Genomic DNA, 72,089 nt, shown 5'->3' with positions numbered 1-72,089 from the left:
AATAATGAAATTAGGTGGAGTTTGAATTTTCAATGCCTAACTTTGTTTACAATCCTTGTGGTTAGTGAGTGATCTAGTTGAGGTAGCAAGAAGCTGTTGGACTTTTTCTTTTGTACTCTTTCAATTGTGTTTCATATTCGAAAGAGACAACTCACTTTCTCTTCATCATCATATAATAAATAAACAAATAAATAAATATATTCCAATATTCAAAGCAACTTCAAGCTTTTTTTTAATATTTATTTATGGGATACTTCAAGTTGAATCTTAACTAAGTATTTGTGATCAAATTTCTTTTTCAAGTTATTAAGAGGAGATGCTATTTATTATCAAGTGTTTTTTGCTTTATATTTGACATGGGATTTGTGTTAAAGGCGAGAATGTAGGATCAAATTCTTCATCGATCTCCTATATATATATATATATATGATTTTTTTTCTTTAAAAATATGATAATGTATTTATAATTATTAAATTGATTTAAATAGTTGGGATTAAACTACTTATAAATTTAAATTACGTGATCAGCATTTAAATATTTTGTTGTACTAATCTTCCGTCATTATAAGATAGGCGCATTTTCGCTGGCAATTTTTTTTTTTATGATGAGCAGAATTGAAAAATTGAATTATGGTAAGATCTTTACATACGGCATTTTTTGATGCAGTCGCCGCTAATATTGCGACACACGAAGGGATCCTTCTTCCGCATACTTGTTTTCGGCGATAAAGAAAAAAGCTGCGAAATTTTTCGCTGTTACTCTCCATGTATCTTGTAGTGCGTAAATTTCAATTCATCACTAATTCCCCATCTTGATTTGAATTTAAAAAGTAATTTAATGTTAACTATTTAAATTAATTTAATGATTATAAATACATTTTTATATTTTCAAATAAAAATTTTATTCTCATTGAATATATCCCTATATATATATTGCTAAGCTGCTCTACGAGTAAGAAATTGCCTAGTAAACACACTTCTCTCAAATTCACATGCATTCACTATTTAGTACAATTTTCAACGTAACAGATCTAACTAAATTCTCTAAGTCAAACAATTAGTAATAATAAAAAGTATGAATTTTATTAATTAAGCTATTCACAAAATCTTTTAAGTGTAAGACTAATCTTCTCTAAAGAGGAAAAATACTTAAGATTATAATCGCTTCAGATACAAGATTTTAAATCTATAGTACCTTCCTTTAAAAACATATACTAGTAAGTAGTAATTCACGTCCCTGTGCTAAAGTTTTTAATGGATGTGCTTCTAGCAACTTATTTTAAAGAGTTTTTTGTATAATCTAATTAGTTACTTCAAATGATAAATTAGGGTACATCTACTTTGTATTTTTTTTCAGTGATTTTTATTTTTATAATTCTGTAAAAAAAATAAATAACAATTTATTTTTTTATGTTTTCACATCTTGTTTTTATTTTTTCTTCCCAAAATCCTAACGAATTAAAAACACTGAAAATGAAATTAAACACAGCCTTTATTCAGCCAATAGAAATTATTGTTTGATGTGTCATTTTAAGGGGAAAAAAAGTTCTAACTAAATATATGATATTAGAAAAGATTATGGTAAGCATAGGACAGAATTAGGTGCTTTGAAAAATTCCAAGTTGATGTGACATGTGAGGATAAGTTCTAAGTTGTTAGTAGAAAGAGACTTGATTTTGAATAATGCCAAATCAAAGTCCACTGCAAGATATTTCATTAGAAAAAAGGAAATTGCTGTGAAATTGTATGGGAAAATTCTTAAAATAGATACATAAAGAGAAAGATTTAGAATGTTTACTCACTTTTCCATGCATGTATTTTATTATCTACTAATAATACAACTAAGAAAATTGATTATGTCAAATATATTTTGGTGGTAATAATCTAAGATTACGAACAAATAGGTTGAAGATTAAATCCCCTTTACATTTATATGCAAGTTGGTATATTTTAATATTTTCTTAGAGATAATTATTTATGAAAGGAATTAATAATCTTTTGATCTATATAGTTAACCTTTTATCTAATGTGAGAAGACTTTGTAGTAGTAATTACTTTTGACTTTTTTTCTTTCAACAATTTTTTTTTGGAATTCAACGAGATCAAAGGCCTAAGATTACATAATTATGGGTATCATTATCCCTTTGTGATCATCATCAAAAAGAAGCCTAACACTACTTGGAGAATGATCAAGAAAGTTGAGAGTTGAACCCAGACCCAGCATTTTAAGAGGCAGTGAATTTGTCATCTCAATTAATCGTAGCTGCTTCTATGGTTTTTTTTTTTGTGTTACATGCTTCTATGATTTTTGAATTAAGAATCAACTAACAAGCAGCCCTTTTATGGGCTTCATGCTAATAATTAAGATTTTTGGTACTTAATTCAATCTTGTTTTTGGTAGGATTCAATTTTTGTTAGGAATTCCAATCTTTTTACCTCTATAACCCAATTCCAATGGATGTCCTATTTTTCCAATTGGGCTTTCTAAACCAAAAGAGCTAGGGTTTTGTTTCACACAAATCCAGTCCATTCAAAGAAAGGAAGGAGCCTTGAAAAAAAAAAAGGAAAGTCCTGACAAAAAACAGAAGAACAAAAAAGAAAAGAATTGTAAAATTATCAAACTGCATTCGGCCAAAAATTAGTTTATATAAGGTTAAATACGATTTTGGTCTCTAAGACTCCGTTTGATTGATGTATAGAATGAGACATAGACACAAAGACACAGATATTAAAGACATAGATATAAAATATTTGTGTTTATGTATTGTGTTTGGTAAAAATAATGAACAAGACACATAAATATTTTAAAAAGACTAAATTATCCTTCATTTAAAAAAGATTTGGGAAGATAGGAAGACAAATTTTGAAAATTTAAAAATTGAATAAGGATAAAAGAGTAAAAAATTAGTGTCTCACAAGTTGTGTCTCAGTGTCTCACCAAATTGGAAGTACATAAATTTAGTGTCTCTGTGTCGATCCATGTCCTCCCGTGTCTTTCAAAAATCCGTGTCTCACCAAACCAAACAGCAGACATGTGTCACCATGAGACATGGACATCAACCAAACATTATGGAAGGTATATGCTAAAAACTTATTTCGTCTCCATTTTTTTTTTTTTTGCATACAAAATCGTTCCTAAGGTTTAAAACCATGTTTTAAAATCGTACTTTTTATTTAAATATTAAAATTTTGGAACAAATTATCTATAACAAAAAAAATTATAAAATAAAAAAAAATAAGAGAAAGAGATTGTTTCTGCTCCTGCGAAGGGGAAAGAAAATAAGAAGAAGGGGGAAGGAAAAAAGAAGTTGTCTACGATCTACCTCTGCCTCCGGTTCCACCGCCACCTCCGTACGATTTTGGTCTCTAAGGTAAGGACGATTTTAAAACCAAGTTAAACATTAGGGACGATTTTGTATGTAAAAAAAGGTTGGGAACAAAAAAAATTTTCAGTTTATACCTTAGGGACCAAAATCGTACTTATCTTTATTTATGGTGATGTGTAATTTTGTGACTCGACTCGGTGATGAATGCATTCATGGTGGGTTAGGGCTTCTCGCTATAGACGAGAAACTGACGCTGACAATTCGCTTGGTACGAGAAGACGAGGAGGAGCCATGTGTTCCAGGGCCTGCACAGGCTCCCTGCCACTCCTGCAAAAGGCTTTCGTTGACCCGCAAGAAGCAGGGACTGCGTCACGAGGTATAATTTGTGTATATATTCATGAATGTGTTATAATTTGTGCTAAATACTTGTGTATTTTATAATACATATGCATGTATAACAAGGATACATATTGTTCCTGCGTGGTAAGCCGAGCTTGAAGTATAACTCGTCCTATTCAGAGATTGAGTTTTCTTTTGCCTGAGGTGGAAGAGGTATATGCTGGCTTCAAGAAAAACGGTGGTGGAGGACACCTGCAAAGGCACTCCGATGCTCAAGTTAATGAGAGTAGAAGATGAATATAATATTATCCAGAGTAAATAACATCCCATTTCCAAATAGGTCTTGTTGTGTTTTATAAGATTGTTGCGTTAGTGAACGGTTATTGATATCTCCGTAATGTTTAAGGAGTTTCGGCTAATTATTTGGCAACCACGTCTTAGTGGGCCATTGGGGCTGTTTAGAGATTTGTGGGGAGAGATTTTTGCCCTTGGTTCAGGTTGGTACATGGTTATATGCTTTTGTTCGGATTCCAAATTTATAGGCTGCTGTTAGTTTGAGTTATGAGTAACGGATCATATCCCGCAAGTATGACTTGTGGAATTGTTTTACTATAAACAGGTTGAACTTTTAATCTATAATTCGGAATTAAGATAGTGGTAGCCCCCAAACTTGACTTGTTTATTGAAAGTTTTTGGGGACAAAGAAAAATTTGAATTTTAGTGGGAAAGTGTCCCTGTAAAAATGAGTTTGGGATTTATTATTAAAATGAAATTTCGAAAAAGTGGTTTTGTTTTATTAAAAAATGAAATAAAAGAAAGAGAAAATAACTAAAAAGACATATACAATGAATACTTGTTGGGAAATAGAGTCAGTTATCAATGTGAATAGGACCGTTTATATGTGCAAAATTAACAGTCTCGATTGGCTAGGGTGTTGGCTGGTGTTTCTGAGGTCGTGGATTTGGTGGGTTAGTGGGTGTTTGTAAGAAAGGCTGAAGTTACAACGTTCGTGTGTTTGTTTGCTAGTTTATTGATGTTTGAGAATTTTTGTTGAAGATGAGCAAAAGAGGTTAGTATATTTGTTTTTGGTTTTCCTTTTGTAGTGCATTTTATATTTTATTTTTCTGTGACATGGAAAAAGGTAAAGGGGGATCAAAAAAGAAAAAGAGCTTTGAGAGGGAAAGAGACAAGACAGATGGTTGAGGAAGGGGATAAGGTTGTGGAGGATATATACGTTTGGGATCTAAATGATCCCTTTTTGTGAGTTGCGGATTCATTGAAGGAATGGGTATCTGTTTTTTTTTTATGACCATAACATATCTCAATTAGGTCCTTCATCTTCTTGGGTTAGGGGTGAGGAAACTTTGAAAATTAGGTTTTTACCATGTTCTGTTGCTGATCGTATATATCATTGAGGTGATGGGTTTGAATATTTCTTTATGTATAGCTGCGTACTTGTAGAGTTGGGTGTTAGGTTTCCTTTTTCAGATTTTAAATGTGGGGTGTTGATGCAATTGAAATGTGCACCTTTTCAGTTGCACTTTAATTCTTGGGTGTTTGTAAGGGCATTTGAAATATTGATGGAGTATCTCAAAATAGAACCTTCGTTGGAAATATGTTTTGCTTTATTTTAGTGTAAAGGTGTAAAAAGGGGACGTTGGTTAAACTTGGCTAGTGCCCCGAGCTGAGCTATATTTAGTTTATATAAGTCTTCTTTCAAGGGATTTTTAAGTCAATGTATCTGAAGGTTAGTGCTACTGAAGATGAGTTTCTATGGTACGTAGATGAGTGTTTATTAGAAAGATTTTCGCTATGTTGGTGTTCGCGGCCTCGACAAATATTGGGTATGGATATGATGGAGTATAGAAATGAGATGGTGGTTGAATTTCTGGTGAATAATGTGTCATCCTCGGAGTTTTTATCTGTTGCGGAGCTTCTTGAGTGGGAGTCGGATAGGGATGTGGTGTCCGAGTATATAGGTAAGTTTAGATTTATATCGGACTGTCATATTTGTAGATATGATATATAACGCGTGTTTGGTTTTGTTTTGCAGTTGAGAAGGCTCCCAAGGTGACTTCCAGCAGTTTGCGAGCTTTCTTTCGGACGAAAAATGTGGAGAAAGAGGGGTCAATTAGTTAGGTAAGGGCTGAAGAGGGGCCGAGGTGAACCAAGTGTCACCGGCTAGGAAAGTTAGTTACAAAAGGAAGAGGGAGAATGTTAGTAAGGGTAAGGTGGTGGACTTGACCGAGAATAAGCTCTATGAGAAAGAGATTGACTTGGAGCAGGTGGAGAAATTTACTGAGCATCAAAGGGTGTTGCATGGCTATAAGGGTAATGGGGATTTGACTTCGTTGTGGAGTGGTCATTTTCCTTTTGTTTTGGTTGCTAATGAGTATGGACAGAGCTTGTCTGATGTTAAGCTCGTCCATGATGTTGGTGTTCCATAGTATTTACAGGTGAAATGGAGTTTATTTTTTTGTGTTATTTGTTTTTGAGCTATGTGAGGCTTATGTTTGATTTGTTTTGTAGGTGATGGGAGCATGATTGATATTAATTGGTCGGACACAAGAGTTGAAACAAGCTAGGGATGGGTTTGATAAGGCCAGCATGGAGCAGTTTACGCAGGAGAACTTAGAGAAGGATAACAAGTTTCGGGAGGCTTTGGAAAAGATTAAGTTGCTGGAGGAAAAATCAAGTAAAATGGATGGAAAGCTTTCGAAGTTAGAGAGGGACAAGATTAGTTTGGAAGCTAGGGTGGTTGTGCTGGGAGTTAAGAAAAAAGAGTTAGAAACCAAAAAGGAGGATTATGATTTGGAGATGTTTGTGGCTAGTTTGAGAGAGCAATAGAGCAAGTGAAGTTGCTAGCTCCCAAAGTTGATGTATCTGCCATGGATATATGCATGGTTGTTGTTGATGGAGAATTGGTTGAGGATGAAGACAAGGATGAGGAAGGACATGGTGAGAACCGTGTGGCGCTATGAAGGCAAATTTGTAATATGAATAGCTAACATAACTTTTAGTTGTTTCTTTTGTGGATTTTGAAGACTATTGGCTTTAGCCAAGAAACATAGTTTGTTTGATGGTTTGTTTGTGACTGCTCAGTTGGTATTTGTTTGATGGATATGTTTAAGTTTTGAGTCTTGTGTGGTAATATTTAGTAACGGATACGGTTTGAAAGTATAAGTTTTGCTTTTTGATTATTCGTCATGCTATACGTAATTATTTTCACAAGTACATGACTTATGAGTTTTTGCAAAGAATTGTATGATTTGGTATAGAGATGTATCCGAGTAGAAAGTGGTAATACAAGTATTGAAACAAGAGATTGTACACATTTGTAATGAAAAGAAGACCTTTGTAATTTGGAAGGTGGGGGGGGGGTGTCTTGTTAAAACCTCAGCAAAACCCAACTTAGTGATAAAATCTGGTAGTAGAAAAAAGAGTACATCACCGAACCCATCTTATAGACTTAACTATAGTAAAGCTTCGGGGATGAGATATTCCAAGTATTTGGAAGGTTTGTGCATTCTAATATTTGAAGTTTGTATGCTCCTCGGCCGAGGACCTTTGATACTCGAAAAGGGCCTTTCCAGCTTGCACTTAGTTTTCCATGTCCTCGTGGTTTGCGTGCCTCCTCTATTTGTCTGAGGACGAGGTCCCATTCTTGGAATGACCTTGGTTTAATTTGTTTGTTGTATTTCTGAGCTATAGCTCGTTGAGTTACAAGTTGCTGGAGTAGTGATTTGTCACGAGCTTCTTCTATGAGATCAAGCTCGGTTGCTCTGAGCTCGGCGTTTTCTTCATCATTAGTGCCTTGAGTTCGAATGGATTGAAAAGATAATTCAACTGGTAACTTGGCATCATATCCGTATACTAGTCTGAAAGGAGTTTCTTTTGTTAATGATTGTTATGTGGTGTTATTGCTCCACAGTACTTCTGGGATGAGCTCGGTCCATTGTCCTTTGGAATCTTCATGCTTCTTTCGAAGTGCCTGCAATATAACCTTATTGGCAGCCTTAGCTAAACCATTGGTTTATGGGTGTTCTACTGATGAGAATTGTTGAATGATTCTAAAATTTTGCAAAAAAATTGTGAATTTTTTATTTATAAATTGTCTGCCATTATCAGTTATGATGGAATGAGGTATACCAAATCTACATAATATGTATTTCCACACAAAAGATATCACTTTTCAGAATTGATTTTTGCTAGAGGTATAGCCTTTATCAATTTCGTAAAGTAATCAATAACAACAACTAAAAATTTAACCTGTCTTAGAGCTGGAGGAAAAGAACTGAGGATATCTAGCCCCCACTTACTGAAGAACTAACTTACCTCTGATGTGTGTAGTTGTTCGACTGGGTTGTAGATAATTGGTTCATGACGTTGGCAATAATCATAGTGTTTTACTTTGTTCATGCAGTCTTTTTGTAGTGTTGGCCAATAGTAAGTTGTTAGACTTCCTTAATTGTCCTTGGGCTCCTCATATCTAGGATAGCTTGGCATTTTTCAGGGTTTGCTTCTATTCCTCGACAAGTGAGCATGAAGCTGAGGAACTTTTCCCCGTGTCCTCCAAAGGCACATTTTTCTGGGTTGAGTTTCATATTGTATAGTCGGAGTTGTTGGAAAATTTCTTTTAAGTCGCTGATGTGATCGGAGCTGGAGGTTGTTTTTGCTACCATGTCATCGACATATACTTCTATGTTTTAGCCAGTTTGGTTTGAAAAGATTTTGTCCATTAGCCTTTGGTAAGTTGCACCTGCATTTTTTAGTCCGAGTGGCATAACTTTATAACAAAAATTACCATGGTCAATAATAAAAACAGTCTTATCCTGGTCAGCTGAATACATTAGTATTTGGTTATAACCAAAATAAGCGTGCATGAAACTTAATTATTGAAAATCGGATGAGTTATCAACTAATTTGTCAATACATGGGAGGGGATATGCGTCTTTTGGACATCCCTTGTTGAGATCTGTATAGTCCACGCACATTCTCCACTTACCATTATGTTTTTTTACCATGACCACATTGGCTAGCCATGTTGTGAATCTAAGTTCCTTTATGAATCCGGCATTGAGAAGCTTTTGTATTTCTTCTAGGGAGGCTTCCCTTTTGTCTGTGCTGAGGTGGCATTTTTTCTGTGCTATAGGTCAGATTGATAGGTTGATAGCCAGTCGATGACAGATGACGTTTGGGTCTATTTCTGGCATGTCTGCTGGGGTCTAAGTAAAGAGGTCGGCGTTTTGTTTTAATAGTGTGATGAGGTGTTTCTTCTCTTTCTCTTTTAGAGTGTCTCCGATATAGGTATATTTTCCTTCTTCGGCCGCTAATTGAACTTTTGTCAGGTTGTCTGTGGGCATAGGTCGGTCTTGATTGTTAGTCCGAGGATCCAAGTCTGCCAAAGGTGGTATGTGTTCTGAGTTATAGACTGCTTGTATGTATTGTTGGTCTGCTTGTCTTGAGAAATTTGCTTTTAGGCTTGCGTTATAGCATCGTCTAGCTTCTTTTTGGTCGCCGTGGATTGTGATAACTTTGTTATCCTGTGAAGGAAACTTAATACACAAATACACAGTAGATACAATAGCATGGAAAGAGTTTAAAGAAGGTCTACCTAAAATGATATTATATGGGCTTTTGCAGTCCACAACCAAGTATTGAATGTCTAAAGTTTTACAATCAGGATAGTTACCTAGTGTAGTTTGTAACCATATATAGCCTCAGATTGGAACGCGCTCACCAGAGAAACCTGTCAGTTCTCCTGATGACGGTTGGAGAGCTTTGTCACTTAACTTCATTTTCTGGTATGTGGAATAGAAGAGCACATTAGCGCTGCTTCCTGGGTCCATGAGAACCTTTTTCACCAAGGGTTCATGTCAATTGCTTTGTAATTTGCAAGAGTGAATGTGATTTCTGGTCTGTCTGTGTTGGTGGTATAGGTCGGGCCTGGACTGGTTACAGATATCATGGTTCGGTAAGATCTTTTCCTTGCTGAATTGGTGCTTCCGCCACTTGCAAAACCACCAGAAATATAGTTTATAATACGACAGGGTGGATTGACGTTATCGTCTACCTTTTTTCCTTTGTCTCTGGGATTGTCAATTGTTTTAGAGTGTTAGCCGAGGTCTTCAGTATTCCGTCTTTGTCCTCGGCTGTCAATGTATTTGTCTAGAAGGCCTTGCCGAGCTAGCTTCTCGAGGAGATCTTTTGCTATAACACAGTCATTCGTGGTGTGTCCATATTTTTTATGGAAAGTGCAATACTTGGGCTTGTCCACGATGGTTGATCCTGGTATGTCCCAACTTTTTTTGGAGGCATGATTAGTTTGGAGTGTAAGATGTCCTTAATGATGTCTTCTCTTTTTGTATTAAAAGAGGTATAATTGTTGAACTTTGGTGTGAGTTTCAATGGTCTCTGATCCGTCCTAGTGCTTTGATGTTTGTTGCATTTGTCGTCTTCTTTATTAGGATTGGGCATTTCTGTTTTCTAGATTTGTCGGAACTCTTCTATTTCTATCTAGCTTGTTGCTTTTTCCTGGAACTCAGCTAAAGTTTTTAGCTTTGTGATAACTATGGTTTCTTGAAATTTTTCGAGACGGAGTCTGCTCTTTAAGTCATGCAGGTGGACTATTGGGTTTAAATTGGGTATTTCCATGGTTTCTTCAACGAACCTGGTCATATAGTCTTTGAGACTTTCGTGTTGTCCCTGCTTTATGGTGCTAAGGTAATCTGAGTTATGCACGTAGATCTTAGATGCAGCAAAGTTGTTGACAAAAAGGTCGGCTAGCTCGTCGAAGCTTGAAACAGATCCTTCAGGTAAGTTAGAGAACCAGATTAGGACAGCACCGTCCAGAAAAGTGGGGAATGTGCGACAAAGGATTGGATCAGATGCTTTGTTCATAAACATCATCGTGTAGAATTTAGTAACATGGATGTTGGGATCTCCTATTCCTTCGTAGGGCTTCAAAGTCATTGGTAGTGTGTAATTTTTGGGCATTTGGAAACTCATAATCTCCTTCGAGAAAGGGTTGGTCCTTTTCACTGTCATTTTTGAGGAGGTCATTATTATATATTTGGCTTCCGACGTATATTCTTCTTGGTCCTCTTTGTTCTCGGTGTTTTTTATATTCTCCCCCTTACTTTTTCTGTTTTGCTTTTGATGTAATAAGTCGGCCATTTTTTTATTTTCTGTTCACAGGGATTTGTTGATGGCCAAGAGTTCGGCCGGAGTGAGAGGAGAAGGAGCATTGCTTTGCTCGTCCGTCATAGATTATAACCTGCCAAAAGAAAAACTCTAAAGCAGTTTGTGAAGGATATTGGGGTTAAGAAAATTCGGACCCCATGGTGGATGCCAAATGTTTCTGTGTGGTAAGCCAAACTTGAAGTATAACTCGTCCTTTTCAGGGATTGAGTTTTCCTTCTGTAAGGCCCACATCGGTTGGAGAGGGGAACGAAGCATGCCTTATAAGGGTGTGGATACCTCTCCCTAGCATGACGCGTTTTGACGAGTGAGTGTGGGGGCTTCGGCTATCATCCCTATCGTCAAAGGCAAAACCGTGAGGCCTTGTGTGCCAAAGCGGACAATATCGTGCTAGCGAGTGGTCTGGGCTGTTACAGATGGTATCAGAGCCAGAGCTCGGATCGATGTGCCAGCGAGGGCGCTGGGCTCCCTTAGGGGGGTGGATTGTAAGGCCCACATCGGTTGGAGAGGGGAACGAAGCATGCCTTATAAGAGTGTGGATACCTCTCCCTAGCATGACGCGTTTTGACGAGTGAGTGTGGGGGGTTTCGGCTATCATCCCTATCGTCAAAGGCAAAACCGTGAGGCCTTGTGTGCCAAAGCGGACAATATCGTGCTAGCGAGTGGTCTGGGCTGTTACACCTTCGCTTGAGGTGGAAGAGGTATACGCTGGCTTCAAGAGAAATGGCAGCGGCGGGAACCTGCAAAGGCACTCTGACGCTCAAGTTAGTGAGAGTAGAAGATGAATATAATATTATCCAGAGTGAATAACATACCATTTCCAAAGAGATCTTGTTGTGTTTTATAAGATTGTTGCGTTAGTGAATGGTTATTGATATCTCCATAATGTTTAAGGAGTTTGGGCTAATTATTTAGCAACCACATCTTAATGGGCCGTTGGGGCTTGTTTAGAAATTTGTGGGGAGAGATTTTTGCACTTGGTTCAAGTTGGTATGTGGTTATATGCTTTGTTTGGATTTCGAGTTTATAGGTTGCCGTTAGGTTGAGTTATGAGTAACGAATCACAAATTAATATGATGAAGCTGCTGAAAAAATTGGACTTCATTGTAAGCCAATTAATTCCCAATCAAAGTGTTACAATATTTATCTTTCATTATTATTTAGAAATATGATTTAATAAAATTAATTATTTTCTCTTAATATGTTAATGGTTCCATCAATTCTCATCTTAGATATAAAAAAAAATTAAAATTTTGAGCTAATTACTTTACTTATTAAAATATTTATAATAAATAAAAAAAATTATTATTTTCACACAAAGATGACTCATTCTTAAAATTTTATTATACTCTTTATTAATTAAATAAATTTTTATTTTTATTTATTATATTTTATATCAATAATTTATATTTAAAATATAAAAAATTTAAAATTTGTTAATTTATTTATTACTTCAAATATCGTATTTCTTATTTGTTTAGAATATATTAGTATTTGTCGATATTTGGACGTCAAAAATATTATGTATAAATATATAATATTTAATTTATTTTTAATATTTATTTTGTATTTCAATATATATTTAATTTGTTGCATAAAATTTAAATTTAAAATAAGTAAAAAAATAAAGAATGAGTAATGAGAAAATAGAAGCAGAAAGAGTAATGGCGAATGGGCTTTCAATATTTCTTAGCCATAGAAACTGAGTAAATAGTTATTTCTGATATAAAAGATTACGATGCTGATAATATTGACCATAACTAATTTCAATAAACTTTGTAACCACAAAAAATATATTCTGTTTAACATTTCTAACCAAACATTGAGATGCGCCGTTAGTAGTTTAGCTTCCTACGTGGTAAGTATCCTTCTAGCTTAGCTTAATAGACATCTCAACGTGGCATTATCTCTTGATTTTTCCATAATTACCCTATATGCTTCTTCTTCGTAAGTTTGTATTCTTCGAAAATTTGAAACCCTAGTTATGAAAGCATGAAGAAACTGTTTCAAAACATAAAGAGATTGTGCACTATTGTAGATACTTGAGGAAAGTCACCAAAATTCACCATAATAAGCAACGCTGGAAATTCTAGAACCTTCATTGTTGGAACTCGAGGTCTGCAGCTTCGGAGAACACTGATTCTAGTTCTAAATGAAAGAAGTGGGCCTCGGTAGCCTTTGTTCCGGTTCCAGAGAAGTTGTCATCATCGGTGGCCTCGGGCGGCACCATTCTGGTTGGAGAAGAAGCTCACGCTGTTCACCGGCGACAGTAGAATACTAAGGGTGAGAAAGAGGGGTTGTTGATGGCGGTTGCATCAATTGGCGCCATTAGGACTGGAGAGTGAGGTTTGAGTGTGAGGTTGTTGGTGGTGTTAAGGGACGACGCCATTGTGGTTGAAGATTGAGCTCTAGCGGTAGTTGTTGGCGACATGACCCTCTTCTGCCATCACCACTGGATTCCAACGACGAATAAAATCACACTAACCATAGAAAGTAGCTCTCTTTATATTGTGTCGTCTCTCCTCTGTGTTTCCTCGTACTTTCATAACAAGGGTTTTAAATTTTTGGAGAATACACATTTATAAAGAAAAAGCACATAGGATCATTATAATAAAATCAAGAGATAATGCCACGTTAGAATGTTCATTATGTCGAGGTGAAAAGGTACTTGCCACGTAGGAAGCCAAACTAATGATACATTTCAAAAATTGATGTTTGGTTAGAAATGTCAAATGGAGTAAATATTTTATGATTACAAAATTTATTTTAAATTAGTCGTGCTCAATATTGTCAGCACCTCAATCTTTCATAATTACAAAATTTATTTAAATTAGTCATGGTTAATATTGTTAACGTTTTAATCTTTCATAACCAAAAATGACTATTTATTCCATGAAAGCTCAATTGTACCTAACACAAAAAAAAGGGTTAATAGTCATCTAATGTTTTCGAATTTCTCAACTCTCATACTCCAAGGCTTCTGAACCCTAAACCCGTGTCAGCTTTTTTTCTTAAAAAAAAATTAATTTCTTCTAAATTTTCCTAACTAACGAGATATTTCTTTAAAAAAAAAAAATTAAAATTCATCTTGTCATTAGCGAGATTTTTTTTAAAATTTTTTAATAACACATCTCGCTATATGCGGGGCATATGAATTTTGATTTTTTTTCTTTAAATCTTCTTGCTAATGGCGAAAAGGCTAAAACCACCATATCAAAATACATCACCCTTCAACTCTATCTCTAAGCATAACTCCAAAAATTAATCTATATCAAAAATTTTTGGCTTCTACACCTTTCTCATTTTTCCTCTGTCCTTACAAAGGTGGTGTAAATCGAAACTTCACTAAAAAAAATTAAATAAGTAAAAGATAAAATGATAACAAGATTTAAATAATAAAATAATCGAACTTAGTTCTATAAAATCAGTCGACTCATTTAAAATCATAATATCAAAAAATTTTAAGAATAAACTTAAATAAAAATTAAATTCTGGCTCTTATAATGCTTCCCTTCGCAAAAACTGCCACTACATTTCAAATAATATATATAGGGCAATTCACTTAAATAAATCATTTGGAGAAGAAATTTACTCAATTATAACTTTATAAATACCAACACGCAAATGTAATTTTTCATATTACTATAAAAATCGCTACTGGCAGTAGTGGTTTAGGAGAGCATGTAAATCGCTACTCACAGCCGCGGTTTACGTGAATTGGAATTTTGAACAGAAACTGCTATAAATAGCAGCAGTTTCTGTGGAAGCTAGGCATGTGCATAAACCGCTACAGGCAGTAACGGTTTATGTGTTGGGAAGCTTGAACATAAATTGCTAGAGGCAGTAGTGGCTTACGTTGAGTGTGTGTATAAAAACCGTGGAAATTCTAGAGTGGATTTTGAATTTGGGTAGAGAGAAGAAATTCTAGAGAGAGGGAGGAGCACTTTGAGAGCAGATTCGAGGTTTCTCAGTGCTGACCTTCAGTTGGACATCATGGCAAACAAACAGAGCTTGTATCGACTGCACAGTGTTGTCCATATTGCCGATGCCATTGTTAATGAGGTTAGCTTTATTTTATTTTTCTGACCATTAGCATTTGTTAAATAGAATATAGTATGTAGGGTATAGGAGCTAGAATTTATAATTTAACCTTTATAATTAAGTATTAGACTTTGCTACTTAGGATGAAGAATGTAGTAGGGGTGTACATATAAAAACCAAAATATCGATAACCGGTTAAAAAATCATAACCATATTTTGGTTAACTAACTCAACTAAACAAATTTAAAACCATATCCATGTTTTTCAAAATTAGTTAAGGAAAACCAAACTAGTTTAAAAACCGGGTTTTGTGCGGTTAAACAAAACTAGAACCAAATTTTAAAAACTTTTATTTTAAAATTCTAACTTTAATTATTCGATTTTTAAACATTTTTTTAAGAAACCAATTTTTTGGTCCATAAATTGTTTTTTGTCGCAAATGTGTGTATTTTTTATAATCGATTAAAAACTGGCTTTCTAATTTTATAACCGGTTTTTTAATTATTTAATAAATTAAAGATTTAACAATTTGATTTGTTAATTGAATAATAATTTAATTATTTAATTGTTTAATTGTTTCGTTGTTTAGTTATGGTATTATTTATTTATTCAGTGTAATTAATTAGGATTTTTCCGTGTAGAAAGTAGAATTTAACTGCTTCGTGTATATCTTTCCTGCATGGTGCAGCCAAGTAGGTGTATCTACAGCGTGAGGCAGCAACAAAATATGCCTATGCATGCAGGATCATACCTTATTTAGAGAGGGCTGGTTTGTACCACTTGATCAGGCTAAACAGTCGTTGGTTTTGGTTAGATGAGCCTATGGTCAGTGTGTTCATTGAGAGGTGGCATCTCGAGACGCACACTTTTCATATGCCTTTTGGAGAGTGCACAGTGACGCTGCAAGATGTGGCATTTGAGGTTGGGTTGCCTGTCGATGGGAAGGCCGTTAGTGGTTGCTTGGCAGACTTTGAAAAATTCATGGAGGGTGGCTGACCAGCTTGGGAATGGTTTCAGGAGTTATTCAGTGAGCTGCCACCTCCGAATAAGGTTAAGCAGATGACAGTCCACTTCACATGGTTCTATGAGAGGTCTATGGTGTTACCAGTAGATGCGACCGAGAATACTGTTCGTGTAACACCCTACCACACAGAGCCTTATGCTTAAGTCATAAGACAGAGGTGGCGAGGTATTACGACCTCTAAGAATAAAATTTAGTACATATAGTAGTGCGAAAAATGTTTATAACTAGGAGCCTTTGAAGAAAAATGGATAGAACAAAACTGTTAAATTGAAAAGCGCAACACTCCGATCGATAATGTAACCAAACAGACAAAGGATAGACTAGCGCGAAACCATAAACAAAAGAGTGCCAAAGGTACAAATATCAAAACTCAAGACATATATTTTTCTCAAATAAATGAAACTCGAAAAGATAACTATTTTCTTAATAAATCAAATAATAAAGTTTCTTAAATCCCAAGCCTTTCTAAATAACTTTTCTTTAAAAATCAAATTCAATTCATCTCAGTCTTAACTTCAAAATCCGCATTCTCAAATCATTTCTAGCTTATAAGCCACATCGGTTGGGGAGGAGAATGAAGCATGCCTTATAAGGATGTGGATACCTCTCCCTAACATGACGCATTTTGACGAGTGAGTGTGGGGGGATTCGGCTATCATCCCTATCGTCAAAGGCAAAATCGTGAGGTCTTGTGTGCCAAAGCGGACAATATCATGCTAGTGGATGGTCTGGGCTGTTACAATTCGCATATACGAACATGCCTATATCATGATGTTGTTATCCACTCAGTTATTTAAGGACAAGAGTGCGAACCGGGTTCATATTCGGTGGTTGCCCTTTGTGGCGAGTCTTGATGACATGGGCAGTTATAGTTGGGGGTCCGCTGCGTTGGCATGGTTGTATCGATGCATGTGTTGGGTGGTAAATAGAAATGTTACCAACTTGGCGAGTCCTCTTCAGCTGCTACAGAGTTGGATATTCTGGCGGTTTTCCTCGTTGAGGCCCTCTGGGTTTGAGGATTTTTCATTTCTGTTGGCATCCAGGTATTCTTTATTTGTTTGAAGTTTGTAAAATATTATATGTTGTGTAATACATTAATTTTATAACCGATGACTATCATTCAGGTGGGCCGTATACTTACCACTAAACAATGGAAATGAGCAAAGGGTTATAAACTATCGCATTGCGTTAGATCGATTGACTGCTCAAGATGTAAGTATCATGTCCGTAGTTGGTTTTATTAGTTGCGGTTCATCATTCTGACTATATACACATTCTGTTATGACATTCGAGGATGTTGAATTTTCAGACTGTATGAGAGACTTACTCTGCCCTCGACGTACTTGTTGTGGTTCATCCTGAGATTCTTATGGAGGAGCATTGTCGGTTATGGCGAGCGGTTACCAGCTTGATATACTTGATGCATGAGCATCTTTCTTATCTTTTCCTAGTGAATTTGCATTCAATTTGTTGAGTTTAATCAAGAATTAATTATCTTTTAGCCACTATGGATGCTACTTTGAGTCTTGTGCAATTCTATTTATTTTAGGTAGCATTCGGATGGAAAGGAATCCTGCACAAATGGAAGGAGCACAAGAATTGAAGGAGATGACCATCAAGGAGCGACGCGTGCGCGTACCTGACGCATACGCGTGATTTGGAGATTTGCACAGCGACGCGTGCGCGTACCTGACGCGTACGCGTGACACGCGAAGAAGACCATCGACGTGTACGCGTGACGTGCGCCACATGCAGGAAACGCAGAAAACGCTCATTATTTAATTCTGATTTAAACTTTAATTTTAAAATAGGAAAGATATTATTTTTAGTTTTAGAAATTAGATTTTAAATTAATTAAAATTAGATATAAAAAAGAAAAGAAACTTCTCTTATGGGGGATTCCACTTTTCATTCCACCTCAGCCCAATTTACAGAATCCTAGTTTTCACTCTTTTCCATGAGCAACTAAACCTCTACTGTTAAGGTTAGGAGCTCTGTCTATTGTATGGATTGATACTATTATTTTTCTATTTTAATTCATGTATTGATTTATATTTCAAGAATTGTTTTCGTTCTTTATTTTATGAATTTGGGTGGAACGGAAGTATGACACTCTTTCTAATTGAGTTCTTGTATAATTTGAAAAAGCTTTTTACTTGAACAACAGCTTGAAAATAATTTCTCCTAAATTCTAATTATCTGGACTTAAATCCTCTTATATTTGGGTAATTAGTATTTTTGTGGCATAATAACTAGAATTAAACTTCACCCCCTAATTAGAATTAATTGACCAAGGAATTGGCAGTTGATGAAAGTTAGAGGAGACTAGAAAGGTCTAAGGAATTAGGGTCTAGTCACATATAGTTTGCCATAAATTAAATATTGCATGATTAAAATAAATTAATAAGAAAAGTCAATCCAGAAAATAGATAACTATGAAGCCTTAACTGTTTCTCCATATATTATTTTCAACTTATTTACTTGCCTGCCTTCTGATCTTCTGAATCTACTGTTTAATACTTTTGAACTCTCAAACATTATTTTCTGCTTGTCTAACTAAATAAATTAATCAACCATTGTTGCTTAGTCCATCAATCCTCGTGGGATCGACCCTCACTCACCTGAGGTATTACTTGGTACGACCCAGTGCACTTGTCGGTTAGTTTGTGGGTTATAAAATCCGCACCAAGTTTTTGGCGTCATTACCGGGAATTAACTGTGATTGACAACTACTTGTTGTTTGATTCCTTAGATTAGATAATTTTTCGTTTAATTGGTTTTATTTTAGTATTATTAATTTTGTTTTTCATTTTTTTCCTATATTTTTCTTCCTGTTCGTTCATCAAGCCCTGTTTCGTTTTATTTTTTTATTTCGTTAACTTCAGTTGTGATTGTTTCTACCTTCCTTCGTTTTTCTTTTCTTTATTTTAGTTCATTTTTGTTTTGTCTTCTTTATTTTCTTTTAATATTTTTATTTTTCTTATTTCATTAGTCTCATTTAAATTTTAAGCGTTGTTATTTTCAAAAAAAAATATTTAATAATAATTTAATACTAATATTTTTTTTTTATTTCTAAAATTAAGTTTGGTGTTCCCTAATTAGTCTTATTTCATTTTTTTTATTTAATTCGCCTAATAATTTCAAAATTTTTAGTTTAAATTTTTATAGTAATTTTTGAATTTTAGTGTTTGTTTTATTCAATATTTTTATCTCTTTACACAGGTTACCTCACTGGGAATTCTCTATACTTTGACGTAGAGAGTTCTATCTTTTCTTATCTTCTATTTGTTTATGCGCAGGAACAGAGACAAGGAATATCTTTTAGACTTTGATCCTGAATCTGAAAGAACTTTCAGGCGGCGTTTGTAACAAGCAAAACTTTACAAGGCTGCAGAATCCACTATGGAACCTAACAATGCTGCTAATGCCAATGTGGCAAATCCGAATGAGAATGAGAAACAAAGGAGAGTACTTGGGTCTTACTCTGCTCCTACTGCAGATCTTTATGAAAAAACCATTGTGGTACCTCCTATAGCTGCGAACAACTTTGAGTTGAAGCCACAATTGGTCACCCTGGTGCAACAAAACTGCCAGTATCATGGTCTTCTCCACGAAGACCCAAATTAATTTATTTTTAATTTTCTGCAGATTTGTGATACTGTGAACACAAATGGAGTGAACCCTGAGGTGTACAAACTCATGCTCTTCCCATTTGCTCTGAGGGATGGAGCAAAGTTATGGCTAGATTCCCAACCCAAGGAGAGTTTGGATACTTGGGACAAGGTTGCATTGTTACTGAGTTTCTTACTAAATTTTTCTCAGGAAAGAAGCTGACTAAGTTTAGGGTGGAGGTTCAGACCTTCAGGCAGAAGGATGGTGAAACTCTTTATGAAGCTTGGGAGAGATACAAGCTACTGACTAGGCAATGTCCTCCAGACAAGTTCTTCAAATGGACCCAACTAGATATCTTTTATGAAGGTTTGGGTGAAATGTCCAAGATGTATTTAGATAATTCTGCAGGTGGTTTATTGCACAAGAAGAAGACACCGGAGGAGACTATTGAGCTTATTGAATTGGTTGCTAGCAACCAATATTTATACTCATCTAACAGGAATCTTGTGAACTCTGAGGCTCCTCAGAAGAGAGGTGTGTTGGAAATGGAAGCTGTTAATGCTATTCTTGCTCAGAACAAGCTTATGTCTCAGCAAATAAATTTACTTACTCAGCAGATAGGTGGCATGCAAGTCTCAGCTATCAACACCTAAAATCCACCTCAAGAGGTCTCTTATGGCATGACAGGTAATTTTGTACAAAATAAGAATTATGATTATGCTCAATCTTTTTCTGAACATGTGAATTACATGGGGAGTGATCCTAGAAACCTCAATAATGATCCATACTCTAAGACATACAATCTTAGGTGGATGGACCAACCTCAGAGATTTCAGAATTTCAACAATAATTCTCAGGGCGATCCAACAGAACAATCATAATAACTGCCAATTTCAGTCTCATCAACAACAACCACCTCAGCAGACAAACTCTCAATTCCAACAAGATTCTAATTGGGAGATGATGAGGAGTTTTATGCAGGAAACCAGAGCCTCCATTAGAAACTTAGAGGTGCAAATGGGACAACTGAGCAAGCAAATACCTGAGAGGTCTGCAAATACAATTCAAAACTTGGAGATTCAGATGGGTCAATTAGCCACAAAAGTTAATAAAATTGATCAGAGGACCACTAATAGCCTTCCTGGTAATACCATTACAAATCCAAGAAAGGAATGCAAGGCTATCACCTTGATAAGTGGACAAGTGGTAAGTACGGAAGCACAAGTTAATGAGGAGCCAGTTAAAAAAGAAGCTCCAGAAGAGAAGAAGGAAGAAGTAGAGCACGTCCCTCCAAAGCATGCAGACAACCCATTCCCAGACTCTCTTGACACTTATCCTACATTACCAAAGGCTCCTGAGTACAAGCCTAAAATACCATATCCTCAGAGACTTCAAAAGGATACCAAGGACAAGCAGTTTTCAAAGTTCTTGGAAGTCTTCAGAAAGTTGCAAATCAATATTTCTTTTGCTGAGGTTTTGGATCAAATGCCTCTCTATGTCAAATTCATGAAGGAGTTGTTGTCAAAGAAGAAGCCTTTAAAGGGAGATGAGACAGTGGTCCTGACTAAGGAATGTAGTGCCATAATTCAGAATAACTTGCCAAGGAATATGCCAGATCTAGGGAGTTTTCAAATTTCACGCACCATTAGGAGCACAACCTTTGAGAAAGTATAATATGATCTGGGAGCAAGCATCAATTTAATGCCCTTGTCTGTGATGAAGAAGTTGCAAATCCAAGAGGCACAACCCACAAAGATAGCATTACAGATGGCAGACAAATCTATGAAGCCTACATACGGATTAGTGGAGAATATCTTGGTCAAAGTGGGTAAGTTCTTCCTCCCAGCAAATTTTGTGATTCTTGACACGGGGGAGGATGAGAATGCCTCCATAATTTTAGGAAGACCATTCCTAGCCACTGGAAGAGCTCTGATTGATGTGGAATAAGGTGAATTAGTGCTTAGAGTACATAATGAGCAACTAGTCTTTCAAGTTTTCAAAGATGTACATTCAGCAGGTGAAGAAGAGAGGTGCATGCAGACTGAGCTTATTGATCCAAACCTTCAAAAATCTCCTGATGATGCACAGCAGAATTTGCAGCTCAAACCTCCCTTTGTAACAATCAATAAAATTCCTCCTGACATCAAACCTAAGTTTGGTGTTGGAAATGCATCATCCACCAAGGGAGAGGGTCCTAAAAAGAAAGTACCCAGAGGATGGAGAAACAAAAAGATCCCCACTGAAGGTTTCTCCCCAGGAAAGAAAGTGGTGTTAATTAGCAATCCAGTGTGGATTTATACAGTGAACAGAATCCTCTCCTGGAGCATATTGAGCTACTTTATGGAGACACAGGAAAGTAGTTCAAAGTAAGGGGTGAAGAGCTGAGCCCCTATGATCCTCCTCCTTAGAGGAGCTGACCATCAAGCTAGTGACATTAAAGAAGCGCTTGTCGGGAGGCAACTCGATAATTTCGTATCCTTAATTATTTTTCCTAGTAGTGATTTTCTTAGTTATTTGATTTTTTTTTTTGAGTTTTTACTGTTTTTCTTTCATTTTACGTGTGTTCTGATCATGCAGCTATTTTAGAACAGGAACCGAACACTTTCTAAAAAAAAAGGGGGGTGTTCGACGTGCAAGCATCCCTGATGCATGTGCGTCATGAGTGAGTTCGCACCACCAAGGAATTGACCGAAGAGTTGGGCCGGAGTGGTGCTGGATGCGTGCCTTGTCCACAAGCAAGATGACGCGCACGCGTCCCTCACGCGTACGCGTCGTTTGCGATTTCAGCCCATCACGCGGACGCGTCCTTGACGCGCATGCGTGACCATGTAAAATCGGCGTAAAAGGTGTTTGGCCAGAGAGTTATGATGGTGGGTCTGGAACTGTGCTGGGCGCACAAGCCCCATCACGCGTACGCGTCCCTGACCCGTGCGTGCCGTTTTTCCATCCTGGCCATTCACGCGTACGCGTACGCATGCATTACGCGTACGCGTGCATTACACGTACGCGTCGCATGCGATGCCCAATTAAACCCCCTCAGTGCTTGATTTCAAATCATCCACCCCCAAATCCTAATTCTCTCTTGTTCTTTTATCCTTTTATTTTTTTTTCATCATACTATTTGTTTTTGTTTTTTAGTTCTTCTTTGCTTGAGGACAAGCAAACCTTTAAAGTTTGGTGTTGTCGCTTCGCTGATGGTTTTTCTGTTTAATTCTATGGTACCAAAGGGAGGCGAATCATCTTCACGAAGAAGCACAGCCTGAAGAATAAAACGGCCACTAGGATAACTAAGGTGGTTGAATTTCTTTAATTCTATATTCCTTCCCGCTCTTACTATGTTATGTTCCGGTTTTCTGCTATTTTGTCTCGTTTATTGCATGATCCTGTAGTAGATAAATTCCTAGGTTCTAGTTTAGTTCTGTTATTTTCAAAATTTCTGTTAGTTGCTTTAATTCTGAAAGGTGTCTCATGTATTGCCCACTGAGCTTGAAATCAAAAAGAAAGAAGAAAAGGGGATGTAATGCATGAGAAATTGAGTTTATTTTTTTAAGAGTAGTCTCATTTAATCAAATGTGGTGGTGTTCTCTGTGATTTTGAATGCATGACATAAACCATGCATGTTTGAATTTGAATCAAGGAATGTTGACGTATAAGGAAAAGGAATTTAGAGAAGTATTATGAATTTTATGAAAATTAGTGACAGTTAACCCTTGAAGCAAAAGCAAAAGTAAAAAAAAAAAATAAATAAAAAAAGAGCGAGAAAAGAGGATATAAAAGCAAGGTCCAAGACTCTGAGCATCAATGACTAGGGAGGTCAGACATGATTAAAAGCTCAAAGAGTTGTTTCCCTAGTCATATGCTTGTGGTGTTCTTTTGTCAAGTAATCCTTGAGACAGAACATTTAAAGTCGAGATCAACTGCAATTAGTAGAGTATGCCAAAGGCTTTGAGCACCACTTTCTGGGAATAGCTGGAAAAAAATTCAGAACTTCAAAAGAGTTTCCCAGTTAAGTGCTTGTGGTGTTCTTGTGTCAATTAACCCTTGAGACAGAACATTTAAAGTCACGGTTAGGCTCAAGGTGCAAAGCACCAGTTAATTGAGAATTAAGGGATATCTGCTGTGTTCAATGATTCAACTGAGGTATAAAGATCAGAGAACTCATAATATGATCTGGATTCTAATTCCGCATGACATTCACATTCCTCTGATTCAAAGGAGAGTGAGATGCCAAAACTGTTCAGAATTGCAATAGATAAATCCCACTTTAAGAAGAGACACAAGCATAACTAAACTCTCATTTCTCATGCAAATTCACATCTTAATCTTGTATTAGTTTTGGTTGCTTGAGGACAAGCAACAATTCAAGTTTGGTGTTGTGATGCGTGAGCATCTTTCTTATCTTTTCCTAGTGAATTTGCATTCAATTGTTGAGTTTAATCAAGAATTAATTATCTTTTAGCCACTATGGATGCTACTTTGAGTCTTGTGCAATTTTGTTTATTTTAGGTAGCATTCGGATGGAAAAAAAGCCTGCACAAACTGAAGGAGCACAAAAATTGAAGGAGATGACCATCGAGGAGCGACGCGTGCGCGTACCTGACGCGTTTGCATGATTTGGAGATATGCACAGTGACGCGTGCGCGTACCTGACGCGTCGCGTGACACGCGAAGAAGACCATCGATGCGTACGCGTGACTGACGCGTACGCGTGACGTGCGGCACATGTAGAAAATGCAGAAAACGCTGATTATTTAATTCTAATTTAAAACTTTAATTTTAAAATAGGAAAATATATTATTTTTAGTTTTAGAAATTAGATTTTAAATTAATTAGATTAGATATAAAAGAGAAAAGAAACTTCTCTTCTGGGAGGAATTCCACTTTTCATTCCACCTCAGCCCAATTTACAGAATCCTAGTTTTCACTCTTTTCCATAAGCAACTAAACCTCCACTGTTAAGGTTAGGAGCTCTGTCTGTTGTATGGATTGATACTATTATTTTTTTATTTTAATTCATGTATTGATTTATATTTCAAGAATTGTTTTCATTCTTTATTTTATGAATTTGGGTGGAACGGAAGTATGACCCTCTTTCTAATTGAGTTCTTGTATAACTTGAAAAAGCTCTTTACTTGAACAACAGCTTGAAAATAATTTCTCCTAAATTCTAATTATCTGGACTTAACGGGATACGTGACATATAATCCTCTTATATTTGGGTAATTAGGATTTTTGTGGCATAATAACTAGAATTAAATTTCACCCCTTAATTGTAATTAATTGACCAAGGAATTGGCGGTTGATGAAAGTTAGAGGAGACTAGAAAGGTCTAAGGAATTAGGGTCTAGTCACATATAGTTTGCCATGAATTAAATCTTGCATGATTAAAATAAATTAATAAAAAAAGTCAATTCGGAAAGTAGATAACTCTGAAGCCTTAACTGTTTTTCCATATATTATTTTCAACTTATTTACTTGCCTGCCTTCTGATCTTCTGAATCTATTGTTTAATACTTTTGAACTCTCAAACACTATTTTCTGCTTGTCTAACTAAGTAAATTAATCAGCCATTGTTGCTTAGTCCATCAATCCTCGTGGGATCGACCCTCACTCACCTGAGGTATTACTTAGTACGATCTGGTGCACTTGCCGATTAGTTTGTGGTTAGAATTTCCGCACCAATACTTTACTGTCATTGAGTGGCATCAAGTTGATAGGGTGGTCCCACAGCTTGGCGGTGTGCAGCATGTTTCCGAGAGGGCTTTGAACACAGACTAGCTGTATGCTAAGGACGGGAGGGGTGGAGATAGGATTGATCACCCATCTAGTACACCTTGAATACCTCAGACATGCTGTAAACTTTGTCAACATATGTGGCCCAATCTAGACGCGATTGAGACAGCATACAATTGCATGGCAACAGGGGTAGTACAGGGCCTGAAAGTGGCCACAGTCGTAGGTACGATCTCTAGGAGAAACTCGATAGGTACCCAACGAGAAGTTACCTGTAGGAGTAGTCTCTGCCATGGTATACTCAGACTGATACCTGTCGAACAGTGTCACCGTGAAGCACCTTGAATCCTTCAAGTTCCACTCAATGGCTTTCACAAGCGTCTAGCAAAACCGATGCCCAGATCCCAGTTGTGCCTCTGCCGTCTGACCCCGAACAACAAACAACTCTGCAAGTCGTAGATATCTTGACTTCACCAACGACATCACTGGTAGATTCCTGGTGCCCTTCAAAACAGAGTTGACACACTTAGATATGTTAGTCGTCATGTGACCATATCGTCTACCGCCATTCTTGTGCTATGTCCACCTCTCATACTCCATCCTGTTTGCCCAATCACACATAACCAGATTTTTTGTTCTCATAATATCAAACCAATACTCAAACTCGGCCTCTGTCTTCGCATAAGCAGCATTCACCAATAGTCTCCTTGCATCCTGTCCCTTGAAGCTTAGAGTAAAATTGGCAGCAACATGCCGAATGCAAAATGTTTGATAAGCATGAGGAGGTCACCAACCACTATGAGGTGCCTTTAGTGTAGCCTTGATGCCATTGTGCCTGTTAGATATCACCAGAATACTCGGTTGTGGAGTCACATATCTTCTCAAGTTGGTTAGAAAGTATGCCCAAGATTCTGCATTTTCTCCTTCCACAAGTGCAAACGCAATGGGCAAGATGTTCGAGTTTCTGTCTTGAGCAGTAGCCAACAACAAAGTCTCTCCATACTTGCCATACAAGTACGTACCGCGATGCTGACTAGCGATTTACAGTGTCAAAAAGCCTCAGTATAGGAAAAAAATGTCCAAAAAAGACTATGAAAGTAGATAGTTGATTCATCAACCTGATCACCCACTCTAACCAGAGAGGTCTTCAGCAGAGCAATCGTACCCTCCATAGTGGACGTTAGCCCAAGGATCCAACGGGGAAACTTGCCATAAGACTCCTTCCAGTCGCCATAGATCTGTGATACTGCCTTCTGCTTCGCCATCCAGACCTTCCTATAGCTAGGCCTGAAACCATAGGTTGCCTCAGTTGCTTCTTGCAACACCTTAATCATAACCGACGCATCGACTCTGACCAACGAAAAGATCCTTGCACATATGACATGATAATCAAGCTGTCTGTGGTCACTCGATATCGATGTGGCCAAACACGTGTGCAGTCTATTGTACATCCTAACTTCCCAAGTGCTCTTCCTTTGTCGCAGCGTGATACAAATCGTCTATGTGCACCCTTTTCCAAACTCCTTGCATCTCCCGTGGTATTTGAGATGGTCTGACTCCATCACCCTGTACTCAACTCCACGTTGGATGCTGTAATCTTTTACACTCAACACAGCTTCCTCCTCACTCTGGAAAGATTGGCCAATCTGAAATTTCGTTAGAGCGGTTGCATCATGCAGACCCTGACCCGCAAAGGTTGACTCGACATCCCGCTGTTGGCCTGTGGCTTCCAAGTTCAAGGTTGACAAGTGTAGAGGATATTGTTGTGTGCCAGAACCCAATGCTCCAGGAGGTGTATGTGTATTGCTCGGAATATCATCATCGCTGTCTCCAACAATGTCAACCGGCTCATCATTCGAATCATCGTCTCACATCGCATTTTCAACTTAATTTGGTCCAGCCTCAACTTCAAAATCAGGAACACCATGAGGCACACTAGCAGTACCAACCGCAGCAAGTGGAGGATCAGGGATCGGACATGAAAGTGCTACCACAGACATTGATGTTGAGGCACCACCCATCGTCGTTGACTGAGGATTTGACACTGATGCCCCAGAGCTGTTGATGCCATCTTCCAACTTTGCAAACAACTCGAGTATTCTAACCTCAGTTAAACTCCATCGACAGTGAAACAACACCTGCATATCTTAATCGGTTCCTATCACAAATGTCTCATACTTCACACTGGCTGATACAACGGCAATGGGAATCTTGTAGAACAACTTCTTTACCCACTTTGTTCCCACACACACCCAACTTCTGTAATATGCTATTTTTTTATCTCTGCCAATGTACTTGACGACTGAATAAAAAGACTAAGCGGTTCCCTATCTGTAAATTTAACACCGTGCCTTTTGCTTTTTTGAATTTTTCCAGAGCAATGCACTAGAGGCAGAAAACTCTTCTTACCATCCATTTGTGAGAAATGACACTCTTCTTCTTCCTCAATGCCTTGGAGGGGTATATATAGCCAACCACCATACACACACACACTCAACGTAAACCGCTTATGCTTCCAGCGGTTTATGTTCAAGCTTTCCAACACATAAACCGCTACTGCCTATAGCGATTTATGCACATGTCCAGCTTCCACATAAACCACTGCTGCCTATAGTAGTTTCTATTTAAAACCCCAATTCACGTAAATCGTAGCTGCTAGTAGCAGTTTACGTTCTTCCCTAAACTGCTACTACTAGTAGCGATTTCTATAATAATATGAAAAATTGCATTTCAGTATTGCCATTTCAAAATTGTAATTGAGTAAATTTTTTTTCAAATGATTTATTTAAGTGAATTGTCTATATATATATATATATATATATATATATATATATATATATAATTTTTACCATCTTTTCACAAGGTGGTTTATGTATTTCACCAACTTAACATCCAATCCAATCACTGTTTTTAGAAGAATAAGGCAGGACAATTTTTAAAGAGTTTTACAATGAATTTATAATTTTAAATAAAAAAACAACATTAAGTAACCTTTTTAAAAGTTATAACAGTAAATTAATAGTCTGAAATGAAATAAAGAGTTGAAACGTATTTAAAAACTTGTTCATTATAAAATTAAATAATAAACTTGTCCATCATAGGAGACAAAAGTTCTCGTCGATTAAGAATAATATGATTTCTGTAGATTAAAAAAATTAAATAATAAATCTTTTAGTTATTATTAGGGGTGTCAAAAATCCCCAGGCAGCGGGGATCCCCGCGGGAACCGCCCCGAACGGGGCCCGATGGCGGAGAATTTTCCCTGCGGGGACGGGGATGGGGGACAAAATTCCCCCGAAGTAGATGCGGGGACCCGAGCGGGGATCCCCGTCCCCGTCCTCGTATTCCCCACAATCCTCGAATATATTAAATTACTTAAATACCCTTAAGAATTTAGTTTTTATTTTGGTTTTTTAGTCATTTCACTTTACAGATATATATATATATATATATATATATATATATATATATATATATATATATATTGAAAAGTGAAAACCCTAATTTCTTCTCTTCCCAGAATCCCAATTCGCATAGAGGCATAGAGCGCCGTGCATTGCAGCTCCCTCACCCTGCTCCAGTGCTCCTCGCGAAACCCTTCTTCCTACAGAGGCATCCACCCAGTGCTCCTCGCGAAACCCATCTTCCCAGAGGCATAGAGCGCCGCGCATTGCAACTTTCTCACCCTGCTCCAGTGCTCCTCGCGAAACCCTTCCTCTCTACGCCCTTCCTCTGTGTTCTCTCCCTCGTCCCAGCCAGCCACCTCCGACCACCATCGTCACGACCTCCAACCACCATCGTCACCGCACCGCCTCGTGCGCCATCTTCCGTTCGCCCTCTTTCGCATCGGTCGCCGCTCTTCTCTTCACCAGCGTCTCTACCTCTTCGGCCATTTCTGTGATTCTGTCTTATCCCTGGTAAGAGTCACTACTCCCCTTTTCTTCTTATATTTTGGCATTTCACTTTAGGTTTTATGTTTTTTTTCTGTCTGCTGTTGGAACAAACCATTTTTTTGCAACAAATGGAGAAACTCTTTTTAAATGCAGTGTTTGCTTGCTTAAGCATTTTCCTTTCATTGTAAGTTAAATATTATTAACAAAAGGATATTTCTAATAATTTTTATTCTCAGTTTTTATTCATAGGTATGTACAATGAACTAATGCTGATACAATGAACGTGTCGTCTTATTACTCTGAAACAAATCGCACTGAATTAGTATACTACAATGAACTAATAATTCTACTACCCCTTTTCATCGTGTGGTACGATTATTCATTATTCTGGAAACAATAATTTCTGTACAGAGTATACTGGCATATATAATTCAAATTAAACATATGTACAAAATGCATTAGTTAGAAATGGTCAGAATTGATTCTATCGATTATGGTTCAATAAATTAGGAATTCTGTGGCAACTTTTAGCACTGATGGTAGGAGCTGAAGTAAAGTATGCAGCTATCATTTCATTATCCATTCCCTAAACACATTCATGCACGGTTATATATATATATGGTGATCCAATGCATTATTCAATATTCCCAATGTAGTTATATATATAAAACCTACTTTCCCTCAAATCAAGTTCTGTAGTCCACTGTTGGATGTAGTCCAATTTCATTAGCTAATCCATCAACTAGAATTTTTGATTTTGTTAATTTATTTTGACTATGCCACTTATTTAGTTATTATTTCATCAGTTTTCTTATTAGATTCTATCTATCAGTCTTTAGCTATGTTGTACAAATTATTATTATGTATAAATTTTTAGTTTGATACTATTTTGCTAGTTTTAGTTTTCTAGTCATTTAACTTGAGTCTTGTCTTCTTCAATTGTTCTTTTGCTATTTCTGTTTTTTATATATCTTTGTTTCTTGTTAATTTATTTCTAATTTTATAATTTAATTTATTAATAATTCTGAGTTGCTTTTGAGCTGCTTTATTGTGGCTTGTTTTAATTTATTGTTTATGTATTCATTTTTAATTTAGTATTTCTGTATTAAAAATTACTGTATAGGATGGATAGCTTTAGCTCAACTCCTATTAAAAATAATAATGAGATAGAACCAACTCAAGATGATGAGGGTCAAGCAATTGAAGCACATATTCAAGGAACACAAGAGGAAGGACAAGAAGAAACACAAGAGGGAGGACAAGAAGTTAGCCAAGAAGTGCAAAACAGTCCTAACAAAAAAGGATTAACATCTGAGGCTTGGAAATATTTTAGGAGGGAGAAAATAGATGGAAAGTGGAAGGCAATATGTAAATATTGTGAAAGAAAGATTGGAGGTGACACGAAGCAAGGAACTAAGCACTTGCATGATCACATTAGAATTTGCCCGATTCATACTGTTAGGGGACCAAAGCAGTCAATATTAAAAACAGTGCAACAATCATCAGGTTCTACAGGAACGGGAAGGCCAATGGATTCACTTTTGGTTGGAAACTTCACATTTAGTCAAGAGGCAGCACGACGAGCACTCACAAAATGGGTTATTAGGGATGAACACCCTATGTCATTTGTTGAGCAAGTGGGTTTTCATGAGTTTATGGCTGAGACTCAACCTTTGTTCAAATTTTATACAAGAAATACATTGAAAAATGATGTTGAGAAGATGTATGAAGCTGAAAAGGCAAAGCTTCTAAAATTGTTGGAGAAAAATTCAAGCCGCATTGCTATAACTACTGACATGTGGAGTGTTGATTGTCAAAACAAAGGCTATATGGCGATTACGGCTCACTTTATTGATGATGATTGGAACTTGCAATGTCGACTTATAAGGTATTATTTATACTTTTAGCATCTTTTAAATATTTATTTTTTAATGTCATAATTGTTTATTATATTTACATTATTCTAGGTTTGCATATGTGCCTGCACCTCATACTGCTGAAGTTCTTAGTGATGCTTTGGTGAATTCTTTGTATGATTGGAACATAGATAGAAAATTATCAACTTTAACGGTTGATAATTGTAGTACAAATGATGCCATGATTCATCTTCTGCTTGATAAGATTTCACCATCTAATTTTGTTAAGAGAGGGGAATTTTTTCACATGTGTTGTTGTGCTCACATTGTTAATCTGATTGTGAAAGATGGCACGAATGCAATATATGGTTCTATTGAAAAAATCAGAGATAGTGTTTCTTTTTGGGTTGCAACACAGAAGAGGGAAGAAAAATTTGTAGAGACTTGTAGGCAATTGAAAATTAATTATAGGAGAAAGCTTGCACTTGATTGTAGAACTAGATGGAATTCAACTTATCTAATACTTGCTTCTGCTTTGCCATATAGAGAAGTTTTTGAGCGTTTAAGACACCGTGAATCTCTGTATAAAGTTGTACCATCTGATGATGAGTGGGAAATGGCAAATGAACTTGTTGATAAATTAGAAGTCTTTTATAGTGTGACTGAATTATTCTTTGGCACTTTATATCCAACGACAAATTTGTACTTTTCCAAGGTGTGTGAAATGAGATTGACATTGAATGAGTGGTTGTGTAGTTCAAATGAGATAGTTCATAGAATGGCAACAAATATGATTAGTAAGTTTGAAAAGTATTGGGATCAAATTAATGAAGTCATGGCTATGGGAGCTATCTTAGACCCCTAGGTATAAGATGAAGTTATTGAAATTTTTTCCCTAAAATATATGGATCTCAAAGTGAGAATCATCTGAGCAAGGTGAAGAAAATGATGGAAGAATTAGTATGTGAATATCAACTTAAGGCTAGGGTTAAAAGAAGAGCAACAAATGATGATAATTCAGCTTCTACTTTGGATGTTGGACATGATGAAGGATCTTCAAAGAGAAAATTTAACTCTATCTACTTGCAATTTGTGGAAGATACATCTGAAGACTGCGCCGCGAAAACTGAGTTGGATTTCTATTTGGAAGAGAGTGTTATGGTAGATAAAACAAATTTGGAAAAATTTGACATTTTGGGCTACTAGAAAAATATTGGAGTGAAATATCCAACTTTACAAAAGATTGCAAGAGATTTTTTAGCCATTCCTATTTCTACTGTTGCCTCAGAGTCTGCTTTTAGCACCGGTGGTCGAGTTATACATCCACATCGCAATACATTGGATTGTGAACTTGTTGAGGCGTTAATTTGCACTCGGCACTGGATACACTCTTCAGGTAAAAGTACTAATAACTCAAACTTTATTTCGTATTAAATTTCAATTTCATGTTAAATTTAACTCTTGTAAATTGTTGGTTGATATAATATAGATAAATCAGGGTCGAAAATTCCAATTCCTTGGGACTATGTGATGGATATGGGGATTTAGGAGTTTAGGTAATTATTTTTTTATTATGTCAAATTCATATTAAATATATGATATTCTTGTTTATGATGTATGTTAACATATTCATATTTGTGTTGTATTTTAACAGAGAATATGGAGTTGTTTGTTGGAAGTTGAAGACTTTATTTTATGGCTTTTTTTAAGAATGGAAGTCGTATTTTAAAATTTCATTTTATGGATTATGATTTCTTATTTTATATTTCTTGATTTGTAAGTTGTAATCTTGGATAAGATATGTATGTTTGTGTGTTGTAATAATGTTTTGTCATTTTTTTTATATTTTTTAAATTTTTTATTGTAATTTTCATATAAATATTCAACATAAAGAGATGGGGAATGGGACCCGCGGGGAACACGGGAAACGCGGAGAATGGGGATGGGGGCAATTATCTCCCCACGGCGGGGATTGGGACGGGGACGGGGACAAAATCTAAGGGTGGGGACGGGGAGCAGGGAGGCATCCCCCGCCCCTGCCCCGCCCCATTGACATCCCTAGTTATTATGTTTATGTAAAAGAGTTATTATTTTTTACTAATAATTAATTTTAAGATTCGTTATAAAAAAATTAATATATAAATTTTTATATTTAATTAGATGTTAAATCTATTGCATAAATAAAAATAATTAATTTTCATACTTGTTATTTAAAAATAATATTTTTTTATATATATAAAAACATAATTAGATATTAGTTTATAAAAAAATTATATTAATAGTTATAAAATTAAGTCAAAAAATTAATTTTTTTTAAAATAATTGAATCTTAATTCTAATTTTTAATTACAACATTAGTATTCTTTATAAATTATATGTAATAAATATTTGAAAGAAGAGAAGTGACAATATCATTTATAAAGATAAACCGTAAAAATTTAAAACTAAATAAAAAACTAAAAAATATGCATATAATAATAATAATAATAATAATAATAATAATAATATATTTTTATGTGAATAATAACTTGTGATTATTTTTTAATTATATTTAATTATAAATTTAATGTATTCTTTAAAATTTTATAAATTTATTTGAATTATATTATTTTATTAATTTTATTTTTCTGTAGCACAAAAAGGTAGAAAAAAATAAAGAATAAAAGAGAAAAAAGAAAAAAAAAAGAAAAAGAAAGAGAGAGAATTTTTTAATTTTGAAGAAAATAATTTTATTTTCATTGTAATGAAAGAATATTTCATGACATATTTTGGTTTGTCAAATTAATAATATAAAATATAAGTTATATGTAGAGTGGGAAGGACAGAAATAAATAGAGAATGAGAGAGAGGTAGATAAAAGAACAGAGGAATGGAGTTTACTAATTTTGAAAAAAAATATTTCATCTCAAATTAGTAATATAATAATATAACAATATTTTAATTTCAAATTTAATTACAATTAGAGAATGTCACATTACACATTTAATTTTAATTATCAAATCTATAATTAGCTAGTCATTGATAATGATATATAAGAGAGATAGAGAAAAGAGGAGAAATAAAGAGATAACTCTTTGATTTTAGAAAAAAATTAATTTCAATTATAGTAAGAGAGTGATGTGTGGCGCATTTTTGTTGTAAAATTAATAATATATAATAGATTTATGTTTTTTAGTGATTTATAAATATATTAGTCGAAAACCTTATTACCTATTTTTTTAATTGTACCAGTTGTTTTTGGAGAACTTTTTATTTTTATTATTGAGATTGTGGTGGTGTTTTAAAAAAAAGTGGTGAGTTGGTGTGTTTTTTTTTTGGAGATAAGCCTCAATGTAGTCCCTGAAATTGCACTCGAGCCCCAAAGTAGTCACTGAACTTAAAAGTTCCTCAGAGTCATCCCCGAACTTGCACTCCGGGACTCAAAGTTGTCCTTCCGGCAATTTATGGACACGTGGCGCAACCGGAAAGCTTAGCTGGCAGCGTCGTTGACACGTGGGACTCACAACGGCTAGCTGAACTCTTCCGACTCAATTTGGTCCCTCAGATGAAGTTAAAACCCTAATCCCCAAATTTGAAGGCCACATTGTTCACTCTACTCTCTTCTCGTCGGTGCTGTGTTCTTCTCTTCTCCCTCTCTGAAACCCGTCGGTTATGGCTAGCACGAGCAATGCAGCTGGGAGCTCGAACAACCCACGATCATTTGGAAGCATCATGAGGAGAATGAACAGAAACAGAGAAGCTCGTTTGCCAGAATGGTGTGCCTGCGGGTCGAGACCGGTGCTGCGGTGGTCAGAGACGGATTCTAATCCAGGGAGACCATTCCTGGGTTGCCCAAACTACAATGTAAGTATTGTTGTTGTTGATTGCTATATTTATGGATATAAATTTTGTTGATTGAATTTTCTTTGATGTGCAGACAGTGGGTAAGAAATGGTGTGGATTGTTTTTGTGGGTTGATAAAGTTTTGGAAGATGCCATGCCATGTGATGATAGAACAAGACATTCAGTTGATGATGAGGAATGGAAGATGAAGATGGCTTGGAAATTTGGTAAATTAGAAGCTGAAATTAGGGTTCTAAAAATGGGGGGAATTTTGATGTTTGTGTTCATGCTACTGATTGTAATTGGTGTTCTTCTATTAAAGCTAGATAGACAGCAGGGTTAACTGTATCTAGCAAAAAACAAATGACATGCATGTTATATGCATTCCTTGTTCATGTAGTTGTTCCTATCCTTTTGTTTAAAAGAAATGAAAATTAAGGTGTTTGATTATATGCATACTTCTGTTCCTGGACTTCTTTTCAATGAAATAGAAATGGACAGCACTTGAACTAGTCTTAAGTTTGTAACAAAGGATAATATATAAACAAAAGGCTGAGAAAACTCAATTGAATAAAATTATAATTCATAATTCATATTCATATTGGTAATGTTTGATTTAAAAAAGGCATTATAGAGCCAAAACACCAGTAAAATAGATACAAAAAAACAGCCTGCTTTCCCTAAAATCCCCAACACTGGGACAATATTTTAGGCATTGTAAACAACATCAGCAAAATAGATACAAAAAGACAGCCTGCTTTCCCTAAACATAATCATCCTAATCTTCATTTTTTATGTCTGGGTGCCTTGAATCCAGGATTTAGCACAAACTTCATGAAATTTGCAAGCCTTGTAGCAGTTCCCTGTGTTGCACCTTGTATAGGGTTAGGTGGGGGATTCCTTGATGTATGACTACTTCCTGGTGGGGTAGCAGCAGGTGGGGTGGTTACTGGTGGATTGCTACTTCCTGAAGATGGTTTTTTACAACCCTTGGCTAACTTTCTTTTTAGAGGGAGCTTTGGCGGCCTAACAGGTGAAGGTAGAACCTATCAGCCAAAAAAAAATGTAACATAGTTAGTAAACTAGGTAAGGATGTGAGTATGATAAATTTAAAATCATATAAGCTCGTGAACCTGTTGAGAGTCATCAGTTGCTTCCAAGGGTGGTTGACTTTGGTCAAGATTGATTTCGGTTGGGACTTCTGGGACAGGGGCAGCAGAGTTGGCCTGACCTTCACCACCATTAGCAGTAGTGGGTTGTGCAGTGGTAGCCTCTGCAGCAGCAGCTTCTGCAGCTGCAGCAACCCTCTTTGGACAGTTCCTTCTGGTGTGTGCTGCTTCGCCACAACAACGACATCGACCTTTTTTATATATTCTTTTCATCTCCGTCTTCGACTTCTTACTCCCACTTGGCTCCTCATCTGCATCTTTTATTCTTTTTTTCTTAAGTAGTCCGGGCATGTTTCTAAATTTTGGTGCTTGTGGTCTGTTATATGGTGACTTTTTCCATAGTGCTTGACCTGAAATTGGATTGATATGGAAGGCATATGTGTTATTATATGCTTCCATGGTCAACCACTGATGACAGTAGTCCTTCGATCTCTTACCAGCCCTTGCCAGTGCAGCACACGCATGCACACATGGCATCCCTAAACAGCATTCACACAACAACGAAGACGACAACAACAGTAAGCCTACAACAAAGGTTGATAATGATAATAAGACTAAGACAATGAATTTAAAAAACATTACCACTCAATTGCCAGAAACCACATGTGTAGAGCCTCTTTCCCAAGTCCACAACCATGTTGGTCGGCCAGCCATGTACTTCGAACTTCTCATAATCTGCGTCACCAGACCACATCGAGACCCAATTTTTTTATTCCTTCCGTATCTTTTCTAACCTGCTGCGCTGTATAGGAGGTAGAACTCCAGTGTTTGAATTCAGCTTCACCTTGTTCCTAGCTATCAACCTCATTGCATACATTCTGACTTCTTCCAAGAGTGTGATAATAGGCTTAGCTCTAGCATCTTTGATCCTGGAGTTGAAGACTTCACAGGCATTATTGCAGATGTTATCTATTTTAGGTGCATTACTGAAGAATGCCCGGCTCCAAGAGTCTCTAGGCCACTTGTTCAAATACTCCCAGGCTTCCTTATTAACCCTTTCAATCTTTTTGATGATATCAAGGAAGCCATCTTGGCTAGTACACCTTGCACAATCCCAGAGTAGCCCTCTAAGCTGGAGATCCTTCCATTACTTGTTGAAGTTCTTCCACAGATGCCAAACATAGAATCTGTGATGGACATATGGAAAAACCTCCTTAACTGCATTTATAAGGCCCTGTTTCAGATACCAAAGAAGGGGTCAGATAGTTGTTATCGGGCAGCAAATCTGTCCCTACAGTTATATAAGTGACATCAAAATAGTCCCTAGACTTGTTCAAGTGACATCAAACTAGTCCCTACACTTATGTAAGTGACATCAAACTAGTCCATACACAGTACTATTACAGAATATTACGCATAACAAGATAAATGAGTATCAACAGATTGACAGAACATTATGCAGCATATAATCAGTCCAGAGTTAATTCTGCATATATAGACAACAGCCCAGTGTATTAACATCATATAGATAACTATAATAGATAGGTTGACACTAAATAACTTAGAATTCTTAAGTCACAACCACTGTATAAATAAGTCACAATAGATTAATTCAGCAACTATAGACAGCAGCCATGTGTATAATCATCATAGAATTATTCTTGTATGTACAGATTTTATTTCTAAGGTAGTGTTTGGAATCTGTCTCTGGGACACAAATTTAAAGACAATAAAATCTTTCCGTTCTCCCAACAAGTGGAGATAGTGGAGGCAGGACACTAAAATGGAAATTTTTTTACATTTTGTTTTTTCTGTTTTATCCCCGAATGTTAAAATTATTAACAAATATATTTCTCTTTGTATCCATCACTATTGTCTCATTATCTCTATATTTGTATCCCAAAAACCATTTTCAAACACTAACTAGGTGTGCTTAACTATGAGTGAAGCTATTTATTTTTGGATAAGCATGGACATTCAGAACCAAAATGATTGATGAGGAAAATAGAATCAAAAGACAAAAGGATACAATTGTGCCTACATGCCATAAATAAAATGTTTGAAAAGAAGATCATTGACAAAAACCAATGTACCTGAACCTGCAATTCTTGAGCAGAAAACTCCAGCAAGGCACCTAAGAGTCTCCTCTTGAATATAGGCAATGCTTCCTCACGCCTTCAAGACATTCAAGAATAGTAATAATATACATTAGGACCTTTTTTTTTCTATTCGAAAAAGTGTAGTCATTGGAAACTTTTTGGCAAAAAAAAAAAAAAATTCCCAAAAGTCTTCTATGTAAAGCTAACTAGTATCATAATTGTGTATTCCAAGAGAAAAATAGTTAAATGAAGCACATAAAGCACAGAAGCACATTTCAGCTAAACTTCAGATAATGGCTTATCATCATTTAAAACCATTCATGAATTTTCTCTTCTACAATTTTTATCATTACTCTCACTAATCAGTCAAGTTCAGAATCCATTATCAGAGTTACAAAAAATTTCAACTCCCAAAAGATCTTTACTTCTACTGTGATCATGCAAACTTTGTTTAACAAATTCATTGATCAGAGTCATTCTCCTGAAACACATTAACAGTTTGGAAACTCCTCCACTAACAGCAGTAAACCCTAACACATAGAGAACACGTTTTCATATCATCAAAACACAAGAAACACTCCTACTCTACAATTTTCTTGGCCAAACCACTACGAAAGCCAGTAGTGATCAAACTCTAGCACAGAGAACAGAACAAAGGCGTTCATACCCACCAATTACAATCGAAAAAAATGGCCTGAACTTTTGTGAATATTAGATTAACAACAATATCAAAAAACAGAGAAACCACATTTTTTTTTAATTTTTGGCTTACCTCTTTCAGAGAAACCAGGCTTCCCAACTATGTGTATGAAGGCCAGGAAAACAGCGATGCTCCAGAGCCAAAGTCTTCCACTGAAATCGGTGCGGTTAATGCAGTCGCACATGCGCCATTGGAGATTGAGGGAGGGAGAAGAAGAAACCTCACTCTGTGTTGTGTTTGTTTCGTGTTTAGAGAGGAGGGAGACAATACGTTATTGAAACGTTGAGGGAGGGACGTAGTGAGCGTGAAAAGAAAAAAAAATCAAATTTAAATTTTTTATTTTAAATTTTTTTGAATATACAAATCTGACTCTCAAATTTGTAACACTATGAAATCTGTCCTTTAAATTTTTATACTTCTTCAAATTTGAGGATTCGATTTGTTGCTTAAAATTAAAATAAAAGAAATTAGTCCATATCAAAAAAATATATATATATACCAATTATCCATAATAATAAATTACACACAATTTTTTTCCATATAAAAAAAATTAGCCGTTTTGGATAACAGTGAATGTTAAAAAAGTAAAAACATGGATGTCTTTTATTTTAGTTGTCTTATATAATGTTATTATTATATTGCATATTAATTGCATGGTGTCTTATTAGAATAGGGTTCTTTTCTTTTAGTAATGTGTGTTGTTTCTAATGGTCTTACAGTATTGTTTGTCTTCTTCCTTTCTTACTTGGTCACTAGTCCTGTTCCTGTACACGAGTTCAATCAGAACAAAGGAGACAAATAATATCAAAAAGTAAAAATAAATGAGACAATTTAAGTTGTCTTAACATATAATTTGTGTGACAGCTTTATAAGATCTTGACAAAAAAAATATATAAAAAAAATAGTTAACTAAAAGTAATTGACAAAAGAAATACCATGTAATATTTGAACGATAAACTGGATAACCCCTTTTCCAAAATTATTTTTAAGATGTTGAACTTTATATTTTGTGCCTTGTAATATCTTGAAGCTTAGTAAGTAAAGATTTAATTTCAATTAACCATAAGTGTGAAGATTTTTACACATGAATTTAGTTATGTAATTATATTTATTTTTTACCACTATTATATAAATAATTATTTAAAATAATGTAACTGGATAAATTATTATTTTGATATCTAAAATATTCAGTTTTGATAAAATAATTTTAAAAAAAAATATTTTGATCTTCAAATGATTCAATATTTAATAAACTACGATTTTTTTTTTCATAAGTAACAAGAAACTTATTTCATTGATTTAATTTTTTGCAAACTATATTTAAATAATTATGTAGAATATGTATAAAAATGAGTTAAAATTTGGTTTTTAAATCTATTTTCATTTTATGTAAAAAAATTATTTTTATAAAAAAAATAAGAAAAAGATTCATCTTAGTAAAAAATACTTAATGAGAAAAAGATTCATCTTAGCTAAAAAAATATTTTATTTTCTAAATAAAATTATAAATAATGCATTAAAACTAAATTTCTACCATTTTTAACATGAATTTAACTATTTTGTATTTTAAAAGTATATTTTAATATAATCATAAAAATTTAAAATTTTTAATATATTTAATGCATTTCGATAATTAAAAAAAATTATAATACTTTCGAAATATATCCTTAAAATACACATTAGCAACACCCTTTTCTGATATGTTATATGTCTTTTATAATATATTTTGTGGAATGAAAATTATCTTTAAAAATTGAACCTTTTACGAAGTTAACACTTAAAACGTAGTTTACTTAAGCTTTCTATTTAAACCAAAAGTCAACTTTTAATCGCGTTTGGGACCCACTCCCAAAAAATCGACCGTTGCAGTTCCCAAGCTCCACCCTCGTACTCCTCGCTGAGCTTCACATTAGTACCATTCTCTCTCTCTCTCTCTCTCTCTCTCTCTCTCAACATTTTCAAAATTCAAACTTTCAAAAGCTCTGAAGCTAACTCCAAACAAAAGCTCCCATTTTTACCCCATTCATCATCATCATCACCACTCCAACCCTCCAAAGTTCCCTTTAATGGCAGCTAAGCTAAGCTTTCCTCACACCTTTATATATCAGAGATTAAAAAACACCCATCAATGTTGAGCTACCCAATATTCCATTGTCTTCAATGCAAAACTAAATTGGTGATCCTCTTCGTAAACTGAAGAGAGTGCTGTTATTAGTATTACTCTCTATCTATCACATTTCAAAAGTTCTCTCCTTTTCTTTCCTTTGGTTTTGATCATCATCAGGATGAGGGAAGAAAACAACCATCCATCAGAGAACAGGTCCAAAGTTTCAAAATTTGCAGACCAAAACCAACCCCCAAAGCCTCAAAACCCCAAAGGAACAACCAACAATCCAATCATCTCAAGGCCAAGGTTGTCTTCTTCATGGGGTGCCCATATTGTAAAAGGCTTCGCTGCAGACAAAAAATCCAAAATTCAATCCACAATCCCCACCAAAAAACAACATCAACAGAATCTGACAACAATCTCTGATGCTGTTCAAAACCAGAAGAACCAGCCACCACAATCTAGGGTCAAGAGGTCCCTCATTGGTGACTTGGCATGCTCTATTAATGGTGGAGCTCAGGTTCATCCACATGGTTACCCTTCACATAGGAGACAATCTTCCACTGATTTATTCACTGAGCTTGACCACATGAGGGGGCTATTGCAAGAATCAAAGGAGAGAGAGTCTAAGCTTCATGCAGAGCTTGCTGAGTGTAAGAAGCACAATGGTGAGGTTGATGAGCTTGTGAAGAAGGTAGCATTATTGGAACAAGAGAAACATGGCCTCTCTGAGCAACTTGCTGCATTGACCCGTGTCTCTTCTGAGAGTGGTGAAGTGGTGGTTAAAGGGGAAAAGGATAGTTCAGTGCAGGATCTTGAGCTTGAGGTTGTTGAGTTGAGGAGGGTCAATAAGGAGCTGCAGATGCAGAAGAGAAGTCTCACTTGCAGGCTCTCTTCTCTTGAATCTCAGTTGTCTTGTCTTGCCAAATCTTCAGAGGTAAACTCTCCTCAATTTTGGATGATTTATGTTGCACAAAAGTGAAAACGAAGTATTTGTGCTTCATAGTGGACGATTCATTTTTTAGCATTTTGGATGAATTTAATCAATGATTTATCATTTATCATCTATCATTTTTGTTGTTACTTTCTTTTGGTTTTAACTTTCTAAAATAAGGTTGAGCTTTGTACTTAGCTTTGCTGATTTATCAATCATTTACATTTTCCTCTTCTTTCTCAGTAACTGTCCTTTTTTCTCTTTCTTTTATCAGAGTGACATTGTTGCCAAAATCAAAGCTGAGGCATCATTGCTAAGGGTCACCAATGAAGACCTGTCCAAACAAGTAGAAGGTTTACAAATGAGTAGATTAAATGAGGTTGAGGAGCTTGCATACCTGAGGTGGGTGAATTCATGTTTAAGAAATGAATTGAAGAACACATGCTCACCAATGGATTCTGATAAGCCATCTAGCCCCCAACCTGATGTGAATAGTAGTAGTGGAGATTGTGTTAGTTCCTTCTCTGATCAAAGCAATAGGTACCTAAACTGTGGTAGTAGTGGAAATAGGTTCAATTTGATGAAGAAGCCGAAAAAGTGGCCTATAACTAGTGATAATTTGTCACAAGTAGAATGTCCAGATAGTATTATTGAGAAGAATTGGATGGAATCTGAGGTAGCAGGAGGCCCCCAAAGACGACACTCTATTAGCGGATTGAATTGTTCAGAGGAAGAGGTAGTCCTGAGTAAGAGAAGACAATCGGATTGTTTTATATGTACCAAAGAAATGGAGAAGGAACCATCAGTGCCATTATTATCCGTTCAACAATCTGGTTTGGAGGTTGTCCAAAGAGAAGCTAACAAACTTTTGACTTGTTTGGATGTCGAGAAGAGGGCCTTGCGCATTCCTAATCCGCCTCCAAGGCCTTCATGTTCTATTTCTAGCAAAATGAAACAAGAGAGTTCTGCTCAAATTCCACCTCCTCCACCTCCACCTCCTCCTCCACCACCTGTGAATTTCACAGCAAGAAGTAATACAGGGACAGTGAAACGAGCCCCACAAGTGGTGGAGTTGTACCATTCACTTATGAAGAGAGATTCTAGAAGGGATTCTACAAATGGAGCACTCTCAGATACAACTGATGTTGCAGATGTTCGGAGCAGCATGATTGGAGAAATTGAAAATCGGTCGTCATATTTGCTTGCTGTGAGTTCTTACCCAACTTTATGCATCTAAGTTCATAATATATATGTTTTACTTGCCGTTTAAGCAATACATAGAATAGTGAATTATCATTGATTACACATATATCACTAAAATAGTAACTATCCCTTGATTTGCAGATAAAGGCAGATATTGAAACTCAGGGAGAATTTGTGAATTCATTAATTAGAGAGGTGAACAATGCAGTTTACCAGAACATTGAAGATGTAGTGGCATTCGTGAAGTGGCTTGATGATGAACTCTGCTTCCTTGTAAGAAGCTTTTTTATCCAATGAGCTTTTAACCTTTGTAGTTTCGAAATTATGCCATGTCAAGTAAAAACTTATGATTGTGTGGGCTACATTCTTAGGTAGATGAGAGGGCAGTCCTCAAGCATTTTGATTGGCCAGAGAAGAAAGCTGACACATTAAGAGAAGCAGCATTTGCATATCAAGATTTGAAAAAGTTAGAATCTGAAGTTTCATCGTATAAGGATGATCCACGGCTACCTTGTGATGTCGTTCTAAAGAAAATGGTTACCTTATCCGAAAAGTAAGTAACTAAAATGATGAGATCTGTGATGTTTGCTTTGTGTCTCCATGAAAAGAAAGAAAGAAATCTTATGTTTGTGTTTGAATTCACTGTCAGGATGGAGCGTACCGTTTACAACCTTCATCGCACACGAGACTCTTTGATGCGTAACTGCAAGGAGTTTCAAATTCCTTTAGAATGGATGCTTGATAATGGAATCATTGGCAAGGTGCAATAACATAGCAATGTAATCATCCAGCAAGCTATATATTTTCACAAGATCTTTGATCCAACAAATACATTTTGCAGATAAAGCTAGGATCGGTTAAATTGGCAAAAAGGTATATGAAAAGGGTGGCTATGGAACTACAAGCAAAGTCATCACTAGAAAAAGATTCAGCAATGGATTACATGCTTCTCCAAGGAGTGAGATTTGCTTTTAGGATCCATCAGGTTTGTCCAATTTTATAATTTATAATCTAGCACCTTTATCTATCCTTTTGAGTGTTTCAGTTCATACATATCCCAAGAACTTTCTGTAGAATCATTATCAAACATGGTAGAGGTATAACCATTTATTCATTTATGCAGTTTGCAGGAGGATTTGATGCAGAAACAATGCATGCATTTGAGGAACTTCGCAGCCTTGCCTCTTTACTTAACAAAATGTAAACAGAAATATGGGGATTGATGGTTTCAGCTTACAATCTCAGTAAGCTACATACAGGGTGGTTACATAGTTGCAATGTGGATTGGTTCTTGTTTGTTTGGCCTGCCATTTCACTACATTTTCTGTAGCGAGAGACGGGCGACATTTTTGTTATTTGTAACCATGCAGAAAGATTAACAAGGTGTTCAATCAAAAGACTTCAAATTCGTGTTGTGTATCTCTTTGCAACACTGTAGAAATCTTGTATGCAAAGCCAGCGCAGCAATGGAGCAATTATGTAGAAAGATAATCCCAAGAATTCCAGAGGCTAGCGTTTACTTCACAATAAATTCTTCCTTGTTTATAGAATATTTTTTTTCTTATCAATCAAAATATAAAAATATGAAAGAAAAAGTATAATATGTTATAAAAATAAGGATTCGAGTGAAAAAATAATAAGTATTCTATTATTGATTGTGTCCATTAGAAAACATGAGAAGGGCTATTTATAGCCACGGACCCAACTCTTAGCCAAGGACCCAACACCTTACTAGAGAATTTACAATAAATATATTTATAACATAATTGTATAACACTAAGTTTATAGTTAAAGATTAACAAGGTGTATAAATTTTTTCTACGTGGAGGATAATGAAACTTCTCGTTCATTTTTGTCGTTGAGACATAAGTCCCTAATCATTGAAAATCTTCCCACACTGTATGTCCAAATTTTCCATGGGACTTAATTTATTTTGGATTGGGATCCATATATCCACAACAAAAATGGACACGGCCTTATTTGTCATTTCCTCCCTTAATTACTTTGGGACACATAAATTGCATTGCACGAAAAATAGCAACTTCTATGAGGTTAAAGATATTTAGAAATAGCAACTTTACATCAAGCAAAATTAAATTTTGCCTGCCGAATTGTGTCTAGACTTGGGCAAAAAAACAAAAATGAAGCAATATGGATCACGCATAAGTTGATTCTAATATTTGCAAGGACAAAGAAAGACCCAGTCCGAAGTCATTGACGGAAAGCACGCATTTCTCGCAGAGTCAAAACCCATAAATTCTACACATATAAACACCTTTTTCCATCATTAAGATATGGAATCATGGTACAAACTTAATGTCCTTGAAGTATTCATGCTCTACAGCATTCCTGGCGGTGATTCTTTTGCTGGGATCCAAGCAAAGCATACTCTGCACCACATTAGAATCAATAAAAGGAATTAACATGATTCATGGTAGGATAATTAGGATTGAGATCCAAGAAGAAGAAAGTGAATTCAAATGTCATAGGATCATTGTTTATATTATTGTTCCAAAATAAATTTCTCTTAATTCTCTAATATACAACTTTATTTCCTTAGAGGAGTTCAGGAGAGAATGAACAGTATATCACATGCTACACTTACAGAAAGGAGGTCAAGACCAGCGGGGTCAAGATTTGGAACCACATTAGCTAGCTCCTGCAAATTACAGGATAAGGTTACGTTCTTAGTGCAATGGAGAACCAAACACTTCATCCACGTTAGAGATAGAATTATTTAATTACCTTAGGTGGCCACTTGGGAAAGGTTGATTTAAAATCAGGCAATGAAGTTACCCCAGGCCATGTATCTTCATTTGGGGTGCCCATGATTCTTCATACAATGAATAAATAGTAAATATATAAACATATAACATGTAGCTTTGCTTATTTAATTGTTACATGCATGGAAACCCAAACTTTTGCACTAAAAGTAAACTATTCTGGAAAGTCCAAACAAACATATCATAACTTAATTTCTCATATGAAAATTGACATGATTGATATAGGGGCATTGTCATGTGGCCAATCATGGATATTAATATGGTTTTCAGGAAAAACGTATAACTTAAAGAAAAAAAGATAGTCACCTGAATATTTTAAACAATTCATCAATCTCGGAATCTCCAGGGAATAGAGGTCGCCGGTTTACCATCTCTGCAAATATACATCCCACTGACCAAACATCAACTGGGGTAGAGTAATGACGAGATCCGAGCAATATTTCTGGAGCTCTGTACCACAGTGTCACCACCTACAAGCAATCACCAATGACTATGATGCGAAAAAGCTAGTGACTGAAACCAACTAATTCCCACTAGGTGATATAAAGTACATGGGTCCAACTATGTGCTCGATCAGTACCGTATATCATATATGGAGCACACACAAATTTGAAAATAAATAAATATGAAGAAAGAAATAACGCTGATTAGTTTTACAATCAGGAGCATAAATAATCAATGAAGAAATCTAGTCACCAAATTGTGCTGCTTTAGCATTAAAGGAGAATAAGATTCTCAATTATCTCCACCATGTCAGATGCAACTATAGAAGCAGCACAAGTACACCGAACATATTCATTCTCGTTTCCCAGAGGCCATATATTTCAAATTTTGATTATCTGCATGGATGGCTAGAAGCAAATGTAAGATTGGATACGAACCTCATGCGTAAATGTTCTGACAGGAATGCCAAATGCCCTAGCCAATCCAAAATCTGCAAGCTTTAGTGAATTAGTGCGGCGATCTATCAACAAATTCTGTGGTTTCAAGTCTCGGTGAAGAACTCTATGTGAATGACAATAAGCAATGCCACAGAGAATTTGATAAAGGAACATCTGCAGAAGGGATCATTAAATAATTCAAATTTCAAATTATCTGATACTTTCCCCCAAATATGGTATACCTCATTATGAATCCATCACAAAATAGATTTTATTTTAACAATGCATTTACGCCTTTAATGTGAATATTCTTGGGATAAGATAAGCCAGCAACAATAAGAAGGGATCCATAAGTAACTCACTTTTACTTGCCGTGGATCTTTAACAAACTCAGGAGATGAATCCATATGCTTCTTTAGATCTAAGTCCAGATACTCAAAAACCAAATACAATCGCTTCTCACTGTGCACCACATCCTGCAACCTATGATTCACACAGCCACCAAGCATAAGTTAGTAAAGAAGATTAAAGGGGAAGAATAGGATTTAGAACAGCAGCACAGGGAAGAAATGGTTTTAGAGGCAGAATAAGATTTAGAACAACAAATTTTAAGGAACCGAAATACAGGTGAAATTTTAGATTCAACAGGTTCTCGTTCTCCTGAGTTATCAAACCTATATTTCAATTGCATAAACAGTATGATACCCCAGAAGTCGCTTGTGAAACTGTTATAAAAGCAAGACTTGAAAGTGCAAACCTTCACGTAACTCTTCCTGCACCCTACACTTACCTCTACAACATGAACAGTTCACAGCTGTACAGTCTAACAAATGATATATTCAGGCAACATTATTATACCAGTTGACCATTTACCGAGGATAACCATCAACAAAATAAAACATGGTACCGAACGCAGGTTGCATGTATCCAACACCATTTTGTGAGACAATGACTGGTTGTTGGAGTAAAACAACAAACACAGTTCATCAGAAGATGTAGTCATAATCACAAACAATATATCGCATGATAATGATAGCACTATCCAGATTCATAATTTCAGTGACCAAATAAAAAACAGAGACTATCAACTACAGTCAACAAGTCTCGCATTGAAGGAAACATCATTTCAGGTTCTGTGATTAACCATGATTGAACTACTAAACATAGACATCCCAACATATATATGATTTCGTTACAATTTACAAAGTACAAACCACACACCATAGTCAAAACTCCAAACGAAAGAAACCTCAATTTCACCAAAAACACCACACAATGAGCACCAGAAACCCTCCAATTTTCCACGTCACATGAATTTCACCAATTGAAACCACAAACACAAATTACTAAGAAGCAGCATTCATCAGAGATACACGCATTCAAATAATAATAGCAAGAAGAAGTGAGATTAGGATGAAGAAAAGAATACCTAACAATATTCCTGTGCTGCATTTCCTTGAGGAGAGAAATCTCGCGAATTGCAGTGCTAGGAACGCCTTCATCCTCCTGCTCAAGGCGAATCTTCTTGAGAGCGATGGTCTCGTTGGTAACGCGGTCGCGAGCCTTGTAAACGACGCCGTAGGTTCCTTCCCCAATCTTCTCAACCTTCTCGTACTGCAATGAATGAAGCAAGCAAAAAGCGATGAATCGGAATTTGAGGAAAAAGAGAGAATCGGTGAATGAAGTGAGAGAAACAAACCTGGTCCATGGAAGCGAAGAATGGAAGGATCTGAGAAGTGTTGAAGGAGCGGCGCTGCTGTTGCTAACTGCACTCACACACTCACAGTCACACTCACACTCTATATCTCAGCTGTGGAACACACACACACTCTCTTGCGTAATGCGTCTGTCTCCGTCTCCTCACTTCTCACGCTCTTCTTTAACCCTTTTCCTCTATTTATTCTCTTTTAAAATCCTATTCGCAACAAGTAAAATTATTTCAACTCAAATTCCTATAAATTATAAAATTCATCTAAATAAGAGTAAAATACCAACTCCATCCATGTCCATTTGTCTGAATCACAATGCGACTTTTGACCCAAAACACAATTCTTTTATTTGTCAACACAGTCTTTCTATCACTTTTGTCCTTAAAAAGTAATAAAATTTACTGATATATCTCGTTAAGCTGCCAAAGTAAAAAATTAAAGTGTTGAAATAGATGTTAAATACTTACATAATTTGTTAAAAAGAATAAGGACTTATCTATTCTATGTAAATACAAACGACGGCGTTTTAATACTCAAAAATGTTATTAGATGTGCTAAGAGAATTGAAATAATAAAAACGTAATATCTTATAATAAATGTTTAAATATACTAAATAATTCGTAATTGATCCTAATATATTCTAATATCTCCTCAAAGTCACTTGAATTTGAAACTTATTTAAAACAACGAAACAAAAAAATGCATGAACCGATAGAACAGATGCAGACGAAATTGTTAGAAAAAAATACAGAACTGTCGGAAGAAAGCGTAGACAGAACTATCATTAGAAAACCCAGATGAAACTGCCGAAAGGATGGCTAACTACCCAACAAATTCCAAAAAGTGGTAAACTACAAAGAGATGGACGACAAACTAACCGAAGGTGACAAAAAAATATGATTTCTTCATGGGAATAGGTAAGTAGCGGATGTGAAAAAAATGGCATAAAGAAAAAATGACATAAAGAAAATGTGTAAAAAATACGGTGATTTCAATAGAACAAAAATAATCTATGTTCTTCAAAGAGGATAGCATGACTCTAATACCATGTTAGAAAGGTAAGAGAGAGTAATAGAGAAATGATTGTTGGAGTGGATTGACACATTGTTAGTGAAAAGTATTTGTCTAATCTCATTCATCTCAATTGGTTTCAAAGACTAACTTGCTGATTTTCTTACAAAGCTCTGCCAGTCCTTTTCTTACTAATGTTTCCAAGTTAGGATTGTTAGATTTATACAATTCTACCTTGCAGGAAGATGTTATCTAGATTTTTTTATTAGTTTAATGTTAATGGTAATTAATCATAGTAGGAGTACATAAAGTTTTTACTTTTCTATTTTTCATTCATTGGAAATTATCAAAATGAGAAGAACCAATTTTTCTCCCTCTCTCAACTTTCACTCTTCCTCTGGTTCGTCAAATCATTAACATGACCGTTTGAATTAGACATGAGATTTTCTTTAGCTCTTTTGGCCACATTTGTTAAAAGTGATTTCAATTATCTTTTCTAGCCTTGTTAGAATTCTCTTCCTCAACAGTTTTCTCCCTAACTCCATTATCAATGATTTCTGGCAGATCTACAAGATGACTAAAATATGTATAAAAATTCATCCACATTCCTACCATCATAATTCACCCTATCTCTTCTACGCTCTCTATTACTGTTCATGGAGATTTATGGTTTTAAACATAAAACAAATAGAGGGAGAGACTACAAGAATAAACTAATAACATTTTTTAGGACAACAAAATAGCAGTGTTAGTGCTCACATGAAACAGGTCTGATAGGTCTCTATCCTTTCTAACAAGCCAATGAGCATCTAACATCCACCTCACCACCTTAACATACTACTTCAGCAATTTAACGAGACAAATCAGCAAATTCTGTTACTCTTAGACTGCATTGACAGACAGAGCACAGAATTATAGATTGAAATAAATCATTTTTTTGTCAAAGATCACGTTGTCATTCGGACAAATAGATAGGAACAGGGTTGGTACTTTACTCATCCAAATAATTATAAAATTTATGAAACACATATTAGGTATACACTAAAATCAGTCACTAAAATTAATTATTAGAATAAAATACACATTATAATACAAGATATGCATTAAAAATAAATTAAACTATATATATATAGTGCTAATTTTAATATATAAATAATATTTTTAAAAATTTATATGGATTAATTGCCTCCAGTTAAAATTTTACATTGTATATGTAATAACTAATAACTCATTTTGATAATAATAAATTTTTAAATAAAATTTAACGTATTAATTTTAGTACATGAAATTTAGAAGAAAAAAAAGGTAAGAAAAAAAAGTATTACAATAAAATAAGTTATAAATATAATGTGTCTTGATTCAAACCATTTATATTAATAATATGGTTAACTGTCAAATAGTCTTTTAAAGATTAATTACGCGTGAATTTAACTTTCGAAAAATCAAACATATTAAATTAATTTGTAAAAAATACAAATGTAAATTACCATGAACATACTGCAAAATTGATATTCTGACTATTTTTTTTAATTTGTATATATTATTGTTCAAATATGATCAATTAAATACATAAATATTTTATTTATAGACAATTAAATCCCTCGTTAAAATATAATGTGTCACTTATACCTTTAACATTTTTATATATAGGACAAATCAAACCTAGAGTGATTTTAACTATGTGGTATTGATAGAATCCACTGATGCAACACTTCTCTTATTAATTTTTTTTATTCTTCTTGGTCATATGCTTTCAATTAAGATTTTTAGGGAGTTGGAGTAAGTCTTGTAGTAATGACTCTTGTTACTTAAATTATACTAAGAGTACATAAAATTTTTTATTTTTCTGTTTTTTATTCATGGGAAATTATCAAAATGAGAAAACTTAATTTTTCTCCCTCTCTTAGCTTTTACTCTTCCTCTTTCTCCTCTGATTCGTCAAATCATTAATATTACAGTTTAAATAGCTTATGACATAAGATTTTTTTTAGCTCTTTTGGCTACATTTGTTACAAGTAATTTCAATGGGAGCCACTTCGATAAAGATGCTTAAAACGTCTTTTTTAAGGATGTTTTTTATTAATTAAAATTCAATACATATAATTGATTAAACTATATTATTTTTATCAAAATTAGATCAGACAAATTATTTTGGCCAAAAAATTGGTAAACCAAACCTTAAATCGATCTAAATTAATATTTTTTTTATAGAAAATGATTACAATAACCTTAATAACCATATTATAAAAAATGACTAAAATATTCTTATTATATATTTTTTTAATTTTGAAAAGTCTAAATTCTAACCCTATAACGACACAGAGAAAAAAATGGTTAAAATTTAGGGTTCTCAATATATATATAATTTTAGTCATTTTTATAATAGCGATATTGTAATTATTTTTTATAAAAAAATATTAATTTAGACCGATTTAAGATATAGTTTATCGATTTTTTGGCCAAATCAATTTATTTGATCTAATTTTGATAAAAATAACATAGTTTAATGAATTATATGAATTGAATTTTAATTACTTAAAAACATCTTTAAAAGAAGACATTTTAAGCGTCTTTATCTAAGTGTTTTCCAATTTCAATTGTCTTCCTGGCCTTGTTGAAATGCATCTCTCCCTCAATAGTTTTCTCCCTAACTCCATTATCAATGACCTCTGGTAGATCTACAAGATGATTAAAATGTGTATAAAATTCATCCACACTTTTACCATCATCATTCACCCCATCTCTTCTACTTTGACGCTCTCTATTACTGCTTATGGAGATTTAGGGTTCCAAATATGATACAAAGGGAGGGAAAGAGAGACGACAAGAATCAACTACAATGTTTTTAAGGACAACAAAATAACAGCGTTAATGCTCAAATGAAACAGGATTTGAGATTGAAATGGATCATTTTTTGTCAAGGATAGTCTTGTCACTCGAACAAATAGATAGAGACAGAGCTGGTACTTTACTCATCTAAATAATTATAAAATTTATCAAACACATGTTAGGTATATACTAAATCAATCACCAAAATTAATTATCAAAATAAAATACACATTATAATACAAGATATACATTAAAAATAAATTAAATTACATATATATAGTGCTGATTTTAATATATAAATAATATTTTAAAAATTTATATGGATTAATTGTTTCAAGTTAAAATTTGACGTGTGTATGTAATAACTCATTTTGATAATAATAAGCTTTTAAATAAAATTTAACATATTAATCTTTAGTATATGAAATTTAGAAAAAAAAAATAAAAAAAAATATATTACAATAAAATGTTATAAATATAATGTGTCTTAATTCAAACCATTTATATTAATAATATGATTAACTGTCAAATAGTCTTTTAAAAATTAATTACGCGTGAATTTAAGTTTCGAAAGATCAAACGTATTAATTTGTAAAAAATACAAATGTAAATTACATTGGCTTTTTGTTTTTCTACCAATTAGACGATGATATGCGATATAACTATTTTGCGAGATGTCATTATTTAATTAGCGAATAACTAATTTAATAAATGGTTATATTTATAATTTTTTTTAGTTTATTTGATTTTTGTATAGATTTATTTATTTATTTATTTATTTATTTTATACTATATTTAAACAGATAAAAAAAAAATAAGACAACATAAATAATTATATTTTTAATATTATTACAAAATTAATTTAAATTTTTTATTCTTCAAAAACTAAACTAATAAAAATTGGCTGAAATATTATAAAAACCCTTTTAACTATTAATCCATTAATAATAATATAGTTTATAAGCGAAAATTTAGTTAATATAAAAGTAAAAATTTATGTGAAATTATTTTTATATAAAATTATTAATAAAAATTATTAACTAATAATTTAATCAAATATATTAAATATTTAACAATCATCAATGGTATGTAAAAGAGTATCAGAGGCTCCATCTTAACGAGTAAATTTTTATAATGGTATCCGAGATTGATGCCGTACACCAAAATCATCTTTAAGATTTTAATTGCACTAATTATGTTCTTGAGATTAGAAAAATTACACCATAGTAGTCCCTGACCCATTTTTCGTTAACGATGCGCTGACGTGGCTTGACGACGTAGACTTTTGGTAACATGTGTCACTTCATGATTTGGCCACGTGTAACGATATGATGATGTGTCGGTCAACGACACGTGACATGCTGACATGGATGGGTATGCCACGTGTTACAATGCTATTTGTCCACGTGTTATCCACTATGTCATCGTTACATGTGCACCAAATTGGTCCTTTACTTTGTATCAAATGACTCATTTTAGTTCCTGAAATTGAATGCCATGCACTAAATTAGTCCCTTCATTAGTTTTTTCTCATTTTTTCATAAATTTAAAATTTTCAATATTTTTTTATACACTAATTTTAATTATATTTTTTATTATACATATTTTATAATAAATTTTTTAATTAATAATGTTAACTTGTATCATTAGAGTACATGTTAACTAAAACCAAAACTTTATTATTACATCTTGTGTTTATTTGTATTTGTTTTAATACTGTTCAAGTCATTGTTATAATAAGTACTTATATTGATTAATTGTGTAATATATGAAAAAGCCGCCTAACTAAGTTATAGATAAAATGAATTATTATAATCGACAGTATAAATCTATATTATTAATTTAGTGAGAAGTTAATTATATGAAAAATCGAACATTCTTAAAATGGATGGGAATAATGAATTTATATTAGTTAATAAGTGTCTTATCAAGTATTCCTAAAATATTTATTAAAGTGTTAAATATTAAAAAAATTGTATTAAGGAATATTATTATACTCTTAACTTACACTCTTTATTAAATCAATATCAATATGTCACATAATTCTTTTAATAAAATATTGTAGAAAAAATTGTATAATTAAAACTAATATTTTAAAAATATTTTATAAAAACACTTGTATTTAAATAACTTGTGAAAAGATAAAATTAAAATTAGTGTATTCAAATATATAATGAGAATTTTAAATTTATAAAAAAATGAGAAAAAACTAATGAAATGACTAATTTGGTGCATGGAATTCAATTTCAGAGACTAAAATAAGTCATTTGATGCAAAGTAAAGGACCAATTTGGTGCACATGTAACGATGACATAGTGGATGACACGTGGACAAATAACAATACGACACGTGGCATATCCATCCACGTCAGCATGCCACGTATCGTTAACCGACATGTCATCATACCATTACACGTAGCCAAATCATGAGGTGACACGTGTCACCAAAGATCCACGTCATCAAACCACGTCAGCATATCGTTAACGAAAAACGGTTTAGAGACTACTATGATACAATTTTTCCAATTTCAAAAACATAATTGATACGATTAGAATTTTAAAAACGATTTTGGTGCAGTCAATCTCGAAACCACTACGAAAATTTACCCATCTTATACCGATGTTAATGGCGAGCGATTACTTAATAAGTTATAACCAATCTCAATATTTTTGCTTATTTGATGTTTGGATTCAAGCGTCTGCTAATACCTCAAACGAAAGCAAGCGTGCAAATCACACAAAGAGAAGGAATATATAAATTCATAAACAAAAATCATATAAGGATTTAGATGCTAACAGCTCTTTAGTGAGATATTTTTTCTTTAATATCATTTATCACCTTTATTTTCCTCTTACTCTTAACATTTCAGTGACTTTTGCTACTCTTCAGACACCGAACACACTAAAAGTAACTTGATCATATATATATATGAAAAAGACTCGACTAACTGCAGCAATAAAATGAGCAAAGTGTCTCGGGCATATCCCATTTAAAAGTTACATTTAAGAAGCTAATTTTTTTTTATATTGTAGAATGAGTGGCATAATACAAAATTATTATGTAAAGATAGTATAATGCGTCAATATGAGTTAAATCGTTGTCTGAATAAATTGTCATTTACGATTTAAAAAAAATAAAAAATATTATAAAATATAACTAACGATTTGAGAAAAGAATAAAATTTTATCCTCACTAAAATCTAAAGTCACGATTTATATTTAGAATTTCTGACACAAAAAAATTGTCAGTGTCAATTTATTTATAGATAATTTTATTTATTTTTTATTTCAGCCATTGATCACTAATTAGATGAATCCTAATTTTTCTTTCACAATGTGTTTCTTCTACAAAATCGTTAATTACGATCTCATTTAAATTGTATATAATAATTTCAATATAAACTCTTGAAAAAGTCTATGGGCAGTAATTTTTGTATTTTCTAGCAAGCACTTAACTATCAAAACAAAAGTGAGTGATCTTTTACTATTAAATATAATCTCACACCATTAAAAACACTATTACTGACCCATTAACATTCCTCTAAACTCTTATTAATCCCATATTTATGCATAACTGAAAAACTCTCATTTTTTCGAATTACACGTATATAATGATCATATTAAAAATAAAAAGCGCATTTGGGAATGCTATTATGTTTTAAAAATGGCCATGAATAACTAACAAATAAAAGGCATAGGTTTGGTTGAAAACATTTTTCTTTTTGGGCGAATAAACAATATTAGATAAATGAATGTTCTCCTTTTTTTTATTAATTGTTGTTTTAAGGTGTGATCTTTTAAGGTAATTTATTTATTTAAACTAGTTAAAGATAAATACTATGAGATTATCTTAAAACTAAATAACTACAATTTTATCCATTCACTTTTAATATAAATCATGAAAGAATTTAATATGGTAAAAATATCTAATGATTTTTGAAGGATTAGGATGCTTTGAGAAATTTAGAATAAATCTAAAGTGAAATTGTAAATATATTAATATAATTTTTTTACATAAAATACTTACAAATCTGCTACATGTTCTTTTCATTTTCCATTTTTACTGAATTTAAGCTTTTCCCATTTTAGGCATTTTTCTAATAAATAATTTATTTATTGATATATTTTTAAAAAGTATTTATATATTTTATTATTTATATCATTATCATTGCTTGAGATAAATAATAAAAAATATTATACGATCAAATATTATTTTTATAATTAAATTCAATTAAGTATTTTTGTTTTTTTTATATATCTTTTCTTTCTTCTCTATTAGACTAATCAATTTATTTAAAATAATAAAATTTAGATTACATCAATTTAAATTTATTTTTCAATCCATTCTAATTCAAATTATTGTAATAAATAAATAAATAAATAATTTATTGATATATAATTTTTAGAATATTTTAAATTTTAAAAAGATATGTGTATTAATAAAAGGGAAAATGTAAATATTTCAAAAAATATCTAAACAAATAATTACTTTAATTAATTTATTTAAAAATTCTTTTCTCTTATTAACGAAAATTTGCCGATCTATATTTGTTAAACTATATCAAACAATTGCAATTTTCTTATTTTTTTTTTTAAAAATGAATTCTCTATTCTAGAGTTTTAATATTTTAAAATAAATATCAAATTTTAATTTTTAATATAATTAAATAATTTAAAAATAAAATAGTATTTTTGTTTTTTAATGCTAATACCGAAAATATTATTTTTTTATAATATTAAGAAAATCTTTAATCCTTCCAAAAAAAATTAATTAAAAGGATGTAAGTAATCTTTAACTAACATTGTTTAAGTCATCAATTTTTTACATAATTCAATAGGTCATTTTGTAATTAGCAGAAGTTTAAAGAGTTAAAGTTAAACTTTGCAAATTTACAACTTTGTTGTGTATGACATCAATAAAAATTACTAAATTAAAATATATTCACCTAATCTATCAAAAATTAATTTCAAGTTTCTCACAATAGACAATAATTCCATAAATCATAGCTTCTATACAAGTTTTAAAAAAATATAAAAAACATGGGTAATCATGGCGACTTATTATGCTTTAAAAAAAGAGAGTAAATATTGGTTTATATTTAGTTTTATGTTTTTAAGTTTTAATACACCAAAATAAAAAACAAAGATATATACCACTATTTATGGCGAAAAATGGGATGCATGCATAATATGAAAACATACCACGATTTACACGCACAGGAACTTGAACACAGCTATAACCCACAAAATTTCATATGCAATTCTTTCTATAACCCCAATATTTATTCAATATCTCAGGTAAGTTTAATGCTATGTGTTTTAATTGATAACTTTAAGAATATTTATCTATTTTAGTCTCTAAAAAATTTTAGATTAGACACTTTAGTTTTTAATTAAAATTAATTACTCAATTAATTCTTAATAATTAATTCCGTCAGTTATTTGGTTTGCTCTGTTAACTCTAACCGAAGATAAAATGGTTTTTGACAATTCTAACGGGAGACAAAATGGTCCCTGACCCCCTCTATTCGAAAACGATACTGTTTTCCCCTAATTTCCATCATATTTCGTATAACCCTAACAATTTAACACTGCAACTTCAAGCTATGACACAATGCACACTCTACAACTTCAATGTTCACAAGAGAAAAAATTTTCAACTTGTTCTCCATCAATTCATACTAAAGAAACTAATTAATGGCTATGTCTTTCAAGTACTTGTTGTTTTTGATAGATCCTATGAATCTAGACAGCAAGTCCGATTTGTTAAGATCTATTGTCGTCGTCACCATCTCCCTCCTCCTCTGTCCTATCATCTCCATAGCCATATTGTCCACTACTCCGATGGCTTTCTTCAACTTCTTCTCTAAACCAATGTTCGATAATCGCTTCAGTTTTCATATGAGCGACCACGACAATATTGTTCGCTGTATTGATAGCTTAAATGCGATGTCGAAACTATCTGTCTGTTTGGACTCTGGAAGAGAAGGAATGAAGCACTCGAGATCCATTTTAAATGAGAATTTGTATATGATGTCGAAGGAGAATCTTCTCATTATATCCTAATGTCCAACAATCTATATTACTTATCGGAAAGTGAAAAAAGACATGCCATTGAAATAGTTGTGAAATTTAATCTTGAGAATGTGATGGACGTTGTCAGAATTAGAGATAATGTTGTTACTCGATTTTTTATTAGTTATTTTTTAAGTGAGATTAAGAAAAAAATATGTTAAATAATAAAATATTATACATAACAAAATAATTAAAAGAAAAAAAAATTGGGAGGATAATTATTACATACTTTAGTGATTAAATAACTATGTAATTAAACTCTAAAATATATATACTATATAAATAGTGAAAATTAATCGTTAAATAAACTTTATCATAATAAATAATAAAGAATAAATGGATAAATATACACAAAAAAAAAATTTAATAGACAAAAGTACATTCCAATCATTCAAAATATTCAATATACATACGAAATATTAGTAACGATGGATACAAGTGACACATCATTAGTGAGGTTCTATTTAAGTTTATGACCTACGTGTACGTGGCAAAATAGTGTGACAAAGTTGACTCTAGAGTGAGACTTAGATAAAAATTAGCTAATTCAAAAAAAAAAAAAACTATTTATTGCCCCAACTGCATAAAGGGGCTATGAAAAAACTAGTTAGTAGCCACAAGAGAATTCGAATGCAGTTTGGAGACTGATACATGTTGAACTTGGGATAGAATTCATTACAATAGGGGAAGCCATTGTAATTGGAGTAACAGATAGTGTTTCTTTCAAAATTAAGGCACTCAGCATTTTTTAAATTTTTTATTTTGTTAAATTTTTTTAAATCAGCTAATTTCTACCTAAGCCTCATTTTAGTGTTTACTTTCTCACGCTATTTTGCTACATAAGTTGTAAACTTATCGGAAATGGAACCTCATGAACGGTATGTTCATTTTTGTGCATTGTTACTAATTTTTTGTGTATACATTGAGTATTTCGAATAATTAGACTATTAGAGTGTACTTTTATCTATCAAAAAAAATTTTGTACGTACTTTTGTCTATTTATTTAATAATAAAAGATAACATTTGATAAAATAATTGAAAGAAAAAAATTAAAAATATCTATTTTCAATTATTACATAATTTAGTGGTTAAGTCACTAAGTATTTAAATTTAAAAGTATTATATAAATATTAAAAAAATTAATTATAGATAAATAATCAAATATTTTTTTTAACTGTATAATCAAAATTTTCATAAACACTAACTACACATTCTTATATGATAACAGATTAGTAGCTAATATTTTGTATATATCTATTATCTATTATTTTAACCAAGTCGTGTCAAATTGATTTCTCAACGAGAAAATTAGTCACTTATATAACAAAAAGAGTTATTTCAATTTATTCACTCAATTGATTTTGTAAAATATGATAAAAATAAATAAATACGATTTTAGTCTCTAAAGTATAGACCAAACATTATTTTTGTTTTTAATTTTTTTCATACAAAATGGTCCCTAAAATTTAACTTGGTTTTAAAATTGTTTCTAAAATTTAACATGATTTTAAATTTTTGACAGCGAAAACAAAAACAAAGGTGGATTATGGACAGCTTCTTCTTTTTCTTTCTTTTTCCCTTCTTCTTCTTCCCTTCCCCCTTCGCTGGAGTAAAAACACTTTCAGCTCCTTCTCTTATTTTTCTTTATTTTTTTATAATTTTTTTATTATGAGTAATTTGATCCAAAATTTTAAAATTTAAGTAAAAAGGACGATTTTAAACCTTAAGGACGATTTTGTATAAAAAAAAGTTAAAAACAAAAAAAAATTTGACCTATACTTTAGAGATCAAATTCGTACTTAACCCACAATAATATAATATCACATCTTACAAGATCAATTTAAAAAAAATATAAAAAGACACCTTTTCTTATTATAAGTGATATTTATCTTGGAAAACCAAAAAGAAAGTCAAATAAAATACTTAAGGTATTAATTTAAAATTATATATGTATATATATATATATATATATATATATATATATATTGGCATTAATGTAGAATAATGGATTTACAAGAGAGCACTATTAATACTTTTCATTTATACTTTCACGAGTTTTATGCCATGTGATATGTATTGAGATAATTGCTCCTAAAATATGTAGAGCAGTAATTTATTTGGGTCTGCCATCATCATCAAGGCACATTCAAATATTCATTGGTGGAAATTCCTAACCCTAAGATATTTTAAAATTCAAAATAAAGAACAAGAAATGGAGCGTGATAGGTTAGTTACAGTAAATATATCTTCTCTCCATGTTCACGTATTTTTTTCTTATTTTAATTTTTTTTAAATAATAGTAATATTTTATTCAATAAAAAAATAAATATAATGTCTAAAAATTAGGATAAGAAAAATAAAAAATAGAAATTCCTAAATATTTAGGAACAAGTGAAATTATAAGAAGAAAATAACATAAAACAGTAAATAAGAAAGAGACCTTAGAACATTTTACATAAGGCAAAATAGATAGCTCCTGATTCAACTTAAGTGATATTGTTAGCACTTTTTTCGGAGGCTCTTAGACATGCTCGAAAACTCGCCGACATCTCTCCTTCCAAATATTCCAAACTATAATAAAAACTAGTCGAGCTCTTTGAGGGCTTGTTCCTTGAAATTCAGTTTGTAATACCGAATCCCTCCACTAATTGAAGAATAAGGAACATCTATGGTCTAAAATGAGGTAAGCGAAATGACTCTTCTTCTACACTAGATTAGCATCTCCACAGAAAAATAAGCAGTGCATGAGTGATTATGGAGCTGACTTGCAGATTGGATAATTTGCTAGAGTGGATGGGAACCGCTGATGGATGATAAGTAGAACAAGAAATTTACCATGGAGAAATTTTCACACAAAGAGCAAAATCTTGTGTGAAATTTTCAACTTCCATAAATGGCTTTAAATTGGCCTCTGTTGCATGAAATTCGGACAAAATTCAATGGAAGTATATATGATAAAATTGGTAAGTAATCCTGTACCCTGATGCAACATCATATGTTTTTGCTCTATTCATTATCTATTGAATTGTGTCTTCACATTCTCCTAGAATTATGGAGAGGATTTGCTAAGCAATTTTTGGAGAAAAAAATTTGAGATTAATACTTGGTTCCATTATTTATTTATAAAAACAGGTCTTTCACCCATAATAAATGGTAACTATCTAATAGTAGTGTCGTAGACGGTAGAACAGTGAAAGGGTAAAGGGAAGGGAGCCATGGTTCATTGAAGATTCGGATATTACCATAACTTACTTTTCAACTGATGTCTTTCTCTACAACTCGTCTCCCTTCAAGAATACTTTGTCAACCATAAGAAGGTAAGATTTCTACTTCTACTATAAGAATATAATTAATTTTTTTAGATAGAAGAGAGTTGGGTTGAATTACGATTTTTAGCACTGTTTACCCAAAAGAGCGAGGTTTTATTTAAGTTTTATATAGTGTGATATTATATTTTAGAAGATCAATTAAAAACAAAAATAAAAGATCGAAATCATTTATTTTTGTCAATTAAATTCTTCATTAATCATTTCTTTCAATAAAAGTAGCATAATATAAACTTTTTCTTCTAACCTGTCTTGGCGAAGTGTCATATGCTAGATTGCTAGTTTCATATCTTATGACGGTTAGAAATAAGAGACTAAACTAAAGAAAATATGATGTATTATTGAGTAAGTTGAGAAATAATACAATATGCAAAATTATATATAGATGTTAGAAAAATTAAAGCAATAAAAGCGTAATATTCTATAATAAATATATAGATATGTTAAATAAATATAATTGATTCTAATTAATCGTAATTATACTCTAACATTCCCCCTCAAACTCAAATGGGAGTTAAAGATACCATCTTAAATTTGGACACTAGAGTCCGAAAACGAGTAGGATGATGAGCCTTCGTGAAGATATCAGCAGTCTAATTCAGACTCCCAACAGCTACGAGACGAACAACATCAATAAAGAGACGTTGCCGAACAAAATGACAATCAATCTCAATATGTTTGGTGTGTGCATGAAAAATATCATTATGTGCAATCTGAATAGCGCTGCAGTTTGTCAGACTCAAAAATTTTAAAAAATTTTATTATATGCTAATTTCAGTTTATTTATTTATTAAAGACTTTATTTTTAGAAATTATTTTATTAAAAATAATTAAATCAAGTTTTGATAATTGAATTAAAAATTTTATTTAATTTTATAATTATTGAATAATTTTTTATATTTAAATTATAAATTTTAATAGTTTTAAAAGAATAAGAATTTTATATGATGTAGTTTAAATAATTGAAATTTTAGAATTTAATACTTTAATTTTATAAACAAAGAAAATAAATTATATTATTTCTAACTTTAAATTATAATACTTGAATTAAAAGTCAATTAGCAAATTGATAATTAAGTAATATTTTTAAAATAATTTTAAGGGATTAAATTATATTTTAAATTTATACATTATACCTTAATTTTATTAAAACTACCCTAATCTATTAATCCTAAATCCCCAAATTAAAACCCATTAACCCTAACCCCTCACTGGTACTCACACTCACCGCCACTCCACACAACACACGCACACCGCCTCACCTTCACTCACTCACTCACATGGCAGAATGAAAGAAAGAAAGAAAAGGGAGAAATAAGAGGGAAAAAGAGAAACGGGGAAGAAAGAAGAGAAGGAGAGGAACAGAGAAGAGAGAGCGTGCAGACGGGAGAGGGAGACCACGTAGCTCGCCGCCACCGCGCTGCTCCGCCTCACCACAGCCGTTGTTCTTGTGCCGTCGTCGTTCGTGCCGTCACCGAGGAGACCCCACAAGAGAGAGTGAGACGCGAAGGAGAGGAGGCCGCAAGTCATCATCGTCGAAGTCTCCGTCGTCACTGTGCAGAGCCGCCGCCGTCGTCATCGCCGCCACCTTTGGGTCCGTCGCCGTCCAGCAAAGCTGCAGAGAGAGGATTCGCGAGTGAGAGAGAGGATTCGTGAGTGAGAGAGAGAACCTGGAAGGGAAGTCCCTGCCAGAGGAGAAACCAACCACGTCGTCGTGCCTAGCCACCGAAAAACGTCGTTGCCGTTGCCAACGACCACTACCGATAAGGGTTTTGTGTTTGGTTTTCGTTCTTTTGAATTCCTGGGTTATTATCGTCACTGCGTGGTTGTTACAGTCGTGGTCATCGGAGTTTTTGGTCGCCGCTGTCACTCAAGATAGTTGTCGGATCTTCTGCTCGGTCGATTTGGAGTTGCGATTGCTTTGTTCTGTCTTTACAGTAAGTATCTCTATCTCAGAATCTTCACCGTTAGTATTCCGTTATATATTTTAAGGTTTTCGCGACGTTAATGTTTTAGGATTAAATTATCGGGGCCGCATGTTGTGATTTAAAGTTGTTTATACTGTTGCAAAAGTAAGCGGAGCTATGGATTGAAGCTGCCGTTGATTTCGCATTGAGAGAAAAGGTTCCTGTGACGCGTTTGGTTTATGGATTTCGATTATTCGAGATAGAGGCGCTTTCCTTAAACTCATTTTTATTTTCGAGAATTGTTATCAATCGATATTGATGCAAAAATATATTTTTGGTGATTATGTGAGTCTTATGGATTGAAATGAGTTGCTCTGGATAATTGTGATTATTTGTCTGGTGGAATTGTTGACTGTTTGAGAATGTTGAATATTTTGAGTGATTGTTTTTGTTAAATTGGTGGTTGCCGAATTGGTTTTCTTAAGGTTTTGGAAACATTTTATTATTGAAAATGATTTTATTTTAAAAAATATTTAATATTGGAATTTGTCTACTTTTGGAAATGATTTGAAAAGACTTTGAGAAATGTTAGATGGGACCCAAAAAAGGTGGCAAAATCTGAGTTTTAGAGGAATTACTGGCCAAATTTTTATAAAATTGGAGGTTTCGTTTGAAGTGCTTATAAGAACGCTTTTGATTTTTAAAGGATTTTATAATTTGAATTTAAGTTATTCAAAAAAGAATTACGTTTTGAGTTTTGCTTTATTTAGAAAAGAATGAATTGTGGTTGAGAAAGTGCGAAAATGATAATTTGTAAATGAATGAGACATGTGACCCCGGGTAAGAGGCAGTGACATTATCCACTTGCTTCGAGAAAGAGATGAGGAATAAGAATGATGAAAACTGAGTTTGAATTATGAAACTGAATTGAATGATATTGATAATGAATTTAAAAATGAAATTGAATTTTGATTGAGATATATGTGACCGGGTAAGATGCAGTGGTGTTATCCACTTACTTCGGATAAGAGTTCGAGACTCTGGATAAGATGCAAGGGTTGAGTTCTGTCGCCGCTTGCTCCGGGTTGAGAGCTGTAACACCACCTGGGTAAGAGGCAAGGGTGAGATGGTCCCCTTGCTCTGGGTACACGGGTAAGATGCAAGGGTCGCGGTGATGTCCCACTTGCTCCGTGTTTGGTGTTCTGTCCAGGGTTAGCTACCGGACATATCGGGTTTGGCTGTATAACCAATAGATGAGAAAGGTTTTCGATTTCTGGATATTTAAATATTGGTTTTTGAAAAGGGTTTTTGGATGATTAGCCGTTGGTTTTTAAAAGATTCATAGGATGAACGATAATCACTACCTTGAAATCAATTATTCTCTTTATATGTGTCTTCTTATACAATTCTTAAACCCTCTACTGAGAACCCTTTTGAGGATGATATTCTCACCGCCCTATAGAATTTCTTTTTCAGTGGCAGGTTCAGGAAGTTTTGACGCGAAGCCGCGACTGATCTACAAACTTTATATATATGTTGTATTTTCTGTTTGTTGGGTTAATTAAGACTTTACCCCTCACCAATTGTCATTTTGAGATTTTAGAGGGGCAGGATTTGTATTTAAGAAGTTTTGATTAGTTTATGTATTTATTATTATGTGAATATAATTATGTAATTAGTTTATTAAAGTAAAGACTTTTCTATTTCTTAACTAATAATTCGGTTTATATTCACGAAACCTCAATATTAAATAATTATAATATTAAATTAACGGATTAGAGGTAAGTAACGCCTGAGCTTTTAGTACGATCATGAGGTGTTAAAAGTAAGGGTGTTACACAGTTGCCACAATAAACATCAGTTTGGGACGACTGAGGGGCACCCAAGTCTTCGAGAAGCCAACGAATCGAGACAACATCAGTAATGGTGTCAGCGAGAGTACGGTATTCACCTTTAGTGCTTGATCGAGCAGTGAACATTTATTTCTTGGCTCGCTAGGAAATGAGAAAGTCACCAAGAAACAAGCAATAACTAGTAGTAGAACGTCGATCAGTGGGATCACCAGCTCAATCAGCATCTGAGTATGCCTGAAGGGTTAAGGATGAATGGACAGAAAAGTGAAGACCATGAAATAGAGTACCTTTGATGTAGCGAAAAATACGAAGAACTACAGCAGAGTGAGCAGTACAAGGAGCTAACAAGAACTAGCTAAGAACATGAACTGGATAGGCAATGTATGGTCGTGTGACACAGTCAAGTAGATAAGACCTCCAAATAACTGTCGATAAAGAGTAGGATTATCCAAAACAGTGACATCCATATGAGTAAACCGAATATTAGGCTCAAGAGAAGTAGACTCAGTGCGACTATCTATAATTTCGACTCGAGCAAAAAGATCAGAAGCATACTTAGCTTGTGAGAGATAGATGTCGTCATCTAAGGAAATGACTTCAAGGCCAAGAAAATAATTGAGAGAGCCAAAGTCTTTCATATCAAAAGTGTGGTGAAGGGATGCTTTAAGATTAGAGATACCATCAACATCGTTTCCAATAATGATCATGTCATCAAAAATACAAAAGTAGAAGAACAACTCCACGTTCACTTTTGCGAATAAAGAGAGCATTCTCATGATGAGGACTGCAAGGGAAACCAAGATTGCATATAGCGGTGCTGAACTTGTCAAACCATTCACGAGGAACATGTTTAAGACCACAAAGTGCCTTACGAAGGAGATTGACTTTACTAGAAGGACAAGGGTATTCCGGTGGTGTTTTTATATAGACCTTCTATTTCAAATTCCCATTAAAAAATGCATTCTTCACATCCATCTGACTAAGAGACCATTTTCTGACTACAGCAATAGTAAGGAGAGCGCGAACAGATGTAAGATGAGCAACAAGAGCAAAAGTCTCTTCATAATCAATACCATACTCTTGCATATATCCTTGAGCAACCACTCGTGTCTTATAACAGTCAATAGAACCATCAGAGCGAGTCTTGATTTTGTATACCCATACACTACCCATAATTTCGTGATCAAAAGGAGGATCAACTAAGTTCCAAGTATGCTTTTTCAAGTGTCTATATTTCTTCCTGCATTGCTTGCTGTCAATTTGGATTTATGGAGGCTTCTCAGAATGACTTAGGTTTATGATGATAAAAAATAGTGGAAAAAACGATAATAAAGAAGATGAGGAGGTGGATTTCTTACACTAGAAGAACAATTAGAGGGAGGAAGCATGATAGCAAGAGCAGGATCATCGTCCGGTTTGGAATCATCGGGAGATGGAGAAGGCGGAATAGTAGGAGGCTGGAGAGGTTGACTTGAGATAGAACATGTAGAATCATCATTAGGAAAAAGATCAACATTGGAGTTAGTGAAAAATGGTGACCGAGTAGGAGGAATGGACTCAAATTAGGAGAACCTAGAAAACATGTAATGTTCTCAGAATACAACACGACGAGATATACGAATACGTCTAGAAAGAGATTCCCAACAATGATAACCCTTGTGTTCAGTGCCATAACCAAGGAAATAACAAATGCGAACTCAAGGTTCAAGTTTACTATGTTCATGAGGTTAAAGAAGAACAAAACAGACACAATCAAAGACTCGAAGAGAACTATAATTTGGAGAGGCATGATAAAGATGCTCAAAGGGAATAATGTTACCAAGGATAGAAGAAGGAAGTCTATTGATAACATAGACAGCAGTAAGAACAACTTCACCCTAAATACGCTCAAGACACGAAGAAGAAATAAGCATTGCACGAATAGAGTTAAGAATGTGACGGTGTTTGTGTTTAGCCCGTCCATTTTGTTGAGACATACCAGAGCAAGAAAAATCAGACAAAGTACCTTGTTTAGCAAGAAAAGTTAAAAGTTTGGATTCATGGTATTCGATTTATCGCTTTGAAAAACTTTAATGACCTTAGAAAATTGAGTTTTAATCATAGTGGCAAAGGTAATATAAATCTGAGGTAGCTCATGGCGATTAGTCATAAAAAAAACCCAAGTAAAGTGTGAATAATCATAAATGAAAACTACATAATATCGTGCCCTTCCCATATAAGCGGTGGGAGCGAGGACCCAAACAGCAAAGTGGATAAGATCAAAAGGAGAACAAGCAAGAGATGAATTATTGTGAAAAGATAAAGTAGGTTGTTTGGCAGTTTGACAAGAAATACAATAAAAAAACTCATTATTAACTTGACCCAAAACACCCTTAGACACAAGAGGACGCAATTTTCTTAAGGAGTTATGGGCAAGACGGTGATGCCACAAGTGAAGGGTAGATAGAGAAGAAATAACACAGAGATTTGACACAAGAGGAATATGAAGATTCTAGAACTCAAATAACCTTCTGACCTTACATCCAGTCTTGATGATTTGTCCCGCCCGACGATCATGTACACGTTAACCAGAAATAAAAAAATTGACATCAAAACCGAGATCAACAAGTTGACCAACAAAAATAAGATTAAAGTTTAATTTTGGAATATAATAAGTATTAGGGAGATTAAGATTTGACTATGAAATAGAACCCTTATGTGTCGCATGCAAGTGGGAACCATCAGCAATATTGACAAAAGGTGCATTTATAGTGGTAGACAAAGAAAAGAAAAGATGACACAAAGGACTCATGTGATGAAGGCAACCAGCAGAATCAAAATACAATTTAGAATTACCTGGAGAAGTGGAAAAAGCAGCAGGAGTATTACCAGAAAAAGAGAGAATTCGCTTCATAAGGGACTCAATATCGGATAGAGAGACATGAGATGGGTTGAGAGAAATAGAGCTGGTAGATTCAGTAGCAATAGCAAAAACAGGCACATTCTTAGAGAAGTTGGGACGACAATGATACTTGGTCTAATCAGGACGTAGTGGGCGAGTAGGACAGGTAGTAATCAAATGCCCCAAAGCTTGCAATAATGGCAAAACAAAACCAGGCAATTGAAATCAATATGTCATTTCTGCTTGTATTTTCGACATTCAATAGAGGGATAGTCTGGGAGTAGGTGACCGAAACGATAACAGTTTCGAAAAAATTTATCCTTCCTGTTTGTAGGCTAAAAAACAATTGATTTTTTTATAATAGTAGAGACAAAGACAAAAAAGAGAGAAAACTACAAAAATCGTAACGAAAAACGAGAAAACAGAGGGTAGAATCGAAAAGAACTCACAAAAAAACCTTAGAAAGGGTCTCACTATGTGCCACGTCAGCAAACACGTCAGAAGCCACATCAGCAATGAAGGACACGTGGCAGCGGCTGAATGGAAGAAGAAAAACACGGCAGCGCTAACTCAGCAAGGCAGATACGCGTGTCAACCAACAGGCCCGTTCAGGTCAACACACGGATCCAGATGTGGGTTGGGTGCAGATCTGTGTGATGCGCGGGTGGCAACACGTGGAGACTTCTACACCGTTGATCTGGTGTCGAATCCATCGACATTGGATGCGTCTAGAGAGGAGAAGAAACAAGGTAGCGGTAAGGACTTGCAGCGGTGCGTGGCGGCACGTTTGGAGGTTTCTGGCGATGGGGTTGGGTCGTTGGACTCATGACGACGAGACGAAGATGGAAGGAAGGGCGGTGACGAACCAAAACGTCAGGAAATGATCAAAAATCAAGGACAAAGAACACTCCCGGAAAGAAAAAAACAAAACGGCTAGGAACTGATTTTCATAGAAAAAAAACTATGCTCTTGATACCATGTTAGAAACAAGAGACTAAACTTAAAAAAATATGGTGTATTATTGAGTGAGTTGAGGAATAATACAATATACAAAGCTATATATAGATGCTAGAAGAATTAAAATAATAAAAATATAATATCCTATAATAAATATATAGATATGCTAAATAATTATAATTGATACTAATTAATCCTAATTATACTCTAACAATGACTACGAGAAATTGATGATACCAATTCAAATTTATTTACTAAAAATTCTAAATGGCATTATTTTGTTATTTTGTAATCATTTTCTCTTCTTTCTATTTTGTATATTTTTTAAACAATAAAATTAGTTGTCTAAATATTTTTTAAATTAAATCTCCAATTAATTCGTTGTATACTTCTTCTTCTACTATCATCTTTTTCTTCTTTTATTTTTGTTTTTTTTCTTCATCCTCTTTTATTATTGTTGTCGTTGTCGTCGTCTTTTTCTTTTCTTTCATCTTCTTCTTTTTTTATATATATTAGCAAAAATATTAAAATCTTGGTATCATATCAAATAAATTTGTATTACGTGCAAAAAAATTTGTACCATATTCATAAGTTTTTTTTGGTGACACTATATTCATAAGTTTATGTCATTTGCAAAAATTTTTTGTGTTATATATAAAAATTTATGTGCCGAAAAAACATAAAAATAAAAGATCATATGATGAACGTATACATTCTTTTGTTAGACTTTATACCAGTTTGATTGATTATAAAAATATTTGTACATATATCATGATGGTTATTTTAATTACATATGACGGATTACGTGCGCTGCCAACTATAAATTCATTCACGTATACAATACAAAATAATTAAGGTAGGTCCAATTTATTTTCCATCCATTCACATATGACATCTAATTTAATTTCGAGTTACATGTAAAACATTTATTTCATGCATCACATGGCAACTATAAATTCATTCACATACAAAATACATGGTAACTAGTAAGGTAGGGTCAATTCATTTTTAATTTTCCTTCCATAAATTAATATACAAGTACATCATCCTAGAAAAAAGAATGCATTAAAGAGCAGCGTTGGTTAGTCACTATGTATCATTTTTTTGTTAACTTCTTTGATCATAATAATGAAACTGCAAGTACACAACTTCATGTGAGTTTGCCATACAAACTAGTATATGTAGCCAGAGAGAAAAATGAAAATCACACAACAAAAGGAATCGCACTGAAAAATGGTTAAATAAATAAATTTAAGCTACCAATTCATCAAATAAGAAGTTAGAAGTTGGTTATTGTGATGTGTAAACTTTTTTGTAAAGCTATTACAGTATTAAGTGTGATCTAACAGTGAATAGTTTTGGTAATATATATAATCCTTTCTTTTGTCAACATAGCTAATTTTTTTTTAAAACGATATATTCCAACCCAATAGATTAAGAAATAATTTATTATGAATCCGAGCTCTATTTAAGAGTCTGTCACTGTCTAATGAATTGATGCATACATAAAATGTGATTTGAAATTTCCAACACTTATCTAAACTCACTTACTTAAGTGTTGAAAGAGTAGTCATTCTGCTAAATTCGAGTTAGTTTTTTTTTTTTTGGGGATAGGGTCCCAAATTGGTTTCTAAACATCGATAAATTTGCATAGGCTATTCATTTTTGGCCTTTTGGTTTTGTGTCACATTGGGCTTTTTTATCGTTCATATTGGGCCTCCCAAAATTTGGGCTGTTTTCTCTTTCCATGTTGGCTATAGGGACAATTTTTTTTTTACTTATGGTTGGGCCAAAGTACCAAAATAATGGAGTTGGGACATGACAACAGTCTAAAAATAACCCATCTTTGTGCATACAATAACTCATTGACCAGTTACAGACTCTTAAATGAGGTTCAGATTTGCGTCAAATTAGTCATTGACCTATTTGGTTGGGGGACAACCGAAGAATAGTCCAAAAATAACCTTACCGAAAACCCCAGTTCAAAAATAAAACAAAATAAAGTTGTGTCTTGTGATAGAATTTTTTTTTGCATGACCGAAAAAAAAGTGAAATATGGCAAGAGGGTTCGACCGTTCCACCCAAAAATTGTGAGTCGAGCGTCCTCACAAAATTAATGATAGAGAATTTGAATTGTATAGCAATATTATAGGTTCAATTTTTAATTTTTTATTGTCATTAATGTAATAATAAAAATAAAAAATATTAAATTTAAAATGAATTTATTTATAAATTAAAAGTCTAACTACGTAATTTTAAGCAAGCTACTAAACTAGAAATAACTGAATTTTTTATTTTTTAAAAAAGGATAAAATTTGTTGAAAATTACCTCAACTTCTTTTTGTGTTTGACCTCAATGACTATCAGCATAACTGTATGACTTTTTTATTCCATTCTAGATTTTAATTACAGATTTTATGTTCTATATTCTTTTTTTAATATATTTCATTCTTTTTTAATACATTTTAATTAGATTTTGATTCCATTCTTTTCTTTTTAAATATATTCCTATATTCTTAGTCACCACAAAATATTCCTATATTCTTGAGTGCTATGCTATACAATGTCTATTTTTGAAACATCATTCTATGATTTATTTATTTTTTTATATAATAAAATTAAGTAGATAGTGGGCGCTTCAGTGTTTTTAATTAAATACTTGGCCGGAGCATATTATCCATGTGATCAACTAAGAATTTATGCAACCAAGTTGGGTTGGTCTAGTGGTTAGCTCACTAGTCCGCTTAAGCAAGTGTCGGGGATTCGAATCCTGCATTGTGCATGCAGCAATCCATTGGCCAGCGGCAAACTCTTAAATGGGGTTTAGTATCACGACGAATTAGTCCTTGACCTGCCGGGTTGGGGGATACCGTGGGAAACC

At 33.8% G+C, this 72,089-nt stretch overlaps 3 protein-coding genes and 1 non-coding gene across 4 annotated transcripts; 1 reads left to right on the top strand and 3 right to left on the bottom strand.

Moving 5' to 3' along the window:
• Window positions 1-19,765: 19,765 nt before the first annotated feature.
• LOC148566685 (small nucleolar RNA R71) lies at window positions 19,766-19,872 on the bottom strand. The gene has a single exon (XR_015882093.1). It is a non-coding gene; the product is annotated as a small nucleolar RNA R71 (small nucleolar RNA).
• A 5,333-nt stretch (window positions 19,873-25,205) lies between these two features.
• Window positions 25,206-28,945, bottom strand: LOC148566684 (uncharacterized). Its single transcript, XM_088484379.1, has 8 exons — window positions 28,846-28,945; window positions 27,945-27,979; window positions 27,224-27,412; window positions 26,784-27,121; window positions 26,393-26,624; window positions 26,065-26,303; window positions 25,474-25,587; window positions 25,206-25,374 (listed from the first exon to the last, which is right to left on the bottom strand). Exons 1-8 carry the CDS (start codon window positions 28,943-28,945, stop codon window positions 25,206-25,208), a joined length of 1,416 nt encoding a protein of 471 aa, XP_088340505.1.
• Window positions 28,946-40,699: 11,754 nt separating this feature from the next.
• LOC107638935 (protein CHUP1, chloroplastic-like) lies at window positions 40,700-44,415 on the top strand. The gene is made up of 7 exons (XM_016342332.3): window positions 40,700-41,797; window positions 42,069-43,001; window positions 43,139-43,270; window positions 43,369-43,550; window positions 43,647-43,758; window positions 43,839-43,982; window positions 44,121-44,415. Exons 1-7 carry the CDS (start codon window positions 41,039-41,041, stop codon window positions 44,199-44,201), a joined length of 2,343 nt encoding a protein of 780 aa, XP_016197818.1. The 5' UTR covers window positions 40,700-41,038; the 3' UTR covers window positions 44,202-44,415.
• A 605-nt stretch (window positions 44,416-45,020) lies between these two features.
• LOC107638937 (cell division control protein 2 homolog) lies at window positions 45,021-48,713 on the bottom strand. The gene is made up of 8 exons (XM_088483409.1): window positions 48,361-48,713; window positions 48,091-48,275; window positions 47,024-47,144; window positions 46,662-46,835; window positions 46,087-46,250; window positions 45,743-45,830; window positions 45,603-45,656; window positions 45,021-45,387 (listed from the first exon to the last, which is right to left on the bottom strand). The coding sequence occupies exons 1-8, from the start codon at window positions 48,367-48,369 to the stop codon at window positions 45,298-45,300; spliced, it is 885 nt and encodes a 294-aa protein (XP_088339535.1). The 5' UTR covers window positions 48,370-48,713; the 3' UTR covers window positions 45,021-45,297.
• Between the last annotated feature and the right edge of the window lie 23,376 nt (window positions 48,714-72,089).

Source organism: Arachis ipaensis, chromosome B4 (genome assembly GCF_059453495.1).
Source record: "Arachis ipaensis isolate K30076 ecotype BB chromosome B4, ASM5945349v1, whole genome shotgun sequence".
Classification (NCBI taxonomy): Eukaryota; Viridiplantae; Streptophyta; class Magnoliopsida; order Fabales; family Fabaceae; genus Arachis; species Arachis ipaensis.
Note: the sequence above shows the minus strand (reverse complement) of the source record. Positions and strands in the feature narration are given on the sequence as shown.

Coding starts and splice junctions, on each gene's coding strand:
- LOC107638937 (XM_088483409.1), bottom strand. Junction 46,836..47,023: donor AAGATCCACGGCAAGTAAAA/GTGAGTTACTTA, acceptor TCCCTTCTGCAG/ATGTTCCTTTATCAAATTCT. Junction 45,388..45,602: donor CTGGTCTTGACCTCCTTTCT/GTAAGTGTAGCA, acceptor AATGTGGTGCAG/AGTATGCTTTGCTTGGATCC.
- LOC148566684 (XM_088484379.1), bottom strand. CDS start 28,945: ATGCGCGGCGCTCTATGCCTCTGGGAAGATGGGTTTCGCGAGGAGCAC. Junction 27,122..27,223: donor CTGATCCTCCACTTGCTGCG/GTTGGTACTGCT, acceptor TCGAATGATGAG/CCGGTTGACATTGTTGGAGA. Junction 25,588..26,064: donor AAGGCACCTCATAGTGGTTG/GTGACCTCCTCA, acceptor ACTGTTCGACAG/GTATCAGTCTGAGTATACCA.
- LOC107638935 (XM_016342332.3), top strand. CDS start 41,039: ATGAGGGAAGAAAACAACCATCCATCAGAGAACAGGTCCAAAGTTTCA. Junction 43,271..43,368: donor ATGATGAACTCTGCTTCCTT/GTAAGAAGCTTT, acceptor CTACATTCTTAG/GTAGATGAGAGGGCAGTCCT. Junction 43,759..43,838: donor ATAATGGAATCATTGGCAAG/GTGCAATAACAT, acceptor TACATTTTGCAG/ATAAAGCTAGGATCGGTTAA.